At 39.7% G+C, this 72,089-nt stretch overlaps 2 pseudogenes; both read right to left on the bottom strand.

The window, feature by feature from the left end:
- Window positions 1–57,276: 57,276 nt before the first annotated feature.
- Window positions 57,277–70,843, bottom strand: LOC137236161 (probable serine/threonine-protein kinase tsuA; annotated as a pseudogene).
- LOC137236160 (MTRF1L release factor glutamine methyltransferase-like) lies at window positions 59,326–60,206 on the bottom strand (annotated as a pseudogene).
- Window positions 70,844–72,089: the final 1,246 nt, after the last annotated feature.

The raw sequence follows: 72,089 nt of genomic DNA, 5'->3' as shown, positions 1-72,089 counted from the left end.
GCACACCTAAATATTCATTTTGCAAGGCAAGTGTTGTGTTTTAAAATAACGTTTGGACAATGAATCCATAGAATATTGAATTCTTATTAAACACTGTAAACGAAATTGTTAGCCTGTTTCATAAAAATATTTTTTGTAAATAAATGAGTTTAAACAGTTTAATTCCATCTAAAAATTATATATAGGTGTTTCTTATTTTTCAAATGCCCCGGGAAATTTTTAAAAATCTCGGGAAATTGGCCCAAATTTCAGGTTTGTCCCAGGAACCCGAAATAAAAATCTGGCAACCCTAGTAAGTATGTACATACAAACTTATACCCTAATAAAAAGACAAATAAAATATTTAATAATGGAAAATCATGAGTTCAATATTAAGATAACCTTTAAATAACAATATGCCCCTGATCGGGTGCCCGACAGGCCCGTTTTGGAGATGAGAAAAAAAAAGGGGGGGTGGTACTACAAGTTCCCATCGGCTCCTTTTTATAGACGAGAAAAAAGTGGGTTGGTGGTTGGGGGTTGGGGGTACCACAGGTGTCCAACTGCTACTTTTTGTAGACGAGAAAAAAGAGGAAGGGGGAGGGAGGGTGGTGGGATTGGGGAGCAGTCGCTCGATTAGAAATCTATGGGACTCTTCAAAATGGCTCGGGTGAAATATGAGGGGACATTTAAAAATTTGCGACCCTTTAAAAATGTAGGCCCCACATTTAACGATCCTCTCCTGTAGGGCAAAGCTCAGCTAAAAGCAAAAAGCTCTAAGCTTTTTCTTATACATCAGCCAGAACACGCCACCTAACGGAATATCAGCCAGAACACAAACCGAAAAAACGTATGCGCCACCTAGGGGAAGATCAGCCAGAACACAAACCTAAAAAACGTATGCGCCACCTAGCGGAATTGTTGAATGACCTTGAGAGGTGGTAAAAATTTCAGGTCAAGATAAATATAGACCTGGTTTCATTCCTTCGGTCAGACTAAACCCAGACTGAACCGAAAATATTGGACTGGTCCCATTCATAAGACCAGACTATTGACAGACTCTCCAAAAGTAAAGAGTTTTTAGGGTGAGACATGCACCGAGTTTTCCATACAAAATGTGGTCCAGAACATACATAAACACACTACTTATCTGTACCATAATAAAATATTCCAAAATTTTAATGTATGCTGATGAGGTGAAACTTTTTAGGTCCTATGCGTCTATTGAAGAACGTCCCTTGCTTCAAGCGGATTTAAACTGCCTAGTTGCTTGGTGCAACGTGAATTCATTGCCGCTGAACATCAATAAATGTAAATTCATGTGCCTCTCTCGGTGATCGGTGCCAGCAGCCTCTTACGTAAATAATCTTTTTTGTCTTGTATCAGTAAATTATTTTGTTGACTTGAGAGTCACGATGGATGCCAATCTTAGTTTCAACCTTCATATTATGACTACTGTCAATAAGGCTAGAGGTGTTCGATGGTCTAAAGAATTTAGTGACCCGTTTTTAACCAATGCCCTTTTTACCACATTAGTTAGACCGATATTAGAATAGGGAACAATAGTCTGGAATCCGCGATATCAAGTTCATGCAGATAGGCTTGCGTAAATACAGAAGCAATTTTTACTTTTTTTTTTAAGAAATTTGCATTGTGACTCTGCGTGCAATTTTCCACATTATACTAGTCGGTTAAAGCTTATCAATTTTCCAACTTTCGGTGTTTGTGTCATGATTTCAATTTTCATTCGAATTCATTTGATATAACGGATTCACTTTTACTATAAAAAAAAAAATGTCCCACTTTATCTTAACTCGTAACAAAATAAAAAAAGATATTTATATGCTAAAAGCGTTAGCTTTTTTAAAATTTACTATATGTATAATTTCCAACTGTTATGTATAATACTCAGCTGATGATTTTTAGTCTGTAGCTGAGCAATTTTAGATCTCAACGCTTAAGAAACAACTCGGCAAAAACAAAATCCGTGCGTCATGCGGATGCGCCCTCGCGTCGGTTGGCGGGCTTTGGAGGGTATCAATCCGATAGGTTTATTATTATTATTATGAGGTACAAAAGTGAGTTTTTATGAGTGTGTGTATAAAAAATTTGTATTACATTTCAGGTTACAGCCCTTTTTCCCCTGCTGCACTTCCTTTACTATAGATGTTGTGAGGTTAAGCACTGCGACCTATTGGTCTATTGTGCCCTTCCTTTACTATAGTTCCAAACTAGATGAAAGGTCGCCAGTTTAGATCTGTATATATAAAATTTAGTTTTAACTCGGAAGTTATACATATCGATTCTTGTACAAATTAATCATGTTGTTATTCTTTGGACCCCCCTTTTCTCTATCACTTTCTATATCATCCAATATGCTATTACTTTTTTCATTTCATATATTTGTTTCTGTACTTCATGTACATTGAGGGTTGAGGCGTTTGTATTAGTCCACGAAAGTGGGGAAAGCTTCTGATCGCCATTCACCTGGGAATGACCAGTGCGGTTGTTTTGCATGCGGTTCAAGCAGCTCACTACATTCTGTCCCTTGCGGCCAAGTACCGTCTGGATAGACACTGAACATCAATTTAGTGGTGAGCTAATATGAGAGGGCGACAACATGGCTAGACCACTCTGATATATTCGGTTTAAGGACTAGCTGGGGGATATTTCATCGGGAGCAAAATAATAATTTCAACCCCGCTAAGCGGGCTGTGCGCTGGGCTTGGGATCCACCACGTCAAACCACACTCCAATGAAAGGCAACAACAAGCCTCGGATAAGAAGACAACCATGGAAAACGTTTAAAGGACAACGCTTTGAAGGCATGCACCTGAAACTTCCGTTCCCTGAATGGGATTGGTGTAGATGCTTAGCTGGTTGATGTCCTCGTCAAAGTAAAATCTGACATCGCCACCATCCAAAAAATGCGTTGTACGAAACAAGGAAGAAAGAAGATTAAAAATTGTGACATCTATTGGAGTGGTCATACAAATAAGCGCAGTTTTGGCGTAGGATTAGTGGGAGAGAAGCTTTGTCTCCAAGTATTGGCGTTCACCCTGTGGACAAATGTTTCGCCGCCCTCCAAATAAGAGCAAAATCTTTTAATATTTCAATCATCTGCGCCCATTCACCGACAGGGGAAACGACGATGAGATGAAAGACGCCGGAAAGTTCAGCATATACAATGAAACTTCACCTAATGGGATGAGGCTGATTGACTTTGCTGTTACTCGAAACATGGGCATATCGAGCACGAGGTTCATGTATAAAAACATACATCAACCTACATGGCTGTCATCCGGTCGAAATACACGCAACACAATCGACCACATTGTGAAAGACGGACGGCATGCCAACAGTGTTTTAGATATGCGCACGATCCGAGGTCCTAAAACCCACTCGTACCATTATCTCGTCACAGCCAATATTAGCGCCCGCCTCTGCGCGGCTAAAACCAAGGAATGAAAAACATAAGGAAACTAGATGTCGAAAGGATGCAATCGCAACAGACTGCCAATGATTTCGCAACTCGATTCTCACACCTGCTCTCTCAACTCAACATGGGGGAAGGCAGGAGCAGTGGGAGCATACCCCAAAGCACTTCGTACTGCTGCTTAGGAAAAAATTGGTTAAAGGCGACCATGGAAAAACAACTGGTACGATGAAGAAAGCTGCGTTGCAATCGCTGAAAAGATGCTCCCTACAGGGCTACGTTAAAAGCCAGCGCAAGAAGACAAATGTGTGAACACTATCGCGAGTTGAAAAAGGGATGCGAGATGTCTTTTCAGGGAGAAAAAACATAGGCAGAAAGCCGTGAGTGCGAGGAGCTTTTGATGCTAGCCACCAAGAATAACGCCCGAATATTTCCGAAAAATTTGGCGACAGACGGGAGGTTTTAAGTCCGGGGAAAACTCTTGTAAGAACGAAAACGGCGACTTTGCAACCGATGTACGGATGATACTTATACTATGGAGGGAACACTTTTCTGCTATCCTAAATGCAGACAGCGAATTGTCGCACAGAGATGACGAACCACATCCCGCAATCGATGATGATGGAAAGCTAGATGGAATAAATGTCCCCCCACCCATTATGACGAAGTCAAAATAGCAATAACCAGATTAAAAACCAACTATTCAAATACGGCAGCGAGGAGGTGGTAAGGCGCATGCATCAGATTCTTTGCAAAATATTGTCGGACGAGCGAATGCCCTGCTGAAACTATCGCAGAATCAGCCTTCTTAATATCACATATAAAGTCCTGTCAAGTGTATTGTGCGAAAGATTGAAGCCCACCGTTTATCGGCTAATTGGACCTTATCAGTGCGGCTTCAGCCATGGTAAAACTACCGTCGACCAGTATTTCACAATATGCCAAATATTGGAAAAACCCGCGAAAAAAGTGTCGACACTCGCCACCAATTCGTCGATTTTAAAGCCTCCTTCGCCAGCACGAAAAAAGGAACTGCCTATATGCCGCTATGTCTAAATTTCATTTCCCCGCAAAACTTATACGGCTGTGCAAAATGACGTTGAGCAACACCATCAGCTCACTCAGAAGTGGGAAGGACCTCACCGAGCCGATCGAAACTATACGAGGTTTCAGACAGGGTGACCCCCTATCTTGCGATTTCTATAATTTGATGCTGGAGAAAATTATACTTGTAGCAGAAATTAACCGCTCTGGGGAAGAGCGTATTTAATTTCAGATGGGGATTTATGGGAAAGCACCGATGTGCCAGGGAGAGAATTTTCCACAATAATTAAAACACTGCACTTTAAATACACTGGCATTCATGTGCTTTAATACAAACTGAACAATGCACCTGGCCTTTCCTCGCTTCACTCTTCACTACTTGCTTTTTTTAATAAAAAGAGTTTAGGTTTATCTTCTTAAACATTATAAATTCACTTGGTATTAATTAATTGTAATATATTAATTTTAAAATTGCTTCTCAATTTAACTGCATATTTCAACTTTTAATTTTTACACGATATGCAAATATATAAAAAAAAATTATAAATAAATATATTGACGAGCGCATCCGCGGTTGCCGACTATTAGTACTCAACTGCTTGTCGGTTGCCGTTTTGTTGATGGCGATGGCTTTTCGTGGGTGTTGCGCACTCTAATTTGCCGCGTACGACTGCGCAAAAGGATGGCGTGCGCCACCATCTAATTATGGATGTAGGAAGCTTAAACATCCTGCCCGCCCTGCAGGGAGGTGCTGGTAAGCACCTTCTGCAATTCCTGCAGGGCGCTGATGGTCGTGTCTAAGGCGCGACTCGTGTTGCGCCGTTGGCATTGCGCCGTTTGCAGGCAGTGTGGGGTTCGCGCGATCGTGCGCTTGGCCATCCGTTCCGTTTTGGGGGCTGCCGCGGGTTTGTTTGTAAGTCGCGCTTTTGGGCCCTGCAGGCGCAGGTGGGCGGCTCTTTTGCTTCCTCGACGGTTGGGTGTTGGGCTTCCTCTGTGCTGGGGCTTTGTGCTGCCCACGTCGACCCTCTGGGGTCGCTTTCCCCCTTTGTATGTGTGAGGGCTAAGCAATTTAAACAATAGCCCTGGGCCGTAGCCACTGTTGCACGCTTCGGCGGCCGCATCGCCTTAAAGGCCGGGCAGGTTCGCAGCGCGTGGTAGCGTTGGCAGAGCCGACACTGACGTCAGTTTTCGGTCTCTGCCGTGGGAGCCAGTGGGCATGCCGGTCTCGATGCCATTATATGTCGTCCTGAAAGTAAATAAAAGAGAGAGAAACGAGTGGTAGGAGCATAGGTAGGAGCATACAGCCAATGGTAAGCCGAAAGTTAATACTGAAAGTAAGTTATAGCGCTGTGCGCGAAGAGTGCTCCATTGGAAGAAAGCACAGTTTAATTAAGGGGCGCATGACAAGCCCATTTTGGGTGCGAACCTTTACAACCCGAATATGGTTGTCAGGGCCGAGGCGAACGTTTTCGATTTGTCCCAGATGCCACTCGGTGGGTGGGAGCGAATCCTCTTTAATTAAAAAAAAATCCTCTTAAATACGACGTGGCGTTTGCCATTTATAGCGCTTCTGAAGATCCTTAAGATAATCCTATTTCCAGCGTCGATGAATTGGTGATGAAGCGAATTGAGTTTTTCCCATCGATTTATCCAGGAGAGGTCTTCCGTGTTTGGCTCAGGAAGGGCTAACAGCGGTGCACCTCGAAGGAAGTGACCCGGAGTGAGCGCTGTGAAGTCAGCTGGTCCTGGGATAGCGAGGTTAGAGGCCTCGAATTAGGAACTGCTTAAATGCGCACCAATAGCGTCGTGAATTCTTCAAATGTAAACTTGTGGGTTGCAGCGGTTTTTTGAAGTGGGTTTTAAAACTTTTACTGCGGATTCCCACAGGCCGCCCATATGAGGGGACTGGGTGGAATATACTGCCAGTTTATTTCCTGGAGGGCAAATTTCTGCAAAATGTCCATGTAGCATTCGTTAAGAAATTTAGCGAAGTCGCGTTCAAGTGCGCGCTGAGCGCCAAGGAATGTTTTACCATTGTCGCTCATCATTTTTGAGGGATAATCTCGCCTGCCAACGAATCGGGCGAATGCTGCTAGAAAGGCTTCGGTGGTGAGGCCAGAGCATAGTTTGAAGTGTACTGCCTTTGTGGAAAAACAGACGAATACAGCCACGTACCCTTTCATGATAGTGGTCGACCTCAGAGCCGATGCTTTTATTTGGAATGGATATACAAATTGTACTCCTGTTGTGGAAAAGGGGAGTGAGAAATTGCAGCGCTCAGGTGGTAGCGCTGCCATTATTTGCGTGCGCCTTTTCTGTTTGAAACGCGTGCACGATTTGCATTGGAAAATGCATTTATTAATAAGAGGATTTAATTTTGGTACGTAGTACTCTTGCCTCACCATTTGGAGCTTCAACCGTATTTCTTCATGAAGAAGCAGGCGGTATAAAACTCTAGATACAACTTTCATAACCTTGAATCCGGAGGAAAGTTTGCTGGATGCTTCTCGTTGTATTGTAATGTAGAATGCTCCAATGTGCCACCGATCCATTTGGAGCTTCAACCGTATTTCTTCATGAAGAAGCAGGCGGTATAAAACTCTAGATACAACTTTCATAACCTTGAATCCGGAGGAAAGTTTGCTGGATGCTTCTCGTTGTATTGTAATGTAGAATGCTCCAATGTGCCACCGATACATAGGAGCGCGTGTCCATCAAGAAAGGGGTTAAGAGCCAGAAGGGAAATCTTTTTGCTAATTGGCATTTTGTTTTTTAGGGCGCTCTTCTCCTCCCCAAAATGGTGAGATTGTGTCATTGCCGAAAGTCGCGTTTTTGCATGTTGCAACTCTTTGTGGGTCAGATGGGGATTATGTGTTATTGCTACCGATTTGGATTTGTTGCAGGCATTGTTCGCAAAGCGGAACACGTATGCAATCACATGTAGAGCTCGAGAGTATGAGGAGAAATGTTGAAGAAGATCGTCCTCTTCCTCGAGTGCGTGATATGTTTCGACCTTGCATTTCTCGGGTGGAGAAGCGTTACGTGCTTTCGGCTTTAGCCATGCCGAAATGTGGCAAGGAAGCCATTGTGGTTCGTGCCACCAAAGTGAGGAGCCTACTAAATCATGCGGCTTGCAACCACGTGTGCCAAGATCAGCAGTCTTGTCTTGGCTAGATACATGACGCCAGGTGCCGCTAGGAAGATATTTTCGAATCGGTTGGCCACATACATAAGTCTTCCAGGTCGATGGAGATTTTTCTAGCCAAGCCATTACAATCTCCGAATCTGAGCCTAAGAATGTGTTGCATGCTTGTAAGTTGAGCTGTTTTCGAACAGTCGAAGCCAGCTTGGCGAGTAGGACTGCACCACATAGCTCTAAGCGGGGTAAGCTTAGAGTTTTGATGGGGGTAATTTTGCCTTTCGCAACCAAAAGAGAATATTTTATTTGGTTGCCCACATGTGTGCGGATGGAAATCGCTGCGCAATATGCTTTTTAAGAGGCATCACAGAACCCGTGGATTTGGGTGTCTTGCCCTGGAAGGAGAGATTTCGATGTGACAAATGGCTGGCAGATTTTATGCGAAATGTTGCCATTTTGATAATGTTGGCGCTTTCATCCCAATCGCTGCCATCCAGCCACATTTCTTTTTTTTATTTATTTATCCATTATTTAAAGTCGACGACAAACTTGAAATGGTCGACTGCATAATATAAAAGATATATAAATATACAACTCAAAAGTTAAAATTTATGGTACATCGAGATTTCAACAATGTTATATTACACACTAAGATATATTATTGAACAATACAGTTTAATATCAGAATATAATAATAAGAAATATGAGCAGAAATAACATCTTATACCGAGAATTTATACTGGCGAAATGCATCAGATTCCGCTCAGCATGATTTCGGAATGCAGTGGATTCCAATCTTGCTGTTGGAATGCAACAAGATTCCAATCAGCATGTCATAGGAATCCGGCAGAGCTAAGAGTAGTATAATAAGGATGCGCCATCACAAGGCAAAAAAAAAGTAACATGATTTGTGTTGTTGGAGTGCACCGGATTCCAATCAGCTCGATGCTTGGCCCATAAGATTATACTGCCGGAATGCATACGATTTCGGTCAGTGACTCTTGAAAAGGCATGTTTTTAACGTTGTTGGAATGCACCAGATTCCAATCAACACAGTACTGTCTTGTTCCTTCTTAATGATACATGTTGATAAATGTTCCTCCATCCTTATACGAGATCTTACCTGTTTTTTACGGAAGAAATAAATGCCGGCATATTAAATTAGTTGTATATCTAAGATTAGATAGGCAAGTATTGCATTACGTATAGTGGCAAAAGTACATTCAAGACTGATGCAGCTATACAAGTCATTGTAGTGTGCGCACCAGATAAGAAGAGGATTATTTTTAGCAAAATTTCGAGTAAATAAAAAGAACGTAGGTTCCGGATACTTTAGCGGCTGAGAAGGTCCGCAGAATAAATTTCTACAATAATGAGCTTATGGATGAACAATACCCCCAGTAATATTCTCCGATTTTCCAGATTGGGTAAGTTAATAAGAAAAAGTTTACTTATGTATGGAGGAAGGTAGAGACTTGAGTCCCAATTAAGGCCGCGCAATGCGAATATCAAAAATTGCTTTTGAACTGACCCAAGACGCTTTATATGCTTTTGAGAAACAGGGCACCAGACCCATGAGCAATACTCGAGTATTGGACGAACCAGCGATGTGTAAAGAACCTTAGTGAGGTACGGATCATCGAATTCTTTATCCCATCTTTTAACAAATCCAAGTATACCCAACGCTTTTTTGGCAATAGATGAAATATGCATGTTAAAATTGAGTTTCGGATCAAAAAGGACACCTAGATCATTTGCAATAGATATACGCTCCAAAGGCGAACAATCTATTACATAAGGTTTCAATACTGGCTTGACTGGGTAAAATGTCATATGCTTACATTTAGAGCAATTTAAGTGTAGTAAATTTGTTGTGCACCAACATTGGAACGAGTCCAAGTCGGCCTGAAGAAGATCCAATGAACTCAAATCGGTAGGACAATAAGTGTAGCAAAGTTTTACATCATCCGCATACATTATTGTAAGGGAATATAATATTGTCTGTGGCAAGTCATTAAAGAAAAGGGTAAAGAGCAAAGGGCCAGAATGACTTCCTTGGGGTACACCGGAGGAAACTCCGAACGATTCCGACAGATTGCACTTGAACAGGAATTTTTTGGTCCGGTTAGAAAGATAGCTTTTCAGCCACATTAATAGGTGAAACGGAAAGCCCAGTAAATCAATCTTATGAATAAGTAACTCATGGTTGACGGTATCAAATACTTCGCTGAAGTTCGTGTAGATGACCTTCCATAACTATAGATCTGAATACAAGCAAATTTGTAGTGGTTGACCTTTGACGAATGAAACCGTAATGGCATGGAGATAAAAGACTAGAACGCTGATATTGGAGTTGACTGGTAACAATTTGTTCAAATACTTTAGGAATTGCTGAAAGTTTAGCAATACCCCTGTAGTTTTCAACTTTTGACCTACTACCCTTTAGTGCATGGGTATAATAAAAGACTGTTTCCAAAGTGGCGGCAATGACGCAGATCCCAGAGATAGCTCAAATAATTTTAAAATAGGCTCATACATGTTTTCAGCGCAGTACTTAAGCACGCAACTAGGAACACCGTCTGGTCCCGGAGAAAAGGTGGGCTTCACAGACTGAAGACACTGAAGAACAATATCACTATCAATAGCAGGATTCATAATGGAATTCGAGTTATCTAAGCGATACGGGTATTGACCGCAATGAAAACCGCTGGAGGAATAGGTGGACCTAAAGAACTCTGAAAATGGCTCTACATCATCGTCATCAGTGCAAGCTTTTTTACTTCCAAAGGTAAATGAGGAAGGATACCCTTAAGTTTTCCCTTTGAATTTACGAAACTGTAAAACTTTTTTGGATTTTTAAAAAATTGGGCTTTAAAACAACTTAAGTAATTTTTATACAAAACTGATTAAGACGGTGAAAGTTAGAACGATCTATTAGATATTTAGAGAGGTTTGCAGATGCTCCAGATTTCTTGAATCTCTTATAAAGCCTAGATTTAGTTGCCTTGAAAACCAAGAGGGCTTATTCGAACATAGGGTATAGCGAGTAGAAATGCAGGTATCAAAGAAGCCATCAAGCGTATTGTAGAATATAGAGATTGCCGAATCGACATCAGTGCATGCATAGAGATCCGACCAATCATGAGAAGCCAACAGATAATTGAGCGTAATGAAATTCGCTTTGTATAAGCATTTAGATCGGGGACGAGACTGTATTTGAATCCTACGGTGTAGGCTGATATCAAATGATATCTCTAGCCTAGGGTGAAGAGGGTCTTCTGGAAGCGATAAAGGTGGGATTTGCGTAAGGGCAGTAACCACCGGGCCAAATACTAAATCCAGCATTTTATTTCCACTATTTGGAACATTGTTAATCTGAAAAAGATATGAGTCTAACAAGCAATTGAGAAACTCATGTTGAGCAGTGGGAGTTAAAAAGTTTGAATCACTTATATTAACCAAACAAACTGTTGGCAAGCTAAAGTCACCAACAACAAGAAGTCGATCGTTATCTCCTAACTGCGAATGCAAATCGCAGATGGCCGAGCTATGACTAGCCTAAACATACATATCCGAAGGAGGTGGTATGTACGAACAGCAAACAATTACGCTATAGCTACCGAATGAAAGCCTAACTGCTATGAATTCGATATGAGAGATATTGCCCAGCGAAATCTACTCAGATGATATGTTAGAATCAACAGCAATAAGTACACCTCCCTCTCTAGAGATGCGGTCACGCCGATAAACAGCATATTTATTTGAAAAAACCTCAGAATTGTAATTATCTGGCTTTAGCCAGGTCTCCGTAAAAGCTACAACTTGTGCAGAAAAGTTGAAAGAATCAAGTAAGAATGGAACAAGTTTTGATCGTAAACCACGAACATTATGGTAATTAATGAGAAGACGGGAAATATCAGCAATTACCTTTTTGTTGTTATTACTGTGTTCATCATACCGTTTTTTGGATGTAATAAAACAGGTTCGGCCTTCGCCTTTCTTGTGAACAAGTGAACCACAGTATGCTTAGGCCAAAAAGAGGAGTCAAGTTCCTTATCGATATATGCATCTGAAAGAGATATTTTAAATGAGGAGATGTCTCTCTCATATTTAAAGTTAAATTTATTCACATTGATGTTACTAGTGGGTGCAACACCAAGTTTAGAGAAAACGTAATGATCAATATCATTTTCGGTAAGCGAAGAGTGTAATCGGGACACAAATACAGCCCTACGAGGTGGCACGGCAGTCACCTGCAAAGGAGTAGCGGATAGCTGGGAAGGTGCGGTCGATGTAGGACAGTTGACAGAAAATGCATTGCTTGACCTAGCGTTGGTTATCGAGCCTGTCAATGAAGTATTATTTTTTGCAGGTACATTTGTGTCGCTAGAAACAACCGCAGTATCGGTAACTGTTATTGTTGGAGCTAAAGATACAGGTGGAGGATGAATTGGGGAGCCTAGCGAAATCAACATTGGTGACGTAGATCAAACAGCCGCAAAGGTACCACTATTAGTTGGTGCATCATTTAATTTTCCATAGATCGTCTCGCTAGAAGTCTCGACAGAGCGTTGTGGAGATTCTGAGCTGCATTGTTCATAACGTCTTTGGCAAGCCTGTTCGGATAGGTCAACGCGGTTGAAGAGACATTCTTATGAGGACAGCTTTGCCCCTGACTCGAAGACAAGTTGGAATCATTGTTGGGCATACATTTCTTACGTTTTGGGGATTCCGATATCACTTTCAATTTTTTAAAGTGAGCTTCGATCGCTTTGAATCTTTCGTTAAACTCAATAAAAATTTTGTTGAACTCTTACTGAGTTTGCCTCATAAATGCTCGCATGTCATTTTCTACGGAACGACAATCATGACATGTCCAGTTCAGTCTAATTTTGCTAGATATTAGGTCAACAACCCGACCACCTATGTGAGAGAAACCGCCACAGATAACATGATCCATATTATCACAGAGCCAACAACAAACATAAGTATCACCACGGGAAATTTTCTTTTGATTGGTGCACTTCTTGACACATCAATCCAACATAATTGCAAAGTTAAACAAACCCAAAAGAAAAAGAGGCAAAAGAAACTATAAATAGAGGATAAATTGAACAGCTGTTCAAAAAATATGAGCGATAGTTATTTTTGAGCACTGCATGTAAATCGCAAGACAGCGAATAGCTAGCAGCGAACACCACAGAAAGGAAAAAGAGCACACAATGACTTGCTAATAGCAAAGACAGATCGAAGAATAAAGATGTTGCATGCGCGAATTTCAGAGGAAAGCAGCGGAGCTTCACAAAATTCTAGTAGGTCACTTCCACCACACCAAAAACTTTAACACAATTTTTAATATTAATTTAAGCACACAAAATACACTGATTGTAGTTTTAGAGTATAAAAATGTAAATTCTGAACACATAGCTGAATAAAAAGTGTACAAATAATTGTTAAATAATAAACACAGACAGTGGTAGTTTAAAAAATTCTGCTGTGGTAAGTGGGGAATGTGACCTACTAGAGGTTTTGTGAAGCTTGCTTCACACTATTTTTCGTCCCGGCAACATCTTTATTCTTCGATCAATCTTTGCTAATAGCAGCTACCAACAAAAAAGGTATGCAGTTATCACAAATTTTTTTGAAAATCTATGAACACACAGACTGAATGTTTAAGTTGCACAAAAAGCTTATTATTTTGGATCATAACTGGCGACAGCCATCCTGCCGGGTAAAAAAGTTTTGCAACAGAAGATAAAATTTGTCGCTTTGTGACCGCATTTTGGGTGTGTTCCGGCAGAATGGTGTATGCAAATTTATCCGTGAGCGCGTTCCATCGAATGTCAAGTGTTTTGTTATTGGAAGCGCTCTCAAATTACAAGAAGTTGGAGTCTAGAAACTCTTCCTTCGGAAACTGTTCTAATATGGCCGGGTGATTAGCCTTAATTTCTTTAGAACGTAACCAGCTGATTTAAGGGCTTTTATCACTTGAACGAGTGATTCAGTGGCGTTGTCTATGATAAGACTTCCTGATAGGACGTCGTAGACATACGTCTGCGTCTTGAGAATTGTTGCAGCCAAGGGCAATGTCGCTTTCGTGTCATCGGATAGTTGATGCAACGTACGAATAGGGAGATATGGTGCACAATTGACGCCGAATGTAATCATTTTTAGGTTGAAATCGCTAACAATTGAGTTGGTCGATTTGCGAAATAAGATTCGCTGAAAATATTGGTTGAGGACCTGACGGTACATTTTTCCAATGTCTCCATTGAACACATATATATGCATGCGCCACTGTAGAATTAGTAGCATGAGATCTGGTTGGAGAGTTGTACCAGTATATAAAACGTCATTCAGGGATTTTCCTGATCCAGATTTTTTAGAGGCGTTGAAAACCAAACGAACTTTGGTGGTGACCTTATCTGGTTTGACTACCGCATGATGTGGCAAGTAGAATGAGAAGACCTTGCCATTCGAAGTTATTTGGCAAGGGTCGGTAGATTCCATGTGATCCGAGATATTCTTGCAGCACATTGGTGCACATTGTACCCCTTTTTCTGAAGCGTTCGCTCCATACTGAAAAACGGCTGTAGGACAGCTGGGCGGGATTTGCCGATAGAGAGTTTTTCAGGAAACTCTTCCTTAAATGGAAGTCGCACAATGTATCGACTGTTTGGTGCACGCGTCATGGTTGTTGCGTATATCTGCTCACACGCTTGATCCTCGGGGGATATCTGTAGATGTTGTGGAATTTCCTCCTCTTCCCAACATTTCCTCAATTGAGAACTTTGTGTCTCGGATAATACTTGGACTTGTGTCGAGAATGACACAACATCTTCAGTTACTGGACCACTGAGAATCCTACCAAAAATGGTTTGTTGTGCACGTATGCTACCGCACACCTTTGTTATACCTTCCAGCAGAATTTGTGGAAGTATTTCGCTGCCAATGGCTATGTCAGTCAGACCTTGTATGTGGCAGCTGGGAGCAGCGAGCTCAAGGAATTTGAACTGCTACCAGACTTTGCGACTAATGGTGGATGTTGGCAGATTCTTTGTAAGTTGCGGCAACACAATGGTATGAGCCTTTATCCTTTTCATGTCCTTGGATGCAACCACTTTCAAAGGACAAAGCTTCGACGACTTTTGTACGACTTGTCCACCCATGCGGGAGATTTCGAACTTTGAATGTTCGAATGGAAGTTTCAACCGTTGTTGAACCTTAGAACCTTCTTTACGAGTCCTGATCGATTACAGCCCTCAGTTGAAATAATTCCCGTTCGTGTTCGACCGCGACCATAGCAGTAGGAAGGATAATTTGGTTATCATTGTCTGCATGCAATCAATGAACCGGCGCGTGTTTTGGACAACACGTTAGCTCGCTATAATCGGAGCTATTCTGCGTTTGTCGAACGGGAAATATCGACTCAGCAGTTGCGTGCTGGACGTTTGGTGAATTCGTTCGCGGGGTGGAACGTGAAGCTTGTGGCAACAGCGTGTAATACCGTTGATGACTTATCGAACACGGCCACTTGCTCGTGCTCTCAATAATGATATGAGTGCTGCTAAGGCAGTTGTACACAGCTTAGCTTGTTTTGCGAATTGTGTCCGGTTTTGCACACCCATTCGCTTGAATTGTGAACAGAATCTTATAACGTGCGGGGAGTTGCAACATTGGCAAGTTTCATTTTAGATTCTGCCACAAGGGGTTGCGTCCTGTTGAAGGACATGTTTTGCGCAGAGTTCTGATCAGCGACTGGTTTTTGTTTGCTTTAGCTTGGTTGAAGCCTATTGACACTTTCAACGACTTCATATTTCGAGGTGAGAAATTCGTTCATTTGTGACCATGAGGGTAAATCTCTTCGCAAAGGGAGAGATTGTTCCCAAAGTGACAGGGTTGTTTCGGGAAGTTTTGATGAACAAATGTACACAAAAATCGGATCCCAATTGTCTATCGTAACTACTCGGGAGTGCAGGACTGATAGACAGTTTTTGATTATATTTTGCAATATCTGAATTTGCTCACTGTTTTCGGATTGAATAGTGGAAAGAATTTGATCTGGTTGTCAACCAGGATACGCTTGTTTTCGTATCGTGACCGTAAAGCATCCCAGGCAAGGTCAAAGTTATCATCGCTCAACGGATATTGTTTGACGACGGAGCCGACTTTGCCTTGCGTTTTGTACCGTAGATGGTACAATTTCTGAGCAGGGAGAGCTTTGGGTGGTTAATGTACACCGCTGTGAACATATCACGAAAAGCGGGCCATTCTTCATAGCCACCGTAAAAAGTCTCCGTGTCGCATGCTGGGTCTTTGAGGTAAATATTTGCCTCAGCTGAGGGTTGTTCCACGCGGTGTGGTGGACTCGGTGTTGCCATCATTTTGATCAACGAAAATTGATCGGCAATCTTTGCTTTGGTCATTTCATACGTATCAAGGCAAGTGCATTGTTTGCCTTGTACTGAACTCTTGAAGCCTTCGCGGAAACTTTCGTGCCCAATACTCATCTAGTGATTTGTCCTTTATCATGAGATGTGATTCAGTGTGATCTTGATTCAGTGCCTCATTAAATTTTGCACAGTATCTCATGAGACTGTCACTTTTCGCGATGAACTTTTGCGCGGATGGCTCAACTGATTTTGATTTAGGACGGGGGATGTTGCCATATCCTTTCCCGTTTCTTCTTTTGGGCCATCTTTAGGTTTTGCCCTGGTTTCAGAATTTTTTGGAGGACTAAGAGGCTTTTTAGCAAACTAGAATAAACTATTTGTACGCTCAGGGAACGTTCGCAAGTTCGAAGATGGAAAAACTCTTCGTGCCACAGAAATTTAAAAAAGAGAAGTTACCTTTTTGTTTTTTTTTTGCAAAATAGAGTCAAGCACGGACAACGGGACATTCCTTAAATAATTTAAATCCGCGAAATACGGAATGTATAATGTTTTAAAAAAAAAATGTATTTAAAAAAAATCACCTCATACATATATACGGTAAATACACGTGTGGAAATAAACGTGTATTTGAAAATTACTGGTATATATATGTATGTATATATTAGAAAATAATAATATGTACTTTGAAGTTTGCGTGAATATTTTTTTGAAAGTTCCTATAGGGACGAAAATATCTCAAACTTAGTTTTATGCGCTAGAATAAGTACAAATATATGTACACGCGCAATATACAAATGTATGTATATACGTTTGTTTGTGCGAACGTATGCACGTGAATAAAGGAGCTGCTCTGTTTTTGTTTACAAACAGAGTTAAGCGGGAGTCATTGGTGCCGTATGTCGTATCGCTGTAGTCGTATCCCTAACGTAATCAGCTGTTTATCGTTACGACGATAAACCAAAAACCAATTGGTTGGCTACGATACGGTTACGACCTTAGCGGCACCAATAATCGATTGCATTGATTCACATAAGGTTGGTCGAATCAGCTGTTATAAGGTTACCGATACGGTTACGGATAAAGCAATATTGTCTGCAGCTTTTGTTATACTCAGTTGAGCAGAGTTCACAGAGTATATTAACTTTGATTGGATAACGGTTGGTTGTACAGGTATAAAGGAATCGAGATAGATATAGACTTCCATATATCAAAATCATCAGCATCGAAAAAAATTTGATTGAGCCATGTCCGTCCGTCCGTCCGTCCGCCCGTTAACACGATAACTTGAGTAAATTTTGAGGTATCTTGATGAAATTTGGTATGTAGGTTCCTGAGCAGTCTTCTCAGATCGCTATTTAAAATGAACAATATCGGACTATAACCACGCCCACTTTTTCCATATCGAAAATTTCGAAAAATGGAAAAAGTGTGATAATTCATTACCAAAGACGGATAAAGCGATGAAACTTGGTAGAAGAGTTGAACTTATGACGCAGAATAGAAAATCAGTAAAATTTTGGACAATGGGCGTGGCACCACCCACTTTTAAAAGAAGGTAATTTAAAAGTTTTGCAAGCTGTAATTTGGCAGTCGTTGAAGATATCATTATGAAATTTGGCAGGAACGTTACTCCTATTACTATATGTATGCTTAATAAAAATTATCAAAATCGGAGAACGACCAAGCCCACTTAAAAATAAATTTTTAAGTAAAATTTTAACAAAAAATTTAATATCTTTACAGTATATAAGTAAAGTATGTCAACATTCAACTCCAGTAATGAATAGTTCAACAAAATGCAAAAATAAAAGAAAATTTCAAAATGGGCGTGGCTCCGCCCTTTTTCATTTAATTTGTTTAGAATACTTTTAATGCCATAAGTCGACCAAAATTTACCAATCCTTGTGAAATTTTATAGGGGCTTAGTTTCTGGGACGATAATTTATTCCTGTGAAAAAGGGCGAAATGGGTTGAAGCCACGCCCAGTTTTTATACACAGTTGACCGTTTGTCCTTCCGCTCGGCCGTTAACACGATAACTTGAGCAAAAATCGATATATCTTTACTAAACTCAGTTCACGTACTTATCTGAACTCACTTTGTATTGGTATAAAAATGGCCGAAATCCGACTATGACCACGCCCACTTTTTCGATATCGGAAATTACCAAAAACGAAAAAAATGCCATAATTCTATACCAAATACGAAAAAAGGAATGAAACGTGACATTTGGATTGGTTTATTGACGCAAAATATAACTTTAGAAAAAAACTTTGTAAAATGGGTGTGACACCTACCATTTTAAGTAGCATGAAATGAAAAAGTTTTGCAAGGCAAAATAAAAAACCCTTATAATCTTGGCAGGTATTACATATATAAATAAATTAGCGGTATCCAACAGATAATGTTCTGGGTCACCCTGGTTCACATTTTGGTCGATATCTGGAAAACGCCTTCACATATACAACTACCACCACTCCCTTTTAAAAGCCTCATTAATACCTTTAGTTTGATACCCGTATCGTACAAACACATTCTAGAGTCACCCCTGGTCCACCTTTATGGCGATATCTCGAAAAGGCGTGCGCCTATAGAACTAAGACCTACTCGCTTTTAAAATACTCATTAACACCTTTCATTTGATACCCATATCGTAGAAACATATTCTAGAGTCACCCCTGGTCCACCTTTATGACGATATCTCGAAAAGGCGATCACCTATTGAACTAAGGTCCACTCCCTTTTTAAAAAGACTCATTAACACCTTGCATTTGGTACCCATATCGTACAAACAAACCCTAGAGTCACCCCTGGTCTACCTTTATGGCGATATCTCGAAAAGGCGACCACCTATACAACTACCACCACTCCCTTTTAAAGCCATCATTAATACCTTTAATTTGATACCCATATCGTACAAACACATTCTAGAGTAACCCATGGTCCACCTTTATGGCGATATCTCGAGAAGACGTCCACCTATAGAACTAAGACCCACTCCCTTTTAAAATACTCATTTGCACCTTTCATTTGATACCCATATCGTACAGACAAAGTCTAGAGTCACCCCTGGTCCACATTTATTGCGATATTACGAAAAGGCGTCCACCTATAGAACTAAGGCCCTATCTCTTTTAAAATGCTCATTACCGCTTTCATTTGATACCCATATCGTACAAACAAATTCAAGAGTTACCCCTGGTCCACCTTTATGCCGATATCTCGAAAAGGCGACCACCTAGACAACTACCACCACACCCTTTTAAAATCCTCATTAATACCTTTAATTTGATACCCATATCGTACAAACACATTCTAGAGTCACCCCTGGTCCACCTTTATGGCGACATCTCGAAAAGGCTTCCACCTATATAACTAAGCCCCACGCCCTTTTAAAATAATCATTAACACCTTTCGTTTGATACCCATATTGTACAAACGCATTCTAGAGTCACCCCTGGTCCACCTTTATTCCAACATCTCGAAAACTCGACCACCTATACAACTACAACCACTCCCTTTTAAAACCCCCATTAATACACTTAATTTGATACCCATATTGTACAAACACATTCTAGAGTCACCCATGGTCCAGCTTTATGGCGATATTTCGAAAAGGCGTCCACCTATAGAACTAAGGTCCACTCCCTTTTAAAATACGCATTAACACCTTTCGTTTGATACCCATAGTGAACAAACGCATTCTAGAGTCACCCCTGGTCCACCTTTATGGCGACATCTCGAAAAGGCTTCCACCTATATAACTAAGCCCCACGCCCTTTTAAAATAATCATTAACACCTTTCGTTTGATACCCATATTGTACAAACGCATTCTAGAGTCACCCCTGGCCCACCTTTATTCCAATATCTCGAAAACTCGACCACCTATACAACTACAACAACTCCCTTTTAAAACCCCCATTAATACACTTAATTTGATACCCATATCGTACAAACACATTCTAGAGTCACCCCCGGTCCACCTTTATGGCGATATCTCGAAAAGGCGTCCACCTATAGAACAAAGCCCCACGCCCTTTTAAAATACTCATTAACACCTTTCGTTTGCTACCCATATTGTACAAACTCATTCTAGAGTCACCCTTGGTCCACCTTTATGCCGATATCTCGAAAAGACGACCACCTATACAACTACAACCACTCCCTTTTAAAACCCTCATTAATACCTTTAATTTGATACCCATATCGTACAAACACATTCTATAGTCACCCCTGGTCCACCTTTACGGCGATATCTCGAAAAGGCGTCCACCTATATAACTAAGCCCCACGCCCTTTTAAATACTCATTAACACCTTTCGTTTGATACCATATTGTACAAACGTATTTTAGAGTCACCCTTGGTCCACCTTTATGCCAATATCTCGAAAACTCGACCACATATACAACTATCACCACTCACTTTTAAAACCCCCATTAATACCTTTAATTTGATACCCATATCGTACAAACAGATTCTAGAATCACCCCCGGTCCACCTTTATGGCGATATCTCGAAAAGGCGTCCACCTATAGAACTAAGCTCCACGCCCTTTTAAAATACTCATCAACACATTTCGTTTGAAACCCATATTGTACAAACGCATTCTAGAGTCACCCCTGGCCCACCTTTATGCCGATATCTCGAAAAGGCGTCCACCTATAGAACTAAACCCCACGCCCTTTTGAAATAATCATTAACACCTTTCGTTTGATACCCATATTGTACAAACGCATTCTAGGATCACCCCTGGTCCACCTTTATGGCGATATCTCGAAACGACGCATGCCCACTCCTTCATAAAATACTCTTTAAATTCATTTGATACACATGTCATACAAACACATTCCAGGGTTACTCTCGGTTCATTTTCCTACATGGTTATTTTCCCTTATGTTGTAGCCATAGCTCTCAACTGAGTATGTAATGTTCGGTTACACCCGAACTTAGCCTTCCTTACTTGTTGTTTATAAAAAGAGTTTTTTTGATTTGCTTCTTCATCGCTTTAATGTCGCGGGTCTTTTGTGAACTGAGCGCTTGATTGTAGTGTTGGGAGAGTGCGGCAAAGAAAGGTGCGAGAATTGATAATGTGAGAGAGGTTAGGAAATTTGATCAACAGTACACACTCTCTTTGTAATGTAGCTACCCAGCGGCGAATTGAGTCTGCGATCCTTCCACATCATGCATTACGAAACCTTTACAAGTAATCTGTTACATTAACTTAGATTGTATGCTGACTTGTAATGAAGAAATTTCTTTGAATTCTTCGTAATAGATAAAACTTCGTGAAGGCTTGTGCATAATCCATATGTACATACATATGTATGTTCATACTTTTACTTATATTTGTACATGTAGATCGTTTTGTGGCACGCGTCAGTCTATTATTTGTGTGAAGATTGTACGCTGTAAATAGTAGTGAAAAAATTTAAAAGCAAAAAACCTCAGGCAATAAATAATAAAACAAATTTAAACTATCTAGGTGAGTTTTTCTGTTAAATTACTTAGATTTACATATTATAATAATAGGTTTCTTCTTATTTAGTGTGTGCATTGTGGAGTTCCAGCAGGCATAACAGTAAGTTCTGTGAACTACTGATATATTGTTATTTTATGTACATATATACCTACATTCGTAACACGTATTTGCGTGTAAAACTTGTGCGTTAATTGTTTTTTATAAGAGTGCAGTATCAGCTTATAGTTAAAAACATATTTGTAATTTGTTTACTTAGTAATATTACTACTATTCCAGTCTTTAAAACAGTTTTTCCCTTTAAAACAGTTTTTTACCATAACTCAAGTTTTTGGGTGTGTTTGCAAAACCTTCTATCAAATTCATGTTCTACTCGATGAGACCTGCAAGAAAACATCATTTCCCAGACATATATGGGCTATTCACGTGAGCGTAGTTATCAGCTTATATGCTTATGTGGTATATGTTTTACATTACTTCCAAAAACAAAATATACTATAGGCAAATAATTTTTATTAAGATAAGTTGATAAGCTGCTGGCGGGAATAACCCAATACACTTTTGTGTTTTGTGTAGAACTGTATTATTTATTATATTTATATATATATGCAAATCAAGTCCTAATTTTTGTTTAATTTACAGATGATTTAAAAGTTGATGGCACCAATGAGCGCATATATAAACAAACTATACGACAATTATTTAAAACGCAGAAGGGTCGCTTAGCGAAACGAAAATATGACATAAAATTAAACAAATTAAAAACAAGGAAAATATTGAAAGTGCCGGTAGTACATAAGAAGTCACCAAAGATATACTTATAAGAAAAATATGGACTTCGTATTTTAGTTTGTGTTTTATCCTTTTGCCATTTTTTTCTCAAATAATATTTCAGTTTTTTTATTAATTATAAGTATATACATATATAGGTTAGGTTTGTTGATGCTACTTAAGTTTTTTGAAGCTTTTTTGTTGAAATATTTTATATAAATTTAATAATTTCTAAAATAATAATTTAATAAATAATAATAATGTTCCTTGATATATGTTAAATTACTATTGTTGTACTAAAAAATAATTACTTTTCTTATTGTACTAATGCATTTATTAAGAAATGAAATGAAATAAAATTAAACGTTTTACAAATGGTATAAATCAAAATACATAACTTATTTTGGTGTTACCCTGCCCTTGAATTGTACACTAAGTTGTACAGTGATTCTGTTCCAAGAGCACTTACTACTTCAGATTTGTGTATCGTTATGTGTTGACCTCTCTACAATGCCGATTACAATTGCATAAATGTAATGTGTTCACTATACTTTACCACTTCGATTACAAGTACACGATTTGGTATAGTGGCTGTATTACAAGGTTTTTTACGTGGGTGACTTCTCTACAATGCCGATTACAATTTCAGAAAAGTATGCCTTAGAGTAATAAACATCCGAAGATTGTTCGGATATCGTTTACTTACACCATTACCAGTAATGATGTAAGTACTCAGTTCTGTCCACAAAGGCCATGCTTATGGAAAAGTAATATTGATTGTAATTGATTCGATATTGCATATTGAATTCGAAGTGTTGGAGAAGTATTGGATTACGTAATGCATACTTTCGCCGCTGGGTATACGTGCTGGGAGAATGTCGCTGGAAGAGCGACTTGGACGTGTGAGTAAGCACGTATGATATTCTCAGAGTGGAGATAAAAGAATGCTGGAAAAGCAACTTCAAAAATATTATTTGTAGGTGTATGAAAGTATATACATACGTATGAATGTTAGAATTTTTATATATGCTCCCAAGCAAGAAAAAATGACTTGGAAGTAAAGTTGAACTGTACTCGTATCGCAAAGTTTGACGATCTGTGCGAACAACGGGGTAAATTCAGCTGTAGAAGAAATTTTGCTGACGGTGTTCTTGCACAGTGGGTTTGAGTAGGCCAGTAAACTGCAATTTTTGTTGTTTGAATACCACTGAAAATTTGTACATATATATATATATATAATTGGCGGATTTTGCCTATTGGTATAGCGGAATATTTTCTACCAATTTTTGGTTGCAAAAAGTTTGCAGGAAACTGAACTGTAAGAAAATTTCCGCAATATTCATATATATGTGTATGTGGATATACATATATATATATATATATATATATATATATATATATATATATATATATATATATATATATATATATACTATGGATCAAAAGTGAACACTTAAGAATCAATTTTGCAGGTTATGTCATACACAAAACGTAGTGTTATAATATGACAGAAATCAACCAGGTTATTAGCATTGCCATTGGTTTTGGAGCAAAAATTAATTAATAAACAAAAACAATAACAAATGCATTTAACACCATTCGTCTTTAATTAAGGATAGGTTAGTGTTCACTTTTGCACACATTGAAATTTTTTACACTCGAATAAAGTAGGAGCGTCGTTTAATACCGTTATTCGGTATTTTACTATGATAAGGGGTTGACTTGGTATTGCTATTCCAGCTATGATCAGTTTGCCCTAGTTCGCTGTGAAAAGTGGAAATATTTACCTTTATTTACAAAATGAAGCCGCGTAACAACAAAATGATTGCGGAGGTAGAAAATCTGCTTCTACTGGGCAAGTCTACACGTGAAGTTGCAAAACAACCTAAACTCTCTCAATCAAGAGTAAGGAAAGTGAAGAAATTTAAAAATTTGGCCACTCAGTATTGCAAAAATGGCTGATCAAAGAACATAAGGAGTAGCGAAGCGAAGCTTCTGGCACGTTCCTTAATGACCAGGAAAGCAAAAACAACAAAAGAGGCAGCGCAAAGTATTAGTGTGTGGACTGTCCTGCGTGCGCTTAAAGGAGTTGGTTGTTTTCCTGCAAAAAATGCCCAAGAAGTTTAAGCTTTCAGCAAAAAACCGATAAACTCGTATAGCGTTTGCAGCACGTCATAAAAATTGGATTATTAATGACAGGAGACACGTTCTGTGGTCAGACCATCTATTTGGACATGCCCTGTTAACATACTAAAGGTTTGCTATACCATATACCACCTACTAATAAACGGGAAGCATTTCCTATGGCTACCGGAAATACAATACTTTTGTCTGGCGGATATCCGTCGAACCTCACAACAGAGATCGTTTGCTCCTGCTGATATGAATACAAAGAGGGAAAATGGTCTGAAGGCACTAAATTCATAATCTTTGAGTATAAAATTACCATACTAGGGAGAGTAAAAAAAAATGATATCATAACTGTGACTAATTACCATAAATATTTTGCATGATATGTTCCTACGACTTTGCCATCTAGGTCTTCCAAAACGTAATAGCAATTTTCCTTCACGGCCTTAACCCTCGCTTTTACTCCAGTAGGTGCTAGCTTAGCATTAAAGTTTTTGATTAGATTGCTCTGTGCAAAGTTTCGACGCGTTACTATTTGACCCACTTGAAAACTTCTAATCCGACTGCGTAGATTATACGAGTTCGCGTTTCGGAGATGAGCTTTCTCCAGATTTTTCTTTATTACTTCCCGTATTAACTGAAAATCTCGCTGATCTTTTCGTATATAGCTTCTTAGGGCTTCGTTGATGGATCTGTTAACTCGCTCAGATGCATTAGACTGAGGGGATTAAACAGCTGTTATGATGTGGGAAACACCATATTTTTGCAAAAATTCTCAAACTCTTTACTTTTAAACTGGCTACCATTGTCGGTTACGACACTTTCAAATATTTTATTATTAAATTCGATGTAAATTTCTTTACGGGCTTCAAAAATACGAACTTCGTGAGATGATCAAGTACAATTAGCAAGCCAATGTTACCCTTTTTGGAACGCGGAAATGGTCCTATCAGATCCATATATAAAATTTGAAAAGGCCTATCTGAAACAATTTGCTGACCCATTGGTGGTCTTAATGACTTTGAGGATATTTTCGACGTTTGACAGCTCTCGCAGTTTAGTACATATTCGCGTATCTGCATGACCATGCCGGGCCAATAGAACCGACGTCTAACACGTTCTACAGTTTTTGCTATCCATCCATGCGCTGCTGGTGGTTGCTCGTGGGCAGCAGAAAACAAATTGTGACGTAAGTCTGTAGGGACATATAATTTCCAAGCATTGTCATCGGTATCGCTGTTTCCATTTGCGAATTCGGTACGATGAAAAATGTACCCATCAATAACTTGGCAGTCCGGCAAATTGGAGGACTGAAACCGAAGCTTTAACTCTTCATATTCAGGCGAGTTAAAGGCATCGGAACCTAAATCAATTTCCGGTAGGAGTGGAAGTTCTATTACATTAATTTCGGACTCTGGCACGTCCTCATTCATTCGAGACAGGGCATCCGCAATTACGTTCTCACTTCCTTTTTTGTGCTCAATTGAAAAGTTGAAGCCTTGCAGTTTTATGGCCCACCTCGCTAGTCTCCCGCTAAGATCCTTTTGTTGCATGAGCCAACGCAAATTAGCGTGATCGGTCACAACCTTGAATTCCATCCCTTCAATATACATTCTAAACTTTTTTATTGCAAGAACAACGGCTAGAAACTCCAGCTCTGTCACTGAATAATTCCGCTGCGCATTGTTCAGCTTCTGTGACATGTATGATATAGGTCGTTCTTGACCGTTCTCATCTTCCTGTAGCAAACATGCTCCTACTCCTACTTGGCTAGCATCACATTGTAAAATAAAAGTTTGTTATAGTTAGGGTGTATTAATATAGGTGCTGAAGTCAATTTTTCTTTAGGGTCCTTAAAAGCTTACTGGGCCTCTGAATTCCACACAAACTGTTTTTTCTTGGAGAGTAACTCGGTTAAATGAAACCTAGTTGGGGCATAATCATCAATAAATCTTCTATACCATCCGGCCATGCCAAGGAATTTCCGAAGTTGTCGTACAGTCTTCGGAATAGGAAAATTCTGAATCGCAGAAATCTTTTCTTTGTCTACCTGGAGAGATCCGTTCCCCACTACAAAACCTAAATAGTTGACTTGGCTTGACAAAACTTACTCTTTCGAATATTAATAGTCAACCCAGTCTTTCGCAATAATGCGGAGATTTCGGACAAGTTAACCAAATGTTCATCCAAATATACGAAAACGTGATTTTTCAAGTTATATGGTATCACTTTATGCATAAGTCTACACATAGTTTGGGGCGCGTTGCACAATTCAAAAAGCATACTTTTGAATTGGTACAGTGGCCTTCTAGGAACGGTAAAGGCAGTATTTTCCCGTGATTGCTTTTCAAGACCAATTTGCCAGAAGGCATCTTTCAAGTCGATCTGGAAATATAATGCAAGTGAGGAAGCCTACTTAGCAATCGCTCAATAATTGGAATGGGATATGCATCTTTTAACGTTACCTCGTTTAATTTGCGCGAATCTAAGCAGAACCGAACCTTTCCAGGTTTGACAATTAACACTCCTGGTGAAGACCACGCTGAACTTGGAGCTTCTTCTATCACTCCTAGTTCCAACATTCTATCTATTTCCTGGCATAGCATTTTCTCTACTGCTGGAGATATCGGATAAAATTTCTGCTTTATTGGTTTTGTATCTCCTGTATCTATGACATTCTCCACTAAATTGGTTAAACCCAGTCCCTCTCTCTCGAAGTTCGGAAATGATTCTACTATACTATCTAGTTGCTTTTGTTGTCGGGTATTCAGAGACGCCACTCACTCGGAATTAGTTTCTAATGCATTTATGTGACCGCATTGGGTCTCAATCTTTACTTTTATATCGAACTCATTCCAAAAATCCATACCGCAAATGGCTGATTGAGTTATAAACACAAATTCTATGTGTTTAATTTGACCATTTTAGTTAACGGCTACAGTTATTATACCACTTATCTGTTGTCGTTGGCCATCAGCTGTTTTCACATAGCCACTGACGGCTGGGGAAGTGGAATTCTGCTCTAAAATGGTTTTGGCCAACTGGCCACCTATCACGCTTTTATTCGCGCCGCGATCTAGTAATGCTAACACATTTTCACATTTAATGTTAATTTGTATATAAGGCCTAATATCAGAGATTTCTTACACAATGGCTGAGACGGTAAATTTTCATAAACGCTTCTTTTTAGCCCAGATATTCTTCATTCGTCGTGCCGAAGGAGAAAAAATTTTTGGTGGCGCTGAGAAAATTTCAGCGCGACGCTGGTTGTACTCGGCTAACCGGACATGAAAAGGTCTTATGGGAGTTAATTTTGGCTGGCAAGATGGCTTGGGAATCATGTCGTTGGAGTTCGCGAGACTTGTGCTATTATTTACATCCGAGGTTGGTGGTTCGGATATCCCCTTCTGCGGACATCCTGATTCGCGTTTTCCGTACCCCGATTATATTTTGGGCATGTAGGTTTGTACGTGTCTGGTTTCCCACAACCATAACAAAATATTCTTCGCACTGGGTTGGTGCAATCTTGATACCTATGACCTAACACTTCGCAATTCCAACACTTCAGATTTTCCGCTGATATTTCGGCAACATCCGATGAGTCGGTTGTATTCGGCTCAACGCGCTCTTGAATTTCCTCAGCAATTTCATATATATTTCTTCTGGCGGGGAAGTTTAGGATAGGGGCACTATTACTGATATTAGCCATGAAGTTATCATGCCTGTGACATTCTCTTCGAAGCATAGATAAGTCGGTTATGTCCAAATGCAAAAGCTCGTATCTAAGGTCGGGTTTTAAATTTCTAATCATTGTTTCTATAAGCTCCCGATCTGTCACGGAAATTGGAAGCCTATCATTCATGCTTAGCAACTGGTCTAAAAATTGGTCAAATGGTTCGCTGGATCTTTGTTTGTGTCTACGTATATTTTCTTTTCGGTCGTAGTCGCTCAACTGGTGCTTATATTTTTGTCTTAATCCTTCATAAATCTCCTCCCAATTTAGTCGATCTGTTTGCCGGCGATGCCTCCAAAACCAAGCTTCCGAATTATCTGCAAAAAGCATGTGGACATATAGACACAATGCACTAAAATCTCCGTTCAAAGATTGACGTGTTAACGCATTAACTCGATATATAAAATCCTTCACCGGCATATCATTTGGCTTACCAGTGAAACGTATTCGCCAATTATAAATCATGCTAGAGATCTTGTTAGCCTGAAAATTGCTCCTCAGAGGCAGAGGTTTACTATCACGGTACGGCCGGTTGGGCCCCTCCTCCTGATTATGTGGCATTTCCTGTGGCCGCCTTGGGGTTTCTTGAGTTGATTGGCGATAGCGATTCTCTCCTACATTTAATTGTCCCAAGAGGGTGCTCAAATCACTACCGATTTGGGCGGTTATTTACTCACGAAAGCCAGTCAAAGATTCCTGAATCATGTTCCGAACTGTAGAATAATCTACATTACTGCTTGACATAGGAGCATTAGCAGGCAATCTGTGGTCATGTCTAGGTGAACGATATGCGTTCGGTCTATTTAAATCAGTGCCAGTTGTTCGAAGTGCCTGTGTTATTGATCGAGTCGCTACTCTATTTCGGGATATAGCTCCTCCTCTGGCTTGGAATGAAGTAGTTGCTGGTGAGGCTGTAACCCCCGCTACGCCATTAGAGCTTTGTAGATCGGACATAGTGACAGGTGAGGCATTCGTATCTATCCACCTACCTAAACATGATCTGTGACATATGTGCTTGCAAGGAGTCTCAACACGATCCTTCGTCACACCTTCACTACAAATTGTGCAGAAAATTTCTTCGGCTACGTTGTCAAATTCAATTCCTCATTGCTATGTCTCACCGCCATTATGAAAAAAATGTTTGGTATTTTTATTGGTTGATGTTTATATTTATATATGTTTTTAGTTATTCGTATTTGTAGTTATTTGGTTTTCTAGATAAATTCGTGCACTACGAAATTTTCTTTGAAATATGTTAATTCTTAAAAAAAATACAATATATTTATCAACTTGCCTAAAAACGCGTCGATTTACTTATTTTTAGCGTTGTGCAAAATAGTCGATATGCACACCGTATTTTATTATTGGCGAACGTAGAGTTATTTGTTTAGTGTTGATCATTTTAGGTTTACGTGTGTTAGATTTATTACACGTTTACTTATTTCAATCTTATCTCTTTATATACTTGGTATTTTTCTTTTCCTTTTGCAAAAAAAATATTATTATGGTGATAACATATTTGTGGCATCGGGGTCTTACGCGCGCTTCAGTACATGTGTGTATGTACTACCGGTTGAACCCAACCTTGCAACAAAATGACAGTGCAAATATTTAATTATTTAATGGCTGCGATTTCAAGTTCGGAAAGTGACGAGAGTCTAGTTATCAACTAAAGCAACCTCTAGCCACTTAATCCAAAAAAATTATCAAGAGGTAGAATTCGTGAGTAATCTACCAGGTTAACCGAGTAGAAAAAATCTCTAACGATGCCCGATATAAATTTACGGAAACCACTATCAGGATTTATCAAAGCTTTGATCGGGTATGGCTTCGACATTAGCCAATGTCATCTATTTCGCCGAGCAAAGCATGCAAAAACTTACACTGATCTAGAGTTTACCGGTTCACGTCCGAAATAATCCAGATGATGACAATCCAAAGCAAAATCTTTAGGAAAACAAAAGAAAGGTTAAACAAACTAAAAAAATGTAATGAGCTGCAAAACATACTAAATAAAAAAAAAATTTATAAAGTTCAGCGGTTCACATCCGAAATAATCCAGATAATGACAATCCAAGGCAAATCTTTTAAGTGATCTAAATTTGAATAAACTACAGAAAAAAATTTGAGGAACTCTTAACCTTCTCTGGCCTCACGTTGGGCACCATTTTATGTCATGAACCAATCGCATCATGCCTCCGTTGGCTCCCACATAGTGCACCATCTATGCAAAGAATCTGGGTTCATTAGCGTCTGTCATTCCAGCCACAAGCTTCTTCACATAGACAATTGTCTAGCTTATTTTGCACTGAATTAGGGAACATCAGTTCTCCTTTGCAATAGCTCTGCGAGTGGGTATAGGGTTTAAGGAGCGGGTACTCTGCTTGTTACAACCGGCTAGTCTACGGCGTATATGGGGGGGATCTTGCTCCTACACTGACTTTTATCTCGGTTTCTTATAAAAACAAAATCAAACAGAGATTTAAAAAAAAAATTAAATTTTGAGGCCGTCGAAGGGTTACGCTCATCCAAATCAAACAATACCCAGAAGAACATATCAAATTTACTACGGAAATAAAGAAGGAAAGCGTTAACTAATATACAACTACCTGTCATGCGTTGCATCGTTTGGGTTTTTCCGGCAGAGGTGGAAGGCTAAGCTGTCGTTGCCCTTCCGTATACACCCACCCAACCTGCTAAAAGAATGGTAAAAGTTGTTCTCTTAGCCCACAAATACTCACAATTGCCCCTACCGCAAATATCCAATAGAAGTTAAACCTTAATTTTTTTCTTTCACAAATCCTTAAATTTTAATTAAAGTTCATTCAATCATACATTTCGTTTTTTTCCTATATATACTACTACGCTAAAGTTGAATTTTTATTTTTCTACTTATTTATTATTTTGTGCTATATGTAGATATTTATGCATATGTACATATATGTTAACCTACCTAAACTGTTCCTTACATCATAGAGGTTAGCTTACATTTAAACATGTTTATCGAAATCGAATTCTCAATATTTCATTTTATTTCGAAGTATCTCAATTCAAAAAAATAAGTTCACAAATTTACAAAAGCATATATTTAAATTAATTCTCTTGAGCAAAAGAAAACATTTCTCTGGTTTCTATGATTTCTTTACATACTCCAAAATTCTTCTTCTCTTTTCATTAGTCAAACATGTTAATTTGAGATTTCCTCACTAAATACAATTTAAAAAAAGTCGCTCCCTATACAAATTCTTTTATTACCCCACAACTAATTAAAAAAAAAAAACAATGTTATTTCTCAATACTATTTCTCTCACATTCAACATAATTCATATAACCTGAGATATCTGTAAGTTTATATTTAACATAGTTTCACACATATTTATACATTCGCTCTCAGTTTGCGAGTGAGCGAGAATCACCGCTTGCACTTAATAAGCAGTATGTTAACTCTCGGTGATGCGCTGTCATATGCTCACAACACTTAGAATTAATTGAGTTGGTGCATGGAGTATGAACCAACAACGAAAGAAAATTGAAGTTAATGAGCAGCTGACTATGAGAAGTTAGAAAACATATATATGAAATTGAAATTCTCTTTCAAATTAAGAGAAGGAAAGCAGAAAATCGAAATTATGTGAATGCGGTAACATAGCTTTCTTGCAGCATGATCTGATTTAACGATGTTACATAGCCCAATTAACAGAGCAGCACAAAAAGAAACAAAGAAAAGAAGTTCAAAACCTCCTGCCAAAGTTTATTAATGTTCAAAAAAAAAAAATTTATCTTTATTATATATAACTCTTTTTTTTCGTACTATTATTTTTACCGTCAAATTTCTTGTAGAATTTTGTGGCGATGTAATCAATTGGTGCAAATAAAAACATGAATTTCTGTTTGGATATTAAAGCAGATGTACAGATCGGTTAATTTTTACTATGATAACTTACTTTTTCTTCTCATTAAGGTGATCATTTTAATGAAAAAAACAATGTTTCGAATATTCATCAAGTTTAAGTATTATCAGGACGATTTGACAGAGAAAGCAATTAAACCAACTGATTGGATTAGTTAAGTTCTCTGCATTTACTCATTCAATGAGTAGTCCGCCTTAAACAACTGAAATAATAATAACTTTTTTTTTTTCGTTAATCAATATTTAACTGGTCTGTTATACGTACATGTCAAAGATGAGGCACTTACCGAATCATCCTCCTTCCGCCGTCCAGTTGATGGAGGGTTGACGTTTGTTGCTATACAATTTTTTGGAAGAAAATACAGTCACTTTTTATTTAGCACCTTTTCCTAACATACCCATTTGGGGTATGTTTTCTTGGGCTTTCGTACTCGCTCGCTCGCCCACATTCATCTTTTAACAATAAAAATATTTTTTTTTTGTATGTTAGAGAGAGCCTGAGAGTCTACATATATTTTAATTTTACTTTTCTGAATACCAAAACCCACAAACTACAAACAAAATTTTTAGCCGCTGCGCCTCTTGAACCTGGACGAAACTCCTGTCAATGTTAGGGATTCCGACTAGTTATTCTGACTCATTTCCTTGAAGATTTCTTCCTCTCTTAGGATTTTTGATATTTTTTTTTACGTCATGTATATAAATAATTTTTTTTTCTTATAAAGTTTTACAAGTTTTTTTGTGTTTAAAGTTTTTTTTCGCTTTTTTCGTTCACAGAAAATTTCTTTTTTTTTTCGATTTTCAATATTGTTCATCCTTCTTTCTTCTAAATATATTTCGTTCTTATTTATTTTTTTTGTGCATTCGAACTTCTACATAATAATTTATTATTATTCCTTTTTTTTCACCAAATCTGCCTTTTTTATAACTTTCCGATTCCCTGTTTCCGTGTGGATGTTTTCCGAAATTTAAGATTTTTCATTTCTTCTTGACTTAATTTTTTTTTTTTTTTGTATGCAATCAAACTCCCACATAATAAAATTTCCTTAGGGTTTTTTCCAAATTTATCTGTTTTTGTATAACTTTTGGGTTCACTTTAGTTGTTTCTTTAATCCCGAACTTAATGTTTTAATATTTTTGGTTTTGTTCTAATTATTGTACTGAAATATTCAAGCTTCGTACTAATTAATTTTTTTTTTCACTAATTAACTTTCCTTTCAATTTTTTTTTATACCTCTTCGGTACACTTTTATAAATAAACCTTCCTTTTTTTGATAAACTTTGTATAAAAATTTCGTTTTTGTAAGTTTTCAAAGTTTCACATTTACTTTTAAAATAAAAATTTTTCTTAGTTTGACGCGGTGCACGGCCGGGATAAACTTTTGTTTGATTAATATAAATTCTTTTTCCCAAAAAAGTTTTTTTTCTTTCTTTTATTCAGTTGTTCACGAGTTCATAAAATTTTAGTTTCTTTCTTCGCTTTTGATAAATTTTACATAAAACAATTTTTCTTTTCCAAAGTTCACTGTCAGTTCTTAATTTTTATTAACTTTAAAAATTTGTTTTGTTAGTTTTGCACAAAAGGGATTTCAAACGTATTCCTTGATTTTATTTTTTTTTTTTCCCCGGAAAACCGAACGTTTTTAAACTCCTTCAGTAACTGACTTGTCCAACTTTTTGCAATCCATTTGCAAGCTCGGTAACCGTCGCAATTAAGCCACTTGCTCTCCAAAAAAAATTGTTTGCGAACTATTTTCTATTAAAAAAAATGTTTACGGGCTATTTTTCCCCGTTAATCGGCTGTTTTCGAACTATTTTCCTTTGTATGGTTTTTATATTTTTAGTCTCTTCAAACCTATAGAACTTATATTTTACTCCCATACTTTCCGCTGTTATTTTAATAAGCAATCTCTCACACAATTTCTGCAACATTTTCCTACAAAACTCCCACAGTGTAAGCCCTGCTGTTATGATACCTGTTACCATCTGTTCTTACTTCTGTTATTAGAATTTATGTTTGAACTCATTAACCCATTACTGACCAACGTTACATATATGTAACAGTAGCATAAGTATGGATAATCGTACACCAATATCACCTTGAACGACTGTAATTGGGTTTCTTCGTGTGGCAATACGAAAGTGTATGTTTAAGCTTTACGATGAAGCGTGGTGCGATCAGTTTACTGAGAACCACCGAAGTGAGTAGAAGTTTTTAGGTTTGTGTAATATTTCTGTGTGCCTTTTTTTGCAGTTATGAGAAAGCGCAAAATGTAAGTAATTGTTTTCAAATGTTCTTTTCAAATTCTAAGAACAATTTTTGTACATAATTATTCAGTGCAGTGACAGAGAAATATTAAAAAATCAAAACAAAAAAAAAGTTTATTTTGTTTGAGATAAGACCTTGAAAAGTCAGCGTTACATATATGTAACGTTGGTCACTACTATAGCAATTGTAATTATTTCTTTATCTGCTTCGTTTGTCTTTATCTAAGTGACGTTTTGCGCATAGAAGAGATCCTTGAGCCGCTAGAGGGCCAAGGGGATGACGAACGTGACATCGAGAAGGTATTTTTAGAACCACCGGGTGAAGAAAATATTTCAGAAGAGGAATCCTCAAATAAAGATGAAGGAGGAACATTGAGAAATTTATCTATGAGGCTGAAAATGAGTAGTTGTGAAGTGGTATATGCAGGAGCGATTGACGATGACGAGGAAGATAACCCTATAAATGAAGAGGAGCTGGCAAAATACATCAGGGATGTGCTGGATCACTCATTGTCAAATGTGGAGACAGATCTTCTTGAAACACCTCCTCGTTTGCAGAAAGGATTGCCTACAACATCTTTTTATAAGAAAAAAACATCGACGCCTCAATCTTCTCAATGCACTGCATCACATCCTATTCCAGGGGAAACAAACACTCATAAAGCTACACTTTCTTCTGTAGAAATGGCGACAAGTTCACAAAAAGTGACATCTCCTGTTGATCCTGTGAGAAACTCACCTGAATCAACTCCACCAAAACTACCTGAGTCATATGTGCGGCAAACTCCACCGAAGCTGTCTCTTCGTTCGCCACCGGTAGTCACAGAACCTCCAACAAAACGGCAAAAGAGAACTCACCCAGTTCCAGTCGCTTCAAAGAAGCAAACAAGGTCACGAGCGATTATGCACAATGAGTTTAATTGGGTTGCACAAGAAGAACATGCCAGGCCGCTGAACATATTCCCCGATTTGGTATATCCAGCGGCATATGATATTGCACCTTATAATTTTTTTGAAAAATTCTTCGATGATGATGTTATAAATATGTTGTGTGATCAAACTAATAAATATGCTGTGTTCAAATATCCAAACAAGGCCAGCACAGCAATTACATCCCAAGAAATGCGGGTATTCCTGGGGATTCTCATTGTAACTGGATATCGTCCTGCACCTGCCAAAAGGGATTACTGGTCTGAGGAAGGCGACATGGTTAGTGTTATGGTTCAAAATGCCATGAGACGCAATCGTTTCGAAACTATATACACCAACCTTCATTTTGCGGACATATCTCAGTATGATGAGAAAGACAAAATATGGAAGCTTCGTCCACTCACCGACAAGCTGAAAACACTATTCCGAGAGAACTTTGTACCAGAGCAACATCTTTCCTATGACGAAAGCATGGTGGAATATTTCGGCCGCCATAGTTGCAAGCAGTTCGTAAAAGGAAAGCCTGTGAGATTCGGTTACAAAATGTGGTCGCTAAACACACCTCAAGGCTACTTGATAAATTTTGAGATGTACCAAGGTTCAAATCCAAGGATCAACCCAGAATATATCGAAAAGTATCCGAAACCAACGGCACCGCTCTTTTGTATGCTGGACGAGTTTGATGAAGAGGTCAAACAGTATCCTTTCTCGATCCATTTCGACAATTTGTTCACAAATGTGAACGTTCTCTTAGGATTGAAACAAAGAGGCTACGAAGGTACAGGAACTATTCGTGAGAACTATATTCCGAAATCTTGTATTCTTCCATCCAAAAAGGAACTTATCAAGATGAAAGTTGAACGTGGGTGGACAGACGGAGTGAAATTGGAGAAGGCGAATATTTACTTCACTAAATGGAATGGCAATTCTATTTTAACAATTGAGTCGACAATATATGGCATTTATCCTATATCGGCAGTCCCAAGATACTCCCGTGAAGTCCATAAAAAAATAGATTTTCCACGGCCTTTGGCAATTAGTCGTTACAATAGCTTCATGGGTGGGACAGATCGAATGTACCAAAACGTATCTACTTATCGCATATCAGCCAGGGTAAGAAAGTGGTGGTCATCAATTTTTACTTGGCTTGTTGACGTCTCTATGCAGAATGCTTGGATTCTTTATCGAAAAGGTGGTGGAAATATGTCTCAACTTCAATTTCGCCAATCCACTGCCAGATATTATTGCAGAACTCAAGGTGTTCAAAAACCACCTGGCGGTTACCGTCGACCCAAGATTGATACCGAATATACAAATTCACGATATTACTGCCAGGCGCATTTCATAGCAAAAATTCCACTAGGAAAGAGACGAAGATGTCAAGGCTCTAATTGCAAATCTAGCGTTACAACTAAATGTGTAAAATGTAATGTTGAATTGTGCGTTGATTGCTTTCAAAAGTATCACTTTATACCCATAAACTAAACATGACAGATCATTTTTTGTTTACTTGTAAGCCAAGTACTTGTTATTTAACCGTTTATCTTTTTATGTAACTTTACTCAAATAAAAATCAACAGTCATATGTTTTATATATAAAATGAATTATTTTGTGCTCCTTAAAATGTTATAAGAATAATAGTGCTACTTATTTTCAAAATAAATAAAAGTATATATAATTCATGTTAATTTTTGCAATTCGCATGGGAGTGACCAACGTTACATATGGGCAACAGCCCACTCTGTCTCAACCCCACCCAAAAAAAATAAATTTTTTTCTATCACTTTAAGTGGCTAAATATAAGCAATACACAAAATTTCAACAAAATCCATCTATGTTAAGGTTTCGGTCAGTAATGGGTTAAAGTAACATTAACTTGAACTTCGAAACTGTTCATATGCTGTTAAACCATCTATTTGGACATGCCCTGTTAACATACTACATAAGCATTTCCTATGGCTACCGGAAATAGAATACGTTTGTCTGGCGGATATCCGTCAAACCTCACAGCTGCTATTGAGCGAAATTGGTTGAGAGGTATACACATTGAATTTAGTTTTCATTGCGCTGTCACAACTACATTTATTTGCAGCAAGTGGAATGTTGGCTGAAGTTAATTGTCAATCAATTTTAGAAGTGCTGCAATGAGCCGGATTGTTCGCAGGGATTGCATTTACGGAGCATTGGTTGTTGTGCAGTAAAGTGTGGTGGCTGTTTTTACAGGCTCTGCATCTTTGCGAGTCACAGTTTAAATGTGTATGACCCGTTTTAAGGTAGTTATTGCATAAATTTCGCTGTTGGATAGCATCACAACGCTCTTTTGGGCTTAGACCAAGAAATTTTCGGCAGCGATAAATGATATGGTTTGTGCCATTGCAATATGTGCACTCCCGCTGCGGCCTTGCAAACCCCGTAGCAGCAAAATTTCATCGCTGCTGCGTTGAGCGAACTTGTACTGAGCCCTTACATGAATTTGGAGTTGGGTTGGAAAGCATTTTTGGCCGCTGAACTGATGACCGTTCTTCCAAATGAGTACACTGTTTTTGGAGAAATTTTAAAAGCTCATTTAGGGTAGGAAACCGGTCAGTTGAGCACTTATCATTCCATTTTTCAAGGGTGACATTGTAAAGCTTCAATAATACTAACTCAATAACCAAGTCATCCCAATGTTCTACTGGTCTCCCAATGACGATAAGGCTCTTAATTGGATAATTACCGAGTCAATTAAGTCTCGCAAAGCAATTGGGCCACCCTTTGCTGCAATAGAGGATATGTTGAAAAGTTGTCTTATATGCTCCCGTACGATGATATTACGTCATTCATATCGATCCACCAGTAGCTTAAGCGCAACGCTGCATTTGTCAGCAGTGAATTCCATTGACTGGATTCGGCGAAGAGCGCCATCTCTTAAGGAGGAACGTAAATAATGGAAACGAGTGACGTCATCAAGCCCCGCATTGCGATGTACCAGCGCCGAGAATGTTTCGTAAAATGACAGCCAGTGGGTGTAATCTCCTGAAAACGTAGGCACAGGAATTTCAGGCAGCTTGGGTGACTTACCACGGAAGGATGCCTTCTGATCCTCTCCCCCAGTCAGACCATTAGTTTTGAGCTTGATGGTGCTTATTGCAGTCATTAATTTTGGTCGTAATGAAAAATAGAGTTCTTTATATGTTGGACGTGCCGCCTCTGTATCACTATTTTCCAACTCCTCTAAGTGTCCTTGAATAGTTTGAAAGCCTGCGAGGTATTTTTCTAGTGCCTGCAATCTGGTATCAAATTCCTCCACCGATGCATTGGCTAAATTTTTGTCAACGAATTCTTTTACGCGTTGTTGTTGCCCAATAGCTGTAGTACGTTTTACTTTTAATTTAGCTATTTTTGCGTCGGTCATACTGAAGGTTATGCTGACAGGAACTTGCTGCCGTTATAGTTACCGAAGGTGACCTGATGGCTAATTTGTTGTTAGGCATGTACTGCCAAACTTGCCAAGTGGGTTAGGTTTTTTTTTTGTAATTTTGTTTCTTTTTAGAAACTTATCCACAATTTTTAAGAATGTCTTAGCGTATTACAAAATATGAAAACCGGCGTACTTTTACAGTTTCGCAGCGCGAATTTTGCGATCTGAATTTACCGACTTAGTATATTCATACTCAGTTGAGCAGAGCTCCCAGAGTATATTAACTTTGATTGTATAACGGTTGGTTGTACGGGTATAAAGGAATCGAGATAGATATAGACTTCCATATATCAAAATCATCAGTACCGAAAAAAAATTTGATTGAGCCATGTCCGTCCGTCTGTCCGTTAACACGATAACTTGAGTAAATTTTGAGGTATCTTGATGAAATTTGGTATGTAGGTTCCTTGGCACTCATCTTTCAAAAATTTTCAAATTTCGAAAACCAGAAAAAATGCGATAATTCATTGCCAAAGACAGACAAAGCGATGAAACTTGGTAGGTGTATTGCCTTATGACGCAGAATAGAAAATTAGTAAAATTTTGGACAATGGGCGTGACACCGCATACTTTTAAAAGAAGGTAATTTAAAAGTTTTGTAAGCTGTAATTTGGCAGTCGTTGAAGATATCATGATTAAATTTGGCAGGAACGTTACTCCTATTACTATATGTATGCTTAATAAAAATTAGCAAAATGGGAAAACGACGACGCCCACTTTAAAAAAAAATTTTTTAAAGTCAAATTTTAACAAAAAAAATCAATATCTTTACAGTATATAAGGAAATTATGTCAATATTCGACTTCTATAATGATATTGTGCAATAAAATAAAAGAAAATTTCAAAATGGGCGTGGCTCCGCCCTTTTTCATTTAATTTGTCTAGGATACTTTTAATGCCATAAGTCGAACACAAATTTACCAACCCTTGTGAAATTTGGTAGGGGCTTAGATTCTAGGACGATAACTGTTTTCTGAGGGCGAAATCGGTTGAAGCCACGCCCAGTTTTTTTACACAGTCGTCCGTCTGTCGTTCCGCTCGGCCGTTAATACGATAACTTGAGCAAAAATCGATGTATCTTTACTAAACCCAGTTCTCGTACTTATCTGAACTCACTTTGTATTGGTGTAAAAAATGGACGAAATCCGACTATGACCACGCCCACTTTTTCGATATCGAAAGTTACGAAAAATTAAAAAAATGCCATAATTCCATACCAAATACGAAAAAAGGGACGAAACATGGTATTTGGATTGGTTTATTGACGCAAAAGTATAACTTTGGAAAAAAATTTGTAAAATGGGTGTGACACCTACCATATTAAGTAGAAGTAAATGAAAAAAGTTCTGCACGGCGAAATCAAGGGTTTTGAATCTTGGCAAGAGTACCGTTCGTGGTATTACATATATAAATAAATTAGCGGTACCCGACAGATGATGTTCTGGGTCACCTGGTCCACATTTTGGTCGATATCTCGAAAACGCCTTCACATATACAACTACCACCACTCACTTTTAAAACTCTCATTAATACCTTTAATTTGATACCCATATCGTACAAACACATTATAGAGTCACCCCTGGTCAACTTTTATGGCGTTATCTCGAAAAGGCGTCCACCTATAGAACTAAGGCTCACTCCCTTTTAAAACACTCATTAACACCTTTCATTTGATACCCATGCCCTTTTAAAATACTCATTAACACCTTTCATTTGATACCCATATCGTACAAACAATTTCTAGGGTCACCCCTGGTCCACCTTTATGGCGATATCTCGAAAAGCCGTTCAACAATAGAACTAAGGCCTCCCTTTAAAATACTCATTAAAACCTTTCATTTGATACCCATATCGTACAAAGAAATTCTAGGGTCAGCCCTAGTCCACCTTTATGGCGATATCCCTAAATGGCGTTCACCTATAGAACTATTACCCCCTCCATCTTAAAATACTATTTAATACCTTACATTTGATACACATGTCATACAAACACATTCCAGGGTTACCCTAGGTTCATTTTCCTATATGGTGATTTTCCCTTATTTTGTCTCCATAGCTCTCAACTGAGTATGTAATGTTCGGTTACACCCGAACTTAGCCTTTCTTACTTGTTTTTATATAGATTCGCTATTAAACAAACTTAAATCCCGTGGACTAACGTGTCCTGTCACGGTCGCCAATGTTAAATTCAAAAACGAATTTTCGATATTTATGCTATGTAGTCACAAACGTGTAATTAGTCTTTATTGAGTTTATTATTTGCGTGTACACAGTAATGGACGCGTAGAAGAACTAAAACATTTTATTTTTTCTAATGCTTATTTGCTGTTATGGAAAAAGAAGGTACATGTAAAAGCAATGGAAATTAACCCGCTAGGCTCGTGGCCTGATATAGCGATGTAAATCTAAGAAAACATAAAGCATAGTTCACACATTACTTACGTAATGTTTAACGGAATATGTATGTCAATGAATTTTAAATAATTTTTAATCTAATATTACAATATTAATAAACAAGCGTAAAAAATAGATTCTGAAGGAGCATTGCTGCTACTGAACATAGTAAATACCGAATAAGGGTATTAAACGACGCTCCTACTTTATTCGAGTGTAAAAAATTTCAATGGGTGCAAAAGTGAACACTATACCTATCCTTACTTAAAGACGAATTGTGTTAAATGCATTTGTTATTGTTTTTGTTTATTAATTAATTTTTGCTCGAAAACCAATGGCAATGCTAATAACCTGGTTGATTTCTATCATATTATAACACTACGTTTTGTGCATGACATAACCTGCCAATTTGATTCTTAAGTGTTCACTTTTTCTCCATAGTGTATATATATATATATATATATATCAACAAACGCAAAATACATACCGACCCAGCCACATCCATCCAGAAAGATAAGGCATACTTGTCTCAATGTATATAAATAAATTGGACATCTTTTCGGTAAAAAAATTTAGTAAATTGTTTAAAGCTGCGCAGCACTCATTTATATTTCACGGATAAAAGTTTTATAAGGATTCACAGCCGTATTTAACCAGGATAACTTCTAGTAAACAGTAATAAGCGTTAATACTTATACGTCGTTACTTCTTTAACACCGTTGCTTATTGTAGGCATATTCCATATTATGAATCAAGCTCTTAAGGATTTAAAAGCAATTTCAAAGGAAAAAAGCTCGAAAAAGCCAATTAATAAAAAATAAAATGTATCCGTGTAGTTCTTGTGAAAATATATATACTCAGAGAGGAGTTTGGTTAGACATATTACAATGAAACATCAAGTTATAAAAAAAGCTCCCATTTTTTGCGAGCAATGTAAAATTCAAGTGAAACAAAATGTATGGGCAGCACACTTGATAACAAATATGCATAAAAAGAATTGTATGCATAATGTAAATAGTAATGTTAAATGTATTAACGCTATGTTTAATAATCGTATTGAAACATACGTTTTGGAAAACTATCAACCCAATGATTTAATTGTTGAACATTTTTTTGAAAAACATTTTAACGAGTTATCTGCACTTTTACAGAAATCTATAGAAAAGCATGAAAGCATCAAATTTAACTTTCAGTTATTTTGTAAATATATTCAAATAAAAGAAAATATTGAAGAATTTGCTATAATGTCACACCAAATATTGGTGTCTGAAGCATTTATGGAGAACAACAATGTTGATGAAATAATTAAGGAATAGTTTAGTAAATTGATTGAAAAAATGAAAACATTTCCAGAGCGAGATAGTGGTTGGAGTCTAAGTGAAATTATCCATCTAGAGGTAAACATAAATAAATGCCAACCAATTAGAGGCTCATTATATATACCACTACCAAAAGTAATAGCAGATAAAAAATTGTATTAATATTGTTAACAATGATATATACTGCTTTAATTGGGCCATAATTTCATCTCTTTACCAACCCTCAACACATGGACAAAGGTGTTATGAGGTGGGTTTTGTCGAAGGCTAAGGTAGCACTCAATCAATCCAGGGTCAAGTAGAGGTCCCACAAACCCCCACTTAATAAGAACACAGTAGTTATGTGTTAATGAGGAATACACACACACACACGGCTTGACGGGTAGTGAGGGCAGCAGCGCAGGGGAGGGAGGCGAGCGGCGGCTAACAGTCGTAGTAATAGCGGAGGGGTCGGTACGGCGGTTGAACGGTGGTGCAGTAGCGGGCTGGATGGTACGGTGGTTCGGAGGCAGCAGCGGAATCAGCGCGGCGACCGGACTGCGGACAGTATTAGCGGACGGATTGGCGCAGTGGCGGGAGTAGCACGGCGGCTGGACGGCGGACAGTATTAGCGGACGGATTGGTGCAGTGGTATAAGCGTAGTGGCGGGATTAGCACGGCGGCTGGACGGCGGACAGTATTAACGGACGGATGGATGTAGCGGTATGGACGTAGTGACGGCACCAGTGAGCTGGCTGGACGGTGATAAGGTACCGGCGGCTAAAGGTCGTCGTAGCAGCGGCGCAATGGCGGTGGGATAGCGAGCGGCTTACGGTCGTCGTAGCGGCTGCGCAACGGCGTAGGATAGCGGCGGCAACAATAGGGCAACGGAACGCGTACCAGTGGCGTGGCCAAGGCGAGGTGTCGGTGCAAACTTTCTGCCTAATTACCCTTTTAGGGGGTTGACCAGTAGCGGCGGTTGCAGGTGGCGGCTTCCTGCGTGGACGCTGTCTCAGTGGCGGCGGCGGAGGGACCTGGGAGGAATGAATAGAATTGTGGTTAGTGCCGGTCCGCTAGCTGGACACCGCCGCCTCCATGCCCGCACGATGGCAGGACTGGACGCGGAGTTGTACCATCCGGAACTCCGTAGGCCGCGGCCCCCCCCCCCCACTTAGCTGGGACACGGGCGAGGAAACCGTAAAGGCGACAACCCGTTGTCCCCGCAAGCAAGGGTGACCCGCTCCCTGACAGCGCACCTTTGTGGTTGTCTCACTCGCTGTTAGTGCTGGCTCGCTAGCTGGACACCACCGCCTCCATGCTTGCACGATAGAAGGGCTGGACGCGGAGTTGTACCAGCCGGAATTTTGTAGGTCGGTCCGTGGGCTGAGGAGAAGTGCGCCTTAACAGCACAGCGGTAGCCCTTTTAGCCGACGAGTCGCTCTACTGCTGGAGCCAGGACTGAGGGGAAGGGATCTTTTGGCCGAACGGCGGCGAGCGCCCCCCCCCTTACTTAGCTGGGACACGGGCGAGAAAACCATAAAGGCGACAACCCGTTGTCCCCGCAAGCAAAGGGTGACCAGTGCCGTGCGGCACCCCCCTTCCCTATGGAAGTGGGATTGGTCGTTCGCTGGACATCGCCCACCCCGTGGTCGCACACTAAGGTAAGGTGCCGGGAGGCGGTGCAGCAGCTCTGTCCTTGCCGGTTCTTAGGCTGCGAGGAGAAACTGGGCCCGAAGGCACCACGCTACGCAGCTGTAGAACCGGTTCGGCTGGAGCCTTAGCTGAGAGAAAAGGGTGGGGTAGCCCTAAGGCGGCGAGCCTCCCCTTACTTAGCTGGGACACAGGCGAGAAAACCATAAAGGCGACAACCCGTTGTCCCCGCAAGCAAAGGGTGACCAGAGCCAAGGCAGCACCCCTTCAACTCAGCTAGTCAGGAGGAGTGACTGGGTTGCTTAATAAAGCAACCACTTCCTCTGACTAACCTGCGAGGAATGAAGTGACAACAACAAATGCATTCTCTTTTATACTGCTTCTGCCATGATGCGATTGAGAAATGAACCGCTAATTGGGTACTTCAGTTTGCCATTTACTGTGAGTTGGTGTACTGTGTGCATATTATTGTTATCGCCAAATGTTCTTCGCATGCATTGGAATGTAGTTGCTGCTGTTGGCTACCTGTTAATGTACTATGTATGTATACTCTCAGGCGTAGGTGAAAAGGGGTTAGAGGGGGTTTCTGAGACGTAGGAGAAAAAAGGTTACAGTGGGGGTCATACCATTGTAACGCTACGTTACAGTCGCCCTCCCACTTCGGTTGACGGAAAGCTGCTGTGAAGAACAGGAGTATAACGCTAGGCCTGGCCTAGCGGTTGCCGGTGTGTATGCGTGCATCGTTTTACTAACATTTTTTTTCCATAAAATATACAGAGTCATTCCACTTATACCTAACAAAGTTGATTCAGAAAAAAAATGTTTACATATCAGGTTTAATTACAATTTCATTGTTCTTAAAACTAACAGAATATTTAATTTTAAAATAATGCGAAATTCATGAATATTATAAATAAGTTGCCATCCTTCTTCTTCTTCTTCCATCCTTGTTCTCATCTACCTCGTGTTGTGATTGCATTATGGCCATTCGGTATTCGGTAATATATGGGCCGGAAAAAATGTGGTACCCTTTTTATTTTGACGCGGGTGACTGGCCACTGGTACTGCTCCCTCCGTGTGCACCCGCTCTAACGTCGCTTTATTTCGCCGAAGTTTATGTCTGCTGAAGATGCTTTTGTACCCTCTGCATTTACTGCAAATGCCATTTGTGGAGTCTCCTACTCCCATGTGCGGTGGTTGCTCAGGAACGGTGATAACGCTTTCCGCCGAACTGCTTCCCGTTGTCGGTGAGAAAAGTTTTCGGACAACGAAGTCGGTATAAGGCCTTTTCTTTTAGTGCTTTCAGCACGCTTGCCGTTGTAGCTTGGAGCGCCGGAATTAACTCCACCCACTTGTAGAATTTGTAGATCATGGCGAGGAGGTAAGTGCTTCTTTGCTTGGAAAGTGGTAGTAGTGGCACGAAGTTGGCGGTTACTATTTCTCATGGCTGCGGATATTGTATGGTTGCCAATAATCTCACCGGGCTCTTCTCTGTCGCCTTTTATTTTGTAAAATAAGTCCGATTCTGTGTTTTGGAACGGGCGGCGGGGGAGCGCATTGCATATCGCGTTCGGCGCTCTTTTTCGGTAATCTTCATTGACATTGTATGTTTGTATAGCCGGGTAACGGGGGTAGAAGCGTTGCTTCAGCGGTTGGTTTTGTTTACGGATGGTCGAATGGTCGGCTGCGGTAATTGGGCTACCGGTTTTGCTCAATCGCTTTCGGTGGTTCTCCGGTTTTTGACCATTCTTCACGTGATCTCGGCTGGTCATTGCACATAGTGTGTCTAGCTCGGCTGATCTCCTGGTCAAGGTGACTTCTAACGGCTGGCCATCTAGCGTGCGGCTGATTCCCCTTTCCCGTAGAAAGTCCATTCCTAAGATCATCCGTTCTGCCAGGTTCGAGATGATGGACATCTTTGGTTTAGTAGTTCGCCCTTGGTACGTAATCCTTGCTGGGTACGAATTCGAGCTATAGACACACGTCTGGTCTGCCAATTGGACGCTCCGCCTGTGAAGATGTGGTTTGATGTTGTTCATCTCCAGGTGGTTTCGTATTGACTCGTCGACGTATGAGAGGGTGGCGCCGGTGTCTACTAGCGCGCGCACGCTCATCCCTCGATGGTTATCGGTATGTAGAGACGTTCATCTACTTGCATTTCGGCAACGGGATTGCAGGCTGGTGGTTCCATATACTTCTGTGGCTGCACAATAATGCTTGGCGGCTTCCTTTCACATAACTTGACGGTATCCTGGATGTATTGTTGTCGGTGGATTGGTTGGTCGAAGGGCATAGGCAGTCCCTGGAGAGGATGTTGTTTTTTCCACACCTGGAGCAGAACATTCTCCAACGGCTCCTGCATTAGAAGCGACGGTGTCCGCGTTCCTTGCAGCGCCAGCAGAACTCCTTGCTATTGTACTCCGTTTGAAGATGATACAGGCTGGCGATCGCCACTTTGCCCTGTTCGCTTCCCCGATTTTTAGCAGCTCATATTCTTCTGTTATTTCCTGGAGCTCATCGATCGTCTTAAACTCGCTGCGCTTGACGAATAGGCGGTATTCAACGCGTATATTCGTTCGATGTAGTTTTCCTTATACGTTGTCGGGTGGTGGCGGATCAGTGTTTCTAATGCGAGGATGTAGTCTTTGGCTTTTTCACGGCCGTGTTGCTTGCGTTGAGGGATGGCCTCTTCCAAATGTCGAAGATGATGCTTGGGCAGGAAAAAATTTTGCACCTACGTTCGAAATCGGTCCATTGGTTGATTAGTTGTTTACGGATGCGGTACCATTGGAGTGCTTTGCAACGTAGAAGTTCCGACAGCGTTGGGAGGAGCCGGTCGACGGGGATGCGGTAACATTCGGCAAGCTCCTCTATCCTCTCCAGAAATTCGTGCAGCGACTCTTCACCCGAAAAACGCAAATCCCAGTGGCGAACGGTATTCATTAGCTCACCGTCGCTCATTTCGTCTCGCTTCGGTGGTGCGCGTTCTCTCTCATGCGCATACGGTTGGGTACTATGAATCTGAATCGAAGGGATCGGCTTTGTTGTTGGCTGGGGTAGCATAACGGATTTCCCCTTTTCATCATTCACTTCCCTTTCCAGCGCCTTCAGCAGGTCTTCACTTGAATTTCTCGTGCGTTTCGCTCATACGTAAGTGCTTAGTGCGCGGCGCAGCTCGGCTACGGTTTGGCGTTCCACGTGAATCGTATGCTTCTTGCACTCCTCTATCAGCCTCTCTCTTTTCAGTAAGTAGATACAATTGAGTGAGTCGGTATTCAGCGTCGTAACTTCGGGGGCCGGTGTGTTTGTTGTTTCTGATGATGTGTTCGTCGAACCCGCCCCGGCAGTGTTGGTGGTTGTTGTATTTGGTTTTCCACCTTCGTCTGCGGAGGAGGGTCCCTGCCGGGGCGCCATTTATGAGGTGGGTTTTGTCGAAGGCTGAGGTACCACTCAGTCAATCCAGGGTTAAGTAGAGGTCCCACAAACCCCCACTTAATAAGAACATAGTAGTTATGTGTTAATGACGAATACATGGCTTGAAGGGTAGTGAGGGCAGCAGGGGAGGGAGGCGAGCGGCGGCTAACAGTCGTAGTAATAGCTGAGCGGTTGAACGGTGGTGCAGTTGAACGGCGGTGCAGTAGCGGGCGGCATGGTACGGTGGTCCGGAGGCAGCGGCGGGATCAGCGCGGCGGCCGGACGGCGGACAGTATTAGGGGACGGATTGATGCAGTGGTATGGGCGCAGTGGCGGGATTAGCACGGCGGACAGTATTAACGGACGGATGGATGTAGCGGTATGGTCGTAGTGACGGCACCAGCGAGCTGAATGGACGGTGATAAGGTAGCGGTGGCTAAATGTCGTCGTAGTATCGGCGCAACGGCGGTGGGATAGCGGGCGGCTGACGGTCGTCGTCGTAGCAGCGGCGCAATGGCGTAGGATAGCGAGCGGCTTACGATCGTCGTAGCGCCGGCCAAACGGTGTAGGATAGCGGCGACAACAGTAGGGCAACGGAGCGCGTACCAGTGGCGTGGACAAGGCGTGGTGTCGGTGCAAACTTTCTGCCTGATCACCCTTTAAGGGGGGTTGACCAGTAGCGGCGGTTGCGGGTGGCGGCTTCCTGCGAGGACGCTGTATCATTGGCGGCGGCGGAGGGACCTGCGAGGAATGAATAGAATTGTGGTTAGTGCTGGCTCGCTAGCTGGACACCAACGCCTCCATGCTTGCACGATGGCAGGGCTGGACGCGGAGTTGTACCAGCCAGAACTTTGTAGGTCGATCCGTGGGCTGAGGATAAGTGCGCCTTAACGGCACAGCGGTAGCCCCTTTAGCCGACGAGTCGCTCTACTGCCGGAGCCAGGACTGAGGGGAAGGGATCTGTTGGCCGAACGGCGGCGAGCCCCCCTTAAAGGGCTGGGATACGGGCGAGAAAACCATAAAGGCGACAACCCGTTGTCCCCGCAAACAAAGGGTGACCAGTGCCGTGGCGGCACCCCTTTCCCTGTGGAAGTGGGATTGGCTCGTTCGCTGGACATCGCCCACCCCGTGGTCGCACACTAAGGTAAGGTGCCGGGAGGCGGTGCACCAGCTCTGTCCTTGCCGGTTCGCAGGCTGCGAGGAGAAACTGAGCCCGAAGGCACCACGCTACGCAGCTGTAGAACCGGGTCGGCTGGAGCCTTAGCTGAGAGGAAGGGGCGGGGTAGCGCTAAGGCGGCGAGTCCCCCTTACTTAGCTGGGACACGGGCGAGAAAACTATAAAGGCGACAACCCGTTGTCCCCGCAAGCAAAGGGTGACCAGTGCCAAGGCAGCACCCCTTCAACTCAGCTAGTCAGGAGGAGTGACTGGGTTGCTTAATAAAGCAACCACTTCCTCTGACTAACCTGCGAGGAATGAAGTGACAACTGCAAATGCATTCTCTTTTATACTGCTCCTGCTATGATGGGAGTGAGAAATGGACCGCTAATTCGGTACTTCAGTTTTCCATTTACTGTGTGTTGGCGTACTGTGTGCATATTATTGTTATCGCCAAATGCTCTTCGCTGCATTGGTATGTAGCTGCTGCTGTTGGATACCTGTTAATGTACTATGTATGTATACTCTCAGACGTAGGTGAAAAAGGGTTAGAGGGGGATCCCAGGCGTAGGAGAAAAAGGGTTACAGTGGGGGTCATATTATTGTAACGTTACGTTACAGTGTTCTTCATATCACATTAGAAATATCCAAGATAAAGTAGTCAATTTTCAAAATTTAAGTTTCTCATTACAAATAAAAGATATTGAAATATTTGAATCAAATAATCCAGATATTAGTGTAAATTTGTTTGGTATAGAAGACAATTTGGTAGTAGGACTCTATTATTTATAAAAGGAAGAAAAATCACATCACATTAATCTTATTTCTTTATACAGTGATGATTTCAATGAAAGCCATTATGTTTGGATAAAAAATTTAAGTAGATTAATGGGATATCAAGGTACAAGCCATGAGCATAAATTTTATTTTTGCTATACATGTCTTATACATTTTAATAAGGAAGAAAAATTACTAAACCATAAAAAGCCTTGTAGAAAAATTGTAACACGCATGCCTACACCTGAGAAAAGAATGCTAAAATTTGAAAATTTCAAAAAACAATTAGATGTACCATTTACTATATATGCAGATTTCGAATGTATTCTAAATCCAATAGATATTCAAAATTCTAGTAGGACTCTATGTGTACAAGAACATATTCCTTATGCCTATTGTTATTTTATTAAGTGCTCATATAATAACCAACTGAAACGTTTTAAAATATATAGCGGTGTTGATGCTCCAAAACATTTTTTAAAAGTATTTTCGATGATGTTTTAGATATTTATGACCTATATTTGAGTAAAATAGTTAAAATGCATCCATTAACTACCAACCAACTTAGGTGCCAAAACGAGGATATATTTTGTCATATTTGTGGAATGGAACTTTTATTAAATGATAGAGTAGCAGACCATTGTCATTTAACTGGTGAATATAGAGGCCATGCACATAATAAATGTAATTTAGAATATCAGATATCAAATTTTATTCCAATATTTTTTCATAATTTATCTAAATATGATTGGCATTTATTTATTAAATAGTTGTCATCTGTAGAGGGGGATATAAATATTATTCCCTTAAACAAAGAGTTGTATATTTCAATATCAAAGATAATATATGTTAGTAATGAAGATACCATTGAACTTAGGTTTTTAGATTCATTTCGATTCATGCCTTCTAGCTTAGACAGTTTAGCTAAGAATTTATGTAATAATGATTTAGAAATAACAAAGGTTTATTTCCCCAACGATCATAACTTTGATTTAGTGAAACGTAAAAGTATTTTTCCATATGACTACTTTGATTCAGAAGTAGATTTAGATTATCCCAATTACCTGATCGTTCACATTTCTTTAATAAATTATCAAATTAATCGTGTAGTATCGATGATTATCAGCATGCACAAAATGTTTGGACAACATTTAATTGTTCCAATTTATTAGATTATAGATGTGCTACTCCTCAGTGACATTTTTGAAAATTTTAAAAAATTATGTAAAGGAATTTATCGACTAGACCCTTGTCAATATTATACATCTCCAGGATTATTTTGGGACGCGATGCTCAAAATAACTCGAATAGGATTAGAATTGTTTACTGATGAAAACTTCCATAATTTTATAATATCGGGAATTAGGGGCGGGATTGTTCAATGTTGCAAACGGCGTTCAGTTGCTAACAATAAATATTTAAGTGATTACGATGAGACTAAGGCTTTAAATTATATAATTTATTTAGATGTTAATAATCTATATGGTTATGCTATGTCACAATATCTCCCTCATAATAATTTTGAATGGATTGAAAACGTAGGAGAGTTTGACGTTTTTAGCATACCAGAACATCCTTTAGTCGGATACATATTAGAAGTAGATTTAGATTATCTCATAACCACTTACAATATTCATAATGATTTATCATTTTGTTTTGAAAATAAAAAAGTTGGCTCAATGCAAAACTCAAAGTTGATTGGTGATTTGAGAAAGAAAACAAAATATATTATTCGTTATAGAAATTTACAACAATGTATTACACATGGACTTGTATTAAAGAAAGTTCATAGAATTCTACAATTTAATCAATATATTGATTTAAATAATTATCATAGAACATTAGCAGAAAATAATTTTGAGGAAAATTTCTTTAAATTACTGAATATTGCTGTGTATGGGAAAACTGTGGAAAATGTAGATAAAAGAGTAGATGTTAAATTAGTACAAGATTAGGAAAATACTAGTATTGGGGGAAGAGGTAGGAAAAATTAGGTGCTAGGGCCTTAATAGCAAAACCAAATTTCCATAGTCTAAGCAAATTTTCTAATAATTTAATAGCGATTCAATTGAAACAAGTATCAACTCTGTACAATAAACCGATACATATTGGTTTTACCGTATTAAAATTTTCTAAATTTAAAATGTATAGTTTTAATTATGATTATATCAAAGAGAAATATAAAAATAATATTACTTTGAATTATATGGATACTGATTCATTCATATTTGATATTCAAACTGATGACTTTTATAATGGTATTAGTGATGATATTTCAAAATTTTTCGATACATCCTCATATCCAAAGGAAAATATTTTTAATTTTCCTCATTTGAATAAGAAGGATCTAGGTATGATGAAGGATGAATGTAATGGGAAGTTAATAAAAGAGTTTATAGGTTTAAGAGCAAAAATATATTCATTTAAAATTGATAACGATATAAACGAAACTAAAAAAAAATTAAGGGAATAAAAAAGTGTGTAACTTCTACATTGAGTTTAAGTGATTTTAGAAAATGCCTGTTGGAAAATAAATTGTATATTGCATCAATGTATACATTTAGATCTAAATTACATACGGTTTATACACAAAATATTTATAAAGAAGCTCTAAGCAATATGGATGATAAGCAAATTGTACGAGAAAATCGCATTGATTCTTATGCTTATGGTCATTTCGAAACCTTATAGTAGTACTTTACTGTAATACATTTAAGAAAAATATAATAAACAATTTATATTTTGTATAACTTATTTTTATTAAATAAAATTTTTAAACACAATTGATGTTGTTGTTGTTGTTGTAGCGATAAGGTTGCTCCCCGAAGGCTTTGAATCTGGTATTTTAGTCGTCTCTTACGACAGGCATACCTACCGCGGGTATATTCTTACCCCCTTAACCGTTAGGGGTTAAACATAATTGATCACATATTGTTGTGTTGTATTTTTTTTTCTGATCATTATTGTAATGTATTGGTCAGATAATTAATCAATTCAATCTGTTGCAGTAAATTTCCTAAACTACCAAAATATTCTTTTTAGATTTTCTTAAAAATTGCATGGTCTAAGCAAGATTTGATAATACAGTCATAGATTATTTGACATGATTTTAAACGAGCGATTGAAAAAATCTGTTATATATCAGCTGTGTATCTGATAAGAATCTGCTAAATCTCTTACCTATCAGTTGTGTATCTGATAAGAATTTGGTCATATATCAATTTTACTTATTTTGAACTATTATATATTAAACTTGACTCGGGGTTTGCTAACAAGGTCACTGTAATCTTTAATAATGTTACCGGTAAATTCATTGTACATATTTGTTGTGAAGATCTCTTCTAATTTTGAATCGATTTTGTTTTTGCAGATGGTAGGTTTTTATGTGTATATTAATCCACAAGTTGATTAAGTATATACACACCGACACATATATACAGCAAAACAATTTCGTTGCCTACATTTAGGCGCATCCGTTCTTTCAGTTTGTGTTCTGGCAGATCTGTATCATTTAGGTGCATACGTATGACACCGCAAAACAACAAAATAATGTCGTTGCCTACATTTAGGCGCATCCGCTCAAAACCGCAAATGTGTGCATGTGTCTGTGTGTGTATTCTGGGTTTACAAAGTGAAGTCACCAATGTGTCTGTGTGCTGGGTTACAAAGTGAATTCACCAATACATTACAATTATGAGCATAAAAAAAAATACAACACAGTAATATGTGATCAATTATGTTTAAAATTTTTATTTAATAAAAATAAATTATGTAAAATATAAATTGTTTATTATTCCTTTTTTTAAACGTATTACAGTAAAGTTCTACTATAAGGTTTCGAAATGACCAAGAGCATAAGTATCAATATGATTTTGTCGTACAATTCGCTTATTGTTCGGCCTGGGTGCGTCTGAAACCGGCAATGGGTAGGCGCACACGGGTCGATCTCGGGTTGATAGTGCACTCGAAAGAAATACGAGAAAGAAAACACCAAGAGGAATTCCTCGTTATAATAATGTATTTAATTGAATTGAACGGAAATGTACAATGTAAAGATGACAAGGTTATTTTACCTGTGTAACAAATTACAGCGTTGATCCTTGGACGATGAGTATCGGTAGGCGGTTGATCGAAAAAAAGACCGGTTGTGCCGTTGGTGACAACCGCTAAGCCGCGAACAAATCCTCCGGTATCAAGGAGGAGAAAAGCCACCCACACAACCCTTACGTATACGTGCATGGGTGCTGACAACCTGCACACACACACATGCATGTGGATGAACACGCATGCATATGCATGCATGTACACAAATGCGGCGTGAGTGTGGGTGGCTGGAAATATTATTAAAATATTAGGGCGGGGCGCCGTCAATCAAGTGAACGTTAGGCATTGGGCCTAAACATGCCGCCCCCTTGCGGTACGCAACCTCACAGTCCTCCAAGGATCACCGACCGTGAAGAAAAAAAATAAAAAACTTATAACTAATTTAACCTAACGACGACTAGTCCGCCGGCTTGGCAGCACGCGCAATGAGTTGCGTAGTGTGCGAGCATGGTTGCGGATGCCTCGGTCAGTCGCCATTTTCCCGTCATGGTTAGAGGCGTGAGCCATGTTTGCCTAGAGCTAGGGATTGCAAAAAAGTAAAAAGATATATGTTAATATTTCTTGCCATTTATTACAAATTCATTGGAAATTCTATGCTTGTGAATTTTGTATGAAGAAAATTCAATAAAAAAATAACTTATTGTAATGATACAAGATTTTAAACGCACACCTCCATTGTGAATTCATACAAGTGGCGAATTTTCGATAAAACGTTCACAATAGTGAACAGCGAGTGAGTATTAATATGTAGTCTGATTTTCTGTATACAAATTTAAAGGAAAAGCTGATTTGAAACAAATGTGCAATTCATGGCACTTCAATTTAATAACGGCGAACACAAGAACAAGAAACCTTTCTTCCATTCTCTGGCCCTTCGCGACCGCCGTTCTCCCTGTCAGCTATGATTTGACACGAAAGTATGGCAATGGAGGGATAGAAAGATTTTTCACTTGTACGAAGTCACAATGCACACCTCTTGCGACCGTGTACAGCAGAAATTCAATAAACAAAAAAAAATAAAAAAAAGGATAAAAAGTGTAAAAATTCATATGATTCGGTCGTTACCGAACATTTTGATGTTAGGCCTTGGCTGTGCCCGAGAGTACCCAACCAAAGATGGTACTCTGAGCCAGCAAAGGGCCAAACGTGGTGGGCAGAATCCCTCGTAATATTATCTCCGCATAAACATCTGTTCCTAGGATGAGGCGGATCGGCGCGGATGCATGGAACTGCGGATCCGCCAGACGGAGATGTGCGTACGGGGCTGCGATAGCGCTGTCGATGCTGGTCGTGGGTGTCATGTGCCGAAAATTGGATACGACCGCAGCATGGGTCGCAATCCTTTTGTTCTGTCCGTGTCTTCCTCGGATACGCAGCAGACATCCTGCTTGCCCGCCAATGTTGCAGGTAGGAAGTTGGAGCTCCTGGGCGAGCTCATCCGTAATCACTGTGGTCGGGGAGCATCCATCGATTACGGCGCGAACGAAGTGTAGCCGCCCCCTGCTTCTATTTTCACGACCGCGGTGGGGGTGATCGCTACCGTCGGTAACATGGAGGCGGTGGCAGCTGAATGCGGGGCTAGGAGCCCTGCCCGGAAGGCGGACACGGTGGTGAGCTCCAGCGAGTTGGATCCGTGACTGCGATCTCGTGGTTGATGATGGGTGTGATGTCGTTGTTGCAGGCGAAGAGGTCTTGTCTCCGCTCTGCGGTCGCGCGGTTGTTGTCTACGTTGAGGGTCCTTGGGTTGCCGGCGAAGAGACCGAGTCTCCGCTCGGCCGTTACGAATATGGCGCTGGACTGTCGATGTGTTGTGCTGGAGCCGCTTCCTTTCATGCTGCAAACGTCGTCGAAACGATTTGGCTGCTGGTGTTGTGTTCGGGCGAAGAGACCGGGTCTCCGCTCCGGTTCGGTGGATTCGAGCTGGACGAAGAAGCCCAGTCTCCGTTCCAGCATCTGACGCATATAACGATATGGAGTCGTCAATCCGCTCACGGGGTGATTCCAGCTCCTCCTCAACTTGTACACTCCATGGCTTGGAGCGGGCTTCGTGGAGTAGCTGTTCCTCTTCATCAATCGAGGAGATGTGAAGCATCGTGTGATGTTTTTCGCCGCATTTTTTACATCGGCCTTGGCTTGGGCACGCGTTAGAGCGGTGGTCTAGAGCCAAGCAATTTCCACAGCAGCTCCCGCGGATCGCTAAGTAAAGACGCTCCTGTGGTTTTTTGGCCCGAAAGATGGGGCACAGCCGTATGGGATGTTGCTTAAAACAAGCGCGGCATTCCGACGTATAACGCATGACGTTCTTGGCAGCGTTTCGTTGAGCGGCAAAGCGACCCATTTTTCTGAAAGAAATGCAATATGTTTGACTGGGTCGAGTCATTGTCGAAAATGCGGGGGCGAGTGGTCCCTAATTGTATTATTGGGGATTTGGGACATTTTATTAGCGCGCGCATAAGGGGAAACATCTGTCGCTGCATAAAAAAAAATATTCATATGTGGCGTGCATTATGTGCATGGCCTCTTTCCCCGCACGTTATGTGCCTGGGTCTTTAGTGCCTTATTTTGTTTATTTTGTGTCACCCGGTAGCGTTTTAGTTGGCCACGGGCACACTAGTGCTGCAGAAAATGAGCATTTACGATTTCCGGTTCACACATTCTGGTGCCGAACCGGGTAGAAAGTGTATAGCGTGGGTTCTTTTGAGTCGGTGTTATTTGTGTTGTTGGTGCTAAAAACCAACCACTTTCCTTCCCGCCGCAAAAAAAAATGTTTGGACAGCAAAATCGTATGCTATATAAAGAAAAAAAAATAAAAGAAATGTTCGTTTTGGAAGAGGGGAGAAATTTATAAAATAAATAATTTTTTATTTGTTTGTATTGCCCTTCGCTTATTTCTTCAATTTTTCCCCAATTACGCTTGTAGTCCCGTTTCATTGGTGGCGTTTAGCAAACGACACGGTTCCCGAAGGGTATTTGGCTCCGGTACCGATTTGTCCGGACACGGGGTTTTGGGTACCCGTTTGCATCATTTTATGCATCCTTAACATAATGTACATTTAACTCGGCATATATATGTAAATACGTTGGTATAAGTATATGGGCAGTCAGTGCACGAACTTTACCGCATTGGTAGTTTGACCAACCTTTTTGACCCATTTTTCATTTTCTACTACTTCTGCTACCAAAATTTAGATTCTATCAATATTTCAGTATTTTCGCACTGAAAACGTATACTGCGATAATTTTAAAGTATTGAATTGCAGAGCCCACCCAACTAACATTAGGAGGCGATACTGACCAAATCAGTAAATTTTGAAAAATTTGTGAAGAACTTAAACAGGAAATAAATTTTTGAGTAGAGAAATATAATGACTGAGTACGCGAATATTTTCTGCGCTCTTTTTCTCAGTTTTTTTCCTTTTTTGCATAATTTGAACGACAATAAGAAGTTTTACGTAAACGATAACATGCTGAAATTGGTTATTTTGCGGCAGTAATTTTGGTACCTTGGAAAATTGTTGTGGTAGGTAGACGTTTTGGGATGTGATTTATTTTGTCATTTGTTTGTTTTACGATAAATTGGGAATTTTTTGGTACCAATATAAAGCGTAGTTATCGTTTTCACGAAACTTCTACTACCATTTTCCGTGCCCCAACATTTTGCCTTTACAAAAGTCCATGCACTGGTAGATATTTACCAGCAGCAAAGACAAAAAAAATTGTGCACATTCATACACACCCGTGTATAGAATGTAAATTCCTCTGAATTGAAGCAAACGGGACTAATCGAAAGATTTATTCCGTTGCTTCATTCTTTAATTTTTTACGCTTGGTGGAGCACGGTTGGCTAAAACATGGTAAGTAGAGTGCAATATATTCTTTTGATGTGTTGGCATTTCATTAAAATTTGGTATTTGATGACGTGACGATTGTAAACGTGAGTCCCATGCATTAAAAACGGATACATGTTGAATATCATTTGTATGTAATCTGTTGCCAGCCATATTTAAAAATGGAATCACTTTACTATTATTTAGCTCACGTGGGGTATTCAAGCAAAATGCATTCACATAGATAAAACCTGGTGGTGGCATGCGTGCTCGTGGTATATTATCTATATTAAATTGTGGTGGATGTTGATGCATTGTGTTTGTATCTGAAGCTACTCGGATATTATTTATATTCGGTTTAGAATGCTGTGGTCGAGCGACTTCATTTCCATAAGCTCAGCCAAACCTCTTTGAGTTTCCGTGAAAGGATCGAAACCAAGCTCATCGCCGGCGAAGGTATTTTCGTTTCGAAGGTATTCGTTTTGCATTCTGTTATGTTGATTTTTTACCAATGAATGCTGTTGTTGTTGCTGTTGTGTCTGCAATGTGGGATGGGGTTGCTGAAGCGCCAACACAGCATCAATTTGACCAAGAGCTCAATGTTTTTGTTGTCGTTGTTGTTGCTGCTGATGTAGATAGAGCTGAGTGCTGCATAAACTGATAAGGATTGGAGCTATTTTCCAAAATGTGATTATTTCCGTTCCCGACTTGTGGGTCATGTTGTTGCAATTGTAATTGTTGATTTTTATGAAAATCGAAAAATTTTGACATATTTATTCCATACAGATTTTGACTCATAAACCATTCAGCATGTTCCAAAAGTTGTCAATGGTGATTGGCCAATATCCGTTAGAACAGCAAAATGAGGTTGTAAGCCACCGGGTGGTACATTTTGTTGAGATAAAGGTGCAATATTTGAAAATAAACTATTCTGTTTATGCATGTCGAGTAGGTGTGCCAATTCTTTTCGTGGATGGGGATGTATGTGTTGAAACTGTTGTTCCTCGATACCTTCCAATAAATCTGGTAAAGTTGATATTTTTACATTATGTATTTGATTTGATAAGTCTCCAATCTTAGCATCTGGGGCTTTTGTATTCTGAAGTGATGTTCCGGGAGCAAACAGTGGATTTAATTTATTGTCGAATAGATTATGCTGCGAAAGTGTAGGTTGAGTTGGTTTATCAAGCAGATCAGTACCGCCATGTGACTCTTCAAAAGATTTATCCACCACATGTCCATCTCCTTCACTAACTTCAATATCTTTAGAAGCATGCACTACATTTCTTGTGTCTTCTGAACTTTTAAACATTTCGGTTGAAGCGTGTGCAGTATGGCTACTGCATATGCCTGTATCGTTATCATTTTCGACAATATTCTTTTCAGAATCACCCATATTGCTGTGGTCACTCCCGATGACACTTTGCTTCGATGCTTTGGGCTTGTTTATTTTGCCTTTGGTTATGTTGCAAGTAGTATTATTTGGAATAACATTTCCATTTTGATCGGGACTAGAACATAGGGATCCAGTTCCGTCGGCAGAGGTTTCTGAACCAGCATTGATTGTTTCATTGCTAGAACTGCTATAATTTTCTCTTTGCGTATTGACAGAATAATTTTTGCGTAAATCATTTATAGTGGTTTTATTTTTTCGACTTTCCAGTTTTATCTTTTTTTTTTACTTTCTCATTTTACCCCTTTTCTTTTTATGCTTCACTTCACCTGCACTTGTTACTGTCGTATCTTTAAGTACTGGTGATACAGACAGGATGGAACAGGGGTCTGTCGTTGTCTCAGTGGAAACCCCATTAGATGCAGTTGATAATGAAAGTAAAGGCATAACCTGTGGTTCTAAACTGAAATTTGATTTATTTGTGGTACAATTTTTGCTAGAATTTCCGCTTGGATTTTCGCCGCCCCAAAAAGCAGCGGCAGCAGATTTACCATTCGATTGACTTGCTTCACCTGAGCCCCTCCCCCCAGTACTATTCGAACTTACTAACAAGGCATCGTGTAAACGTTTTTCGTTCTCTCCATAATAGTTTGTACCATTGGTGGATGATCTTCACCCAATTCCAGCCATAATTTTCCACCTGGTCTTAAATGCTCACAGGCAAAATTGAAAACTAAACGAACAACACGCAAACCATCCGGGCCACCATCTAAAGCTTTTAAATTTTCATAGAGTATTACTTCCGGTTGCAGCAGTGGAAATTCTTCAGACTTAACATAAGGTGGATTACCTATTATTAAATCATATGTTTCATTTAATAATTCCCCTGGCACATATCTGTGATGATAAACAGGGAACCGATTATTTAAGCCTAACATTTTTGCATTTTCGCGGTCTTGCCACAATCAATGGCTGTGCTACGTACATTAGGTAATGCATGTAAAATCGACAATGACATAGCACCAGAGCCACAACCGAATTCGAACATATTTATTGGCTCTTTAACATCACGAAAAGCTTTGATTACTCTTGTGACAAATTCATCTGTTTCAGGCCTTGGAATGAATACAGATGGTGACATTTTCAACGTCAAATCCAAAAAGTCCCATTCGCCGAATATATACTGAAGGGGCATACGTGCACAACGTGTTTCACACAAACGTTCAAATTCCTGTAGTTGCCTTTCGGTAATTTTGTAATTTTTGAGTGTGTTAAATTTTTGTTTCAACACATGCGCTACAAAACATTTTTGATTGAAATCAATATCCCCAACACCAGCTTTGCGTAACTTCTCAGGCCAATTTTCAAGTGCTTTGGTTATCTCTATAGACGAGGTTTTCGCTGCTCGCTATTCCTGCGAGCCCCTGGTGGCACATGATGTAACCTTAGTATGATTGACTGTGCTGATACGGGAAACCTGCCGCACTTGCTGGCGTAATTGTTGTGCCAACATCTTTAGCATAGCTGGAAATTGTAGGAGTTAAGTTTCTTTTATAACTATTCAATCAAAGCTGTGTTTTAACTATTCTGAAGGGAGATCAAAAGTACTCTTGATGTTTCCCTTGATGCATTTTATCTTTCGTAAAGCTGGCCTCTGGATCGCCCAACTCATGTAGATACATACAATCGCCTTTGGGACATACTTGATTTTTCATAAAATGGCTACAATATTTTGTTGTTCCTAAACTAGTTTTGATGAGCCTGCCATCTATTATTATATTGCGTGTATTAACACTCTGTATAGCTGTGAGAGCATCATTATTTTGCACATATGTAACATAAGCTGATGCGGATGGCCCTTGTACGCCGGCATATGCGGTGCTCGGATTTAGCACAACTTTATGTATTTTGCCATATTTCCCAAAGTACTCATGTTTCTTGAGCACCTCAGCATCGGCTAATCGTGGCGGCAGGCCAACAACAAATACTGAATTGTTTTTGAACCACTCTTACATTTGACAAATGCTTGCGATTCTCAGTAACGCCTACCTTTTGTTTACGTTTCTGATCGCGTTGCTTTTTCAGTGACTTAAAAGCAAGTACTTGCTCTGGAGTCAATGGTGTAAAGTCCGCAGGATTTTCCGTATACTCTTTTCGACATGCTGGACACAGTTTATTCTCATCGGTACGTATCCTATGCCAGCAGAATCGGAAAATTTGGTAACCACATGTACATGGATAGAAGTTTAACTCGTCAACTTCCAAAGGTTCCATACAGAGGGGGCATTCAACAAGGTCTTCGTTATTTCCCTTATCGAATGTCAACAAAGTTTTACGAGTCCAAAATCTAGCAAAGATGTGTTAGCTCCAACGAAGGTTAAAGTTTTTGAATAAACTCCTTTTACTTATTTAGGAAGAGCCAGGTGTTAGTTGGCAAAGTTGCTACGCCGCAATATCCGGGTGTCTTTGCAAACGGAATTATGTTCGTTGGTTAAGAAATACGTAAAACTTAATTTTCTTCACAGAGACTGTAGGAGCTAAATTGCAGAGAAAGGGTAAATTGTAGAGCGAAATGAAGATAAATCTTAATTGAAACAATAATATATTTCCACTTGTGCGATTTTTTGCTAAATATTTCGTAAATTGAGAAAAGTCATGTCGGGTTGGTCATTCTTTCAGAAATTGTTTGAAGAATGCCATACGTTAGAATTTTATTCAAAATGTACTATTTCAAATTTGTTGCCAAACCTCCCAATATGAGCATAAGTGCAATGCGTTTGGTCGTAAGAAAAGATTAATGAAAAGCATTCCGAGGTGAAGCGCTCTTCAATCTAACTGTAATCTGGGGCGGTTTTGTGACAAATCTTAACTCTAACTTTGACAAATTCCTGGTGGCCTCGTGCCGTTGGCCGTGTGTATTCAAATTCTGTGGCAGACAACGGATCTGCGTAAGGGTTCTGATGTCATCGCTCGGGGTGAGCGAGTGACTTGGGGTTTGATTTTGAATATTAAACATAAGTATTTTGTGGCAGATGGGGGGTCTGCGTGAGGGCTGTTCTGGTATCCTCGTTATGGGATAACGAGTAAGTGGACGATTTTTTTTTTTGAAAATTTAAAAATTGAATGGGACGGAGAATGCCTTTGGTTTCGGTGGCAGATGCGGGTTTGCATAGGGTTGTTGGCCTCGTTCGGGGTGACCGAGAGCTGGGGTTGATTTTTTTTTTTTCGAACGGAGGGATGTGGGGGAACGGAAGGATTGTTAAGAGGAACTCATGGTCCTCTCACAATCTATCTCCGTAGGAAGAAGGATCAGTTTGACCAAAGGTCGTCTGACTTGACCCTTCTCGGTTATGAGGTCGACTACACGTACTCGGTTATCTTCGCCGGGGTGTACGTTGATGACTCTACCTAGCCTCCACTCGTTGGGAGATAAGCTGTCCTCTTTGAGGACAGCGAGGTCTCCCACATTTATATTTTCTTTGGGATGCTTCCACTTCACTCGTTTTTGAAGTTCGGATAGATATTCCACCTTCCATCGTTTGCAGAAAGTGTGATGGAGGGCTTTGAGTTTATGCCATCGATTGATCATCGGGGCAGAACTCTCACTGGCATCTGGTTCTGGTGGAGCCAGTAAGTGGCTGCCGGTTATGAAATGTCCTGTGGTTAGTGGTTCCAGATCCGTTGGGTCGTTTGACCCTGGACTAAGAGGGCGCGAATTGAGGCACGCCTCAATGCGGCACAAAAGTATTTGGAACTCCTCCATAGTATACTTATGGGGAGACGCGATCTTTTTGAAGTGGCTTTTGAAGCTCTTCACTCCCGCCTCCCACAAACCGCCCATATGTGGCGCGCCGGCGGGAATAAAATGCCAAGTTAATGATTGATGGCTATACCTGGAGACTGTTTTGTCTCGGCTTTCTGCCAGGAAGGCTTTGAATTCCGACCGTAGGGATCTGGAAGCTCCGAGAAAGTTCGTACCATTGTCGGAGTAGATGTTTTTCGGACATCCTCTTCTCCCGATAAAACGCGAAAAGGCTGCGAGGAAGCATGGGGTGGTTAGGTCACTAGTGGCTTCTAGGTGGATGGCCTTAGTGGAGAAACAGACAAATAGGCATACGTAGCCTTTGGACAGTCGACATCCCCTACCGCGGTAGCTTTTGATGTCGAAAGGCCCCGCAAAGTCTACCCCGGTATTGGTGAACGCGCGGGCAAAAGCAGTCGGTTCGCAGGGAAGAGTACCCATAAGTTGGGACTGTGCCTGCTTTCGATGAATAATGCAGGTTTTGCAATTGTGGATGACGGCTCTGATCATGGTCTTGACATTCGGTATCCAGTATTGGGTTCGGATGAGACGGAGCATGAGCTGGTTCTCGCCATGAAGGGAGTCATGATGAGCCATCATAACTGTAAGGCGAGACAGCCTACAATTGTAAGGCAAGATGATCGGATGACGCTCGTTGTATGACATGTCTTTTGACGCCCCCCTGTTCTAATAATATCATCTTTGTCGATATATGGGTTTAGGGACAGTATTTAACTCTTTCGATCGATAGGTTCCCTATTTTTCAATTTTAAATATTCTGTCCCGTAAAATTGTTTCTGATAGACTCGTATTAATGCTTGAGTCGTTGTCTTAATCTCATCGGCTGAGATTATACACGACCTTTCGTGGAACATTGCTTTACGTTTTGGGTGAGTTCTTTTATAAAACCTCCTAACATAGGATAGAACCATCAAAGCCCTGGGTAAATTTGAAAAACGGTCGAGAATATCTACCTGATCTACCCTTGTCGTGGCATATGTTTGTGCCCTCTTCTCCTCAATTGACGTTTTGTATTCGGTCTCTTGTGCTGGCCAGTGGGAATTGTTTTCTTGCAGCCAAGAAGATCCCTGCCACCACAACGAATTGTTGACCAACTCTGATGCAAGTAGTCCTCTGCTTCCTAGATCCGCTGGATTAGATTCCGAGTCAACGTGCAGCCAGTCCTTGATACCGACCATATCGATGATCTTAGTGATTCGGTGTGCGACGAAGGTTGACCAGGAACAGGGCGGCTTTCTTATCCATGCGAGTACGATGGTTGAATCCGTCCAGAGGTGAGCTTTTGCTAGTCCCAGATGAATGTTTCTGAATATTGATTCCATGATCTCTGCAAGCAGCACGGCGCCGCATAGTTCTAAAAGTGGTAGCGAGATGGTTTTCACTGGAGCTACTCTGGTTTTCGCTAAAAGTAAGTGTATGAAAACCTGATCGTTTCTTTTCACGCGCATGTATATCGCTGCCGCATATGCTTTCTCGGAAGCGTGACAGAAGCCGTGGATTTCTATGTCGTCTTCCGGTGAAAAATTTACCCACCGCGGTATCCTAATGTTATCTATTTCGCTATAGTGTTGGGTGAAATTTTCCCACCGTTCTAAGGTAGTTGGGGAGACAGGTTCATCCCACCCGGTGCCCTCTAACCAGATGTTCTGCATTAGTATTTTTGCTACTATGACCATTGGTGCAAGCCAGCCTAAAGGGTCGAAAAGTTTGGCTATAGCGAATAGGATTGCGCTTTTGGTGATGTTCTCGCCATTCTCTAAAACTCCTGCGGTGAAGTAAAACATGTCTGAATGCGCGTTCCATCGTATTCCGAGTGCCTTCACCGAGTTAGCCTCTTCAAACGCTAGGAAGTCCTCGCTGAGCAAATCCGTTTTGGGGATGTCCTGAAGGATTTCCTCACAATTTGATGTCCACTTGCGCAATGGAAAGCCAGCTGAGTGTAATGCTTCGCGAATCTCGTTCCTTGCTTTGATAGTTGACGCTATTGTATGCCCTCCAGATAAAACGTCGTCGACATACATACTTTCGCGTAATATACCCGATGCTATTGGGTGGGTATTTTCTACATCATCAGCCAATTGTGAAGTGACCGTATCGCGAGGTAGGGGGCGCAGTTTACACCAAAGGTGACAGTCTTTAGTTCGTAAAGATTGATGGGTTCATTGGGGGATGTTCGATGGACAATTCTTTGAAATTTGGCGTGATTATCGGTCACCCAAATCTGCATATACATCTTTTCTATGTCGCTATTAAAGACAAAGCGGTACAGTCTCCAACGTAGAATTAAAATAGGCAATTCTGCTTGGAGTACTAGACCTGGGTGGAGTATGTCGTTTAGACTAATGCCATTTGCTGTAGGACTTGACGCGTTGAAGACGACGCGCACCTTGGTGGTGGTACTTTCCGCCTTTACAACGGCGTGGTGTGGCAGGAAATAATTATCCGAATCGTCGGATGGTACATTAATTTTAATTTTTCTCATATGTCCAAGCGTTTCGTATTCGGATAACACCCGAACATACTCTTTCCCTCACTCTTGGTTTTTCAGTAATCGCCCCTCATTTCTGGAGAATTGTGAACATGCGCGCTTTAGGGACGGTCCTAATGCAATCTTCTCAGGGTAATCCTGCCTGAATGGTAGCGAAACTGTATATCTTCCACTTTCATCACATTTTGTTGTGTCCTTAAATAATTGTTCACAATACCTTTCTTCTTCATTAAGCATTTTGTTTTTGGGAACATTTTCTACCTCCCAGAAAGCTTTTAATTGGTTGTCCAACGCAACCTCGTTGTAGAATGACATGATGCTCTTCGTTGGACTCGGTGCTTCGATGCGACCGGTTAGTATCCAACCGAACACTGTCTCTTGGGCCAAGAGTGTATTTAGTACATTCTTTTTCAGACCGCTCAGTATAATTTGGGGATATATGTCTCCTCCAAGTATGAGGTCTACGTCTTCGTTGATGTAGAACCTTTTGTCTGCCAAAACCAAGTCTGGGAATGCCTGCATAGTCATGGCGTTGATATGGCAGGATGGAAGATTCCCAGTGAGTTTGGCTAGGACTAGAACGGTTGTAGTCAGGCTGAAGCAGGCATCCACTGGTGAACGTAATTCAATTTTGGATGCCTCTTTCACCTGAGCTGACACCGCATTTGTGATGCCTGAAACTCGGGCATGCATTTTTCTCGCTGGCAAATTGATTCTGCGTTTCAGTCTTTCAGTTATGAAGGAACATTGAGACCCTGAATCAATTAATGCCCGTGCGGAGAAGTCGGTACCATTATGGCGAATGTGTACGCGAGCAGTTCCTAATAGCACGCCTGTGCTGGAATTGGCATGACAGGATTTTACATTCTGGTTCGCAGATTGTCGCGCCTGTGCCGAAGTTGTTGGGGTATTATCCGCATCTTTGAAAGGATTGCGTACAGCCGTGTGCTGATATGTATCCGCATGCAGGAGCGTGTGGTGACGAGAGTGGCATATGGAACAGTTGTAGGAACTGCTGCACTTTGTCACTGTGTGTCCTGGGGATAAGCAATTCAGGCAGCCACTTGTGGATTTTATAAATTTAATCCTTTCTACTGGGGTTAACTCGCAGAAGCGTGAACAGTTGCGTAATCTGTGTTCAGGGGATTTACACATTTTACAAATTGATTTTATTGTTTGCTTGGGTTTCTGACGATTGTCGCGACACGTTTTGTTTTTGCACTTTCGAAGTGGCATGCCCTGTAAAACCAGACACTGTTTCAAGTGTCTGAAACCGATTAGACAGGAACTTATCCATATCCTCCCACTTGGATATGTTCATTTTATGGTCTATACTTTGCTCCCAAAGAGCCAGCGTGCTCTCTGGTAACTTGGTTGAGCATAGATAGGCCAGGATTGCATCCCAATTGGAAATGTCAATTTTGTGGCATTTGAGGGACGAAATACAATTAATTATATCATTTTGCAGCTTTTTTATTGAACTGCCACACTCACTTTCTACCTTTTTTAAGTTAAATAAAATTTGTAGTTGTGTGTTAACTAAGATACGTTTGTTTTCGTATCTTTCACACAAGTTTTTCCAGGCCATCTCGAAACCTTCATTTGTGAGAGGGCATTTTTTAACGATATCTTTTGCTTCGCCCTGCGTTTTGTTGTTGAGATGGAATAACTTTTCCACCCCTTTCAAACTAGAATTGTTTATATATATTGCCGTGAACAGGTCGCGAAAATTTGGCCAAGACAGATAATCCCCTTTAAAAACTTCCGTGTCGCAAGCAGGGAGGCGAATTTTATGCCCATGAGGTTCTTGCTCAGGGTTGACGTTCTTTTCATCCTTCTTGTATTTTTCTGCCTCATCAGATATAGTTGCTAAGCATCGCATGTAGATTGCGTATGCTGCTTTTTGCTTCTTTCTGATCGCCATAACGTCATCCGCTGACACCTCATCAGATCCCAATAGCGAATCAAACGCAGACTTTACCTTCTTCCACAAGAGCCGCAACTATTCCTGCTGTAATGCAAGGGTGTGTTTGCTATGGTCGCTCTCCGGAATAAGGCTGTAATCTTTATCAAACTCTGCGATTGACTCTGCTAAACGGATGTAGGTTTCCATTGTTTTATTTACGTTTATTAAAGAGAAAATTGCCGATTATAGGAATGGAACGCTTTAGAATAAAAATACCTGCCCAGCCGTAAATAAACACTATTGAATTTCGAAGTTTATTATTTATTTTTGTTTATTGCAGACTTTTTCAGAGTAGCGACAACGAAAAAAGGGTTTGTTTTAAGGACCTTTTTTCACAGCAGCGACAATAGCAAAAGATTTAATGTACAAACTTTTTGTCTCAGCGGCAACAACAAAAAAAGGGGACCACTCGCCACCTCCACAAATAATGGGTTTATTTTTGGAAAAGTGAAAAAGTGCGTGCGATATTCGAAACCAAGCGCAAAAAAGTGTAAAAAGTGTTTAAAAAGTGAAGTGAGCACCGGATTAATTAATTAAATTGAACTTAATTTCGTGTTTGTGATGTGCAAAAAAAACAATAACACACAACTATTTAGTATGGTGCGGAAAATGAGGTTAGGTTACCCTCTTCCTTGTGTTGTGTCTGGAAAACCTTACCACTGGTGGGGGGATAGACCAGATAATCACAAGGATCGAAATAAAATTAATAAACCAAGTGATTTAATTTTTGAAATTGGAAAATAAATTGGTGCTCACTAAATCACTTCACTGTTTTCACTTTTATTTTTAATTTTTCGCGCACTACACGGGGTTTTTTCTTTACTTTGCAAAAAACAACACTCAAAAAAAAGTGGCAAGAAATATAAACTTACTTTGTTTTTGTGGAAAAATTGATGTGATGGCTGTGGCTCCGGCGGCTGCTAATGTCGTGTATACTATCAAACTTCCAACTTTTTAGTGGTTCTGCTGTACTATGCTGTGACAAATAAAACTTTTGATGATTTTTTTTTGTGGCAATTCGTGCAAATTTAGTAGTAGGCAAATGTGCTGTGTTGTGGACTGTATATATAAAGAGGCGATTTTAGTTCCTGGTGAGAAGGACCAATGTTCGGCCTGGGTGCGTCTGAAACCGGCAATCGGTAGGCGCACACGGGTCGATCTCGGGTTGATAGTGCACTCGAAAGAAATACGAGAAAGAAAACACCAAGAGGAATTCCTCGTTATAATAATGAATTTAATTGAATTGAATGGAAATGTACAATGTAAAGATGACAAGGGTTATTTTACCTGTGTAACAAAGTACAGCGTTGATCCTTGGACGATGCGTATCGGTAGGCGGTTGATCGAAAAAAAAGACCGGTTGTGCCGTTGATGACAACCGCTAAGCCGCGAACAAATCCTCCGGTATCAAGGAGGAGAAAAGCCACCCACAAAACCACCCTTACGTATACGTGCATGTGTGCTGACAACCTGCACACACACACATGCATGTGGATGAACACGCATGCATATGCATGCATGCACACAAATGCGGCGTGAGTGTGGGTGGCTGGAAATATTATTAAAATATTAGGGCGGGGCGCCGTCAATCAAGTGAACGTTAGGCATTGGGCCTGAACACTTATCATCCATATTGCTTAGAGCTACTTTATAAATATTTTGTGTATAAACCGTATGTAATTTAGATCTTAATATATACATTGATACATTATACAATTTATTTTCCAACAGATATTTTCTAAAATCACTTAAACTCAATGTAGAAGCTACACACTTTTTTATTCCCTTATTTTTTTTAGTTCATTTATATCGTTATCAATTTTAAATGAATACATTTTTGCTCTTAAATCTATAAACTCTTTTATTAACTTCCCATTACATTCATCCTTCATTATACCTAGATCCCTCTTATTCAACTGAGGAAAATTAAAAATATTTTCCTTTGGATATGAGGATGTATCGAAAAATTTTGGGACCTTTATGTCCCATTAATCTACTTAAATTTTTTATCCAAACATAATGGCTTTTATTGAAATCATCACTGTATAAAGAAATAAGATTAATTTGATGTAATTTTTCTTCTTTTGTTAAATAATAGGGTCCTATTACCAACTTGTCTTCTATTCCAAACACATTTACACTAATATCTGGATTATTTGATTCAAATATTTCAATATCTTTTATTTGTAATGAGAAACTTAAATTTTCAAAATTGACTACTTTATTATTAATTAAACTTATAATGGAATCTTGGATATTTCTATTGTGATATGAAGAACACTGTAACGTAACGTTACAATAATATGGCCCCCACTGTAACCCTTTTTCTCCTACGCCTGGGACCCCCCTCTAACCCTTTTTCACCTACGTCTGAGAGTATACATACATAGTACATTAACAGGTAGCCAACAGAAGCAGCTACATACCAATGCAGCGAAGAGCATTTGGCGATAACAATAATATGCACACAGTACGCCAATTCACAGTAAATGGCAAACTGAAGTACCCAATTAGCGGTCCATTTCTCACTCGCATCATAGCAGGAGCAGTATAAAAGAGAATGCATTTGCTGTTGTCACTTCATTCCTCGCAGGTTAGTCAGAGGAAGTGGTTGCTTTATTAAGCAACCCAGTCACTCCTCCTGACTAGCTGAGTTGAAGGGGTGCTGCCTTGGCACTGGTCACCCTTTTCTTGCGGGGACAACGTGTTGTCGCCTTTATAGTTTTCTCGCCCGTGTCCCAGCTAAGTAAGGGGGACTCGCCGCCTTAGCGCTCCAGCTGACCCGGTTCTACAGCTGCGTAGCGTGGTGCCTTCGGGACCGAGTGAGACAACCACACCACTGAGTGGAAAGGGGCGCTGTCAGGGAATGGGTCACCCTTGCTTGCGGGGACAACGGGTTGTCGCCTTTACGGTTTCCTCGCCCGTGTCCGCTGCCTCCGGACCACCGTACCATCCCGCCCGCTACTGCACCACCGTTCAACCGCCGTACCGACCCCTCAGCAATTACTACGACTGTTAGCCGCCGCTCGCCTCCCTCCCCTGCCATCTTTGTACGGAAAGCTGCCTACCCTTCAGGCGGTGTATTCGTCATTAACACATAACTACTGTATTCTTATTAAGTGGGAATTGAATGAAGAAGGGGGGAAATCCGTTATGCTACCCCAGCCAACAACAAAGCCGAGCCCATCGATCCAGATTCATAGTACCCAACCGTATGCGCATGAGAGAGAACGCGCACCACCGAAGCGAGACGAAATGAGCGACGGTGAGCTAATTTATATAAAATATAAATTGTTTATTATTCTATTTTTAAACGTATTACAGTAAAGTTCTACTATAAGGTTTCGAAATGACCAAGGGCATAAGTATCAATGTGATTTTCTCGTACAATTTGCTTATCATCCATATTGCTTAGAGCTTCTTTATAAATATTTTGTGTATAAACCGTATGTAATTTAGATCGAAATGTATACATTGATGCAATATACAATTTATATTCCAACAGTCATTTTCTAAAATCACTTAAACTCAATGTAGAAGTTACACACTTTTTTATTCCCTTAATTTTTTTTTAGTTTCGTTTATATCGTTATCAATTTTAAATGAATACATTTTTGCTCTTAAACCTATAAACTCTTTTATTAACTTCCCATTACATTCATCCTTCATCATACCTAGATCCTTCTTATTCAAATGAGGAAAATTAAAAATATTTTCCTTTGGATATGAGGATGTATCGAAAAATTTTGAAATATCATCACTAATACCATTATAAAAGTCATCAGTTTGAATATCATATATGAATGAATCAGTATCCATATATTTCAAAGCAATATTATTTTTATATTTCTCTTTGATATAATCATAATGAAAACTATACATTTTAAATTTAGAAAATTTTAATACGGTAAAACCAATATGTATCGGTTTATTGTACAGAGTTGATACTTGTTTCAATTGAATCGCTATTAAATTATTAGAAAATTTGCTTAGACTATGGAAATTTGGTTTTGCTATTAAGGCCCTAGCACCTAATTTTTCCTACCTCTTCCCCCAATACTAGTATTTTCCTAATCTTGTACTAATTTAACATCTACTCTTTTATCTACATTTTCCACAGTTTTCCAATACACAGCAATATTCAGTAATTTAAAGAAATTTTCCTCAAAGTTATTTGCTGCTAATGTTCTATGATAATTATTTAAATCAATATATTTTTTTAGCCAATCTGATTGATTAAATTGTAGAATTCTATGAACTTTCTTTAATACAAGTCCATGTGTAATACATTGTTGTAAATTTCTATAACGAATAATATATTTTGTTTTCTTTCTCAAATCACCAATCAACTTTGAGTTTTGCATTGACCCAACTTTTTTATTTTCAAAACAAAATGATAAATCATTATGAATATTGTGAGTGGTTATGGATAATCTAAATCCACTTCTAATATGTATCCGACTAAAGGATCTTCTGGTATGCTAAAAACGTCAAACTCTCCTACGTTTTCAATCCATTAAAAATTATTATGAGGGAGATATTGTGACATAGCATAACCATATAGGTTATTAACATCTAAATAAATTATATAATTTAAAGCCTTAGTCTCATCGTAATCCCTTAAATATTTATTGTTAGCAACTGAATGCCGTTTGCAACATTGAACAATCCCGCCCCTAATTTCCGACATTATAAAATTATGGAATTTTTCATCAGTAAACAATTCTAATTCTATTCGAGTTATTTTGAGCATCGCGTCCCAAAATAATCCTGGAGATGTATAATATTGACAAGGGTCTAGTCGATAAATTCCTTTACATAATTTTTTAAAATTTTCAAAAATGTCACTGAGGAGTAGCACATCTACTTTTAGATATAATACTAAATAATCTAATAAATTGGAACAATTAAATGTTGTCCAAACATTTTGTGCATGCTGATAATCATCGATACTACACGATTAATTTGATAATTTATTAAAGAAATGTGAACGATCAGGTAAATGTTTTTCGTGGAGACTTTCTTCTGAATCAAAGTAGTCATAAGGAAAAATACTTTTACGTTTCACTAAATCAAAGTGATGATCGTTGGGGAAATAAACCTTTGTTATTTCTAAATCATTATTACA

The sequence above is a fragment of the Eurosta solidaginis genome, unplaced genomic scaffold, assembly GCF_040869045.1.
Source record: "Eurosta solidaginis isolate ZX-2024a unplaced genomic scaffold, ASM4086904v1 ctg00001380.1, whole genome shotgun sequence".
Lineage (NCBI taxonomy): Eukaryota > Metazoa > Arthropoda > Insecta > Diptera > Tephritidae > Eurosta > Eurosta solidaginis.
The sequence above is the reverse complement of the archived record's forward strand: the minus strand, read 5'-3'. Positions and strand labels throughout refer to the sequence as shown.